A 72,089-nucleotide genomic window follows, 5' to 3' on the forward strand; every position below is an offset into this window, starting at 1 on the left:
TGAGACAAGTGATAAGAAGAACTGCAGAGGGGAAAGAACAGATGGACTCTGCAGGCCTGGGAACATGAAGTCGACTGTGAGAACAAAACATCTCTACGCAGTCAGTGCCATGATGCCGTTGTGTCAATAAAACATCTATAAACACTGTAAATGTCAATAAATACCTACTCACTGTGCCCTATGTTGGCACAGTTACACGCCATTAAACTGACATGTTTGGTGTTTCTTTCTGCGATTCTTTTCAACCTCAGTAGCAGACACAAAGATAGTTACTTTTAAATGTATACTTTGTGCATGCTTTAATCATTATTTTTCTGGTAACAGGGTATCAAATGACAGTATGACAATGTGAGAGGGGTCATTTGAATCAATGAACTTACAGAGAATGGTAACCTAAGTCTCCCCTCGGCTTTGCAGAGCTTTCATAGTGGGTTTCAGCACAATGTTTATCTGTCCGGCCCGCAACTTTTCTGATTTGATTCATACTCACCGCTCTCATAGCCCTGTTTCTGGCCACAGCCTCAACACATTCTCATTCCGACCTCGTCATATATTGACATGCTTGGTCATGGACTTACCACGTCCACGTAGGATGTGCAAGGTACCTTGGGTGCATTGGTTGTTCATGTTCTGGGACACCGTGTCAAGTTGTCGTCTTTCAAGATACACTTCTGCTTTGTTGTCCGTACAACAATGCAAATTTATGTTTGTTTTTCCTTCAACAACAAAGACGCGGTTGGGTTTAGGAAAAAAGAGCAAGGTTTGGCTTCAGAATCGTACAGGACACAAATTCCGATCTCTCGGGTGAAAGTCAGTGGTTGTTGGATCCATCCACCACCCCTCCTGCATGCAACACTACGACTTTTACCACCTTAACTTTCGTCCTCGTCCTGCTGCGTTTCCCCCTGATGCCAACAGGGGCCATTTAACTATAATGGCAAACAACTGCGTATCATGCAGACGTTAAAGAACGCCGTTTTTTTGTTGGTTTGTGACGCCGCAAGTCACTGCTCAAGGATTTTGACGACTTCCGAGTGAGACTGGGCTCGCAGCCTGCAAAACACTACCTGAATCCAAACTACAGACAGACACAGTTAGCGACTAGCTAATGATGAGCTAAAAGAGAGTCAATATTGGACTTCATTCATCAGGTGAAACTTAAAACAACTCTAACTGTATGCAGTGGGTGATTTGAGAGGGAATGAGCGGGATGCCGTCCCCCGTGTTGGTAAAATAACCTACAGTATGCTTCCCCTTTTTTAACCAGCCATCCCTCCGCATCCCCCCCGAGGTCACTAAAAGGTGCACCGTGGTCCGGGTCTGGACCCAGATGTGGCCCTATAACCAATATATTATTGAAAATTATTACATTTTGATGCATTTGGATTTTAAAAGGTAGGCTAGGTTCACTGGTGATTCTAACTTAGCCATAGGTGTGAATGTGAGTGTGAATGGTTGTCTCTATGTGTCCGTCCTGTGATAGTCTGGCAATCTGTCAAGAGTGTACCCTGCCTCTCACCCAATATCAGCTGGGATAGACTCCAGCCCCTCCACGACCCCTAACAGGCTAAGCGGTTACAGAAAATGAATGGAATGAATAAATCAATTTGTATTGTAACTGTTGCAGCATCTCCAGCCCTTATGGCATTGGTTTAGTGGCCTTGGAAACTCACAGATCAATTGCATACTTTGCAAACCTTCTCACTTGATGCTTCTCAGCCAGCCAGTTCTCACGCACTGTCTGTAAAACTATGTAAAGTAATGCATCGAAATTCATTTATAAACTATGTAATCATGAACCAGTAATTTGTGTGATTACCCACATATTTGGGAAGGATGAGATCACATAACTAATGGGAGTAAAGAGGGAAGACGTGAGGAGGCAGGTTGGGATGGTGAATGTGTCACAAAATGCGGGAAAATGGTGTGAATTCTGAGTCGTTATAAGGTACGTCATCACCATGTTTCTTTTCCAAGACCTAACCAAAGTAACTTTACTTGCCTAAGCCTAACCTAGATGACTTACTCAGTTCGTAAGTAACATCATTTGTGGGGCGCTAATTCATAAGACACCATATGAACCATTGTATGAGGATACGTTGACTCTATATTTGTATGGGTCTGATGTTATGGTGGGTGGGGGGTTGGGGTCATCCCCCCTGTTAAAAATTAACAAGTCACCTACTGCATGAATGATAATGTTAACTATCAGCTTAAAAGGTAATGATACATCTATGTTGGTTCACTTTTAAAGTTTCAAACAACACCCTTTTCTTATGTTTCAACTGACTGATCCTCTGTGGAAATCTGGCAGTGTTTATTTATACTATGGGAAAATGAGGCATCATGAGCTGATGAGGCTCTCCTCACATAAAGGATCCCTGAGAGAGTAACTGACCCACGCTCACCCAAATTGACACCGTGTCCTCATTCACACCACTAGTTTGAGCAAAACAAGTGCTGATTACTGTAGAAGCAATACTACAGCTCCAGTGCAATACTACACAAAAAAACAAACAAACAAAAAAAAAAACGAAGAGCACTGTTTATGATGGCATCCTAAATTTAAAAGGCAGTTTCATACAAAATAATACTGTAAGTCAAACAATAAAAAGTCTGTAATCCAAGGCATATTTCATTTCAAGTTTCGATGCGTATGACAGGTCACTCAGATATCTGTTGACATTAGCAGTCACAGTGTAGACTGAAACAATCATCTAGCTGAATGCCTTGCAGCATCATGCCCACTCCAACACAGTGTTTTAAATCATCCGCTTGACTGACAGCTCTTTTGCAGGCGTTCAAACATTTTTCTCTGCACTTAGTATTCTGCACTGATGGCCCCTGAGGTCATAGTGAAAACACAATATCTGAGCTGGCACTTTTCCACACCTAGAAATACTGTTAATGGAAAAGAAATGTCCTCTGCAGTTCAGTCCAGGGGGTGACGGCATCCTTGGCACACTTATTGATGTGATTTGTTATCTCATTTTCTCAAATGTCACATGTGCACATCATCACAGTGCAGATGTTAAAGAGGTTGGAGAACTAAAGCTTAAATGAAACTATGGACTATGTGGATTCTACAGTAAAGCTGAATAGAAGTCAAATGATCTCTGGTTTTCACTATATCTACTGAGTCTGTAAAATTGCGTCCTTTTGAAAAAACATAGTTTAGAATTTAAAAAATCTTGCCCTGTTTTGACAGTGACTTCCTCTAAGGGTCCAGTACTGTTTAACCTCATCAGCCTACTCCCACTCTCCGATGTCTCTGTCAAAACACCCAGTTCTGCCGCTTAGTTGGAACCCAACATATTTTGACTTGTTCTCTTTTTACTAAAGCTGAGCCAAGGACCCTGCATTAGCAGACATTTGATATTTTTTGAGATCATTCAGTTCCCTGCAGCACATCCCTGTTTTTTTTTTCCTGCCTGGTCTCACTGCCAGGGTGTCACAATCAACGTTTGGGCAGTATCTGGGACACTACTTAGTGTCCCACAATGGGCTTTCAGCCAACTCCAATGTAAACCCATCCGCATCATTACTCAACGTGCAGAGCAACTGATAGTTTTAAGAGCATGAAAGTCCACTCATGGTGGGTGGTAGAGTTGGTGGATGGTTCCAGTAAACACTGAACTTTGATCCAGGAGACCGATGCTCAAGACTAACAAACAACATGCATAGCAACGTTTGCATCATGCAGAGTGGTTTTTACTAATAGCCATCCTCTCAACCTATCACAACAAAGTAATTTTGTTGCCTAAACCTAAACCTTGTACATGGGGCACCTGCTCTACCACTAAGCTACCGACGCCCCAATAGAGACAATTTCTAACACAAGTACACAAATCGGCTTCACTATAACTCGCAGCATTCACAGACAAACACTTGCCTTTTAATAGACACATTTCCCTGACAAATACAACATGCTAATGTTATTAGCACAAGCCTTAGACATTTTACATTGTATAAATTAGGCTAGCGGCTCGTGGACTTTTCCATATGAAGCCAGGGACAAAAGCAACATTTAACAAAGGTAATGTTACAAAATTTGTCTCCATTACAACTCACTGACAAAACACTGTCTTATACTAAACACGTTTTCATAACAAATATAAAATGCTAACATTATTAGCACAAATTTATGGAATTTTACATTGTATAAATTAGCCTAGGGAATGCAATGCAAGACCTAACACACTGTAAAAATAAAAACGGACACAATTAAACAATGTACAAAAAACTAAGAAACAAGACAAGAAATAACAACTATCCTGAAACAAAAAATAGGAGAACACTACATCTACCAGCGAGGGTGAAGAACTGAAACTCCCTAATGTGTGTGGCCTGATCTGGATCCAGTGTTTGGTTTGTCCATTGCAGGCCACTTTAGAAACAACATGCCCGACTCTGTCGAAGAGAACCTGCTCCATATGTAGATATAAACAGCTGCCTCTTAGATGCCTCTAAATATGTAGATATAAACAGCCTCTAAATATGGAGATATAAACAGCTGCCTCTTAGATGCCTCTAAATCCCTTACACTGGATCATTACAACAATGAGAGTTATGCTTATTATCCATGTTTTTCAGTGTTTACTTATACAAATTATAAAGGGGTTGCATTAGTGTAGTATTTCTCTGAGACCAGGTTGTACCAAGGTATGAAAAATGTGACAATATCATTCAGTGCATGTACAGTTTTTCTATCAATGATTTTTTTTTCAGAAATCTAAAATGAGCAAGGTTTGCTTTATTTATAAAGTTAGATAGTTTTTGAAAGTTTTGTCATTTGTTTCTTGAAGGTTAGACTGGTATCATAAATCACACCTGAGTATTTAACCAGCTGAACACCCTGTACCCTCTGTGGTTTTAGAAAAATTTCAAGAGGAGGGGAACTGCTTCCTCTAAAAAAAAAATTAAAAAAAAAAGAGTGATGCATGTATACAGATGATCATGTTGTCTACATACATTTGAATACCAAATTCTGGACAAATGGAAGGTAGATCATTATTATAAATACTGAATAAGAGAGGGCCTAAAACTGAATCTTGGGGTACACTGGTATAACATTTTTGTTGTTGTAGTTTTTTTGTATGAGTGTGTTTTTGTCTGTGTTTCCTGATTGGGAGTAGTTTTCTCAGTTGATTTTTTTTCTATTAGAAGCTGATTTAAAAAAAACAGGTTTTGGGGGCCTTTAAGGACAGTATTTAAATCTTCCAAGTCAGTGAACCTTTGGGATTCATTCATAAAATATGGCTACTTCAGTGTAAAATTAATGTTTGATAAAATTAATGTGCTTTTCCACAGTGTGGCCTTGTGTGCCCTTCTGATGGTTTACTTAAGAAAAAGACACCATGGGAAAAAAGCAGCAGAAAAGACTGTCTTACTGACATCCAAGACTTGCTAATCTCCATTTAATCTGTTTTCCAAGAGGCAACTTACTTGTCTCTGCTGAGAAGAAGGTCAAGAGGCAAAAAAAAGCAGTCAGGGCACATCTGCATAATTCTGCATATTTCTGTCCCACCTCAATATATCTCTCTGTGTATGGTCCACCTTCTCTTGCCTCTTCGTGTCTCTTTTATCGTTCTGTTTTATTTTAACCCTCTATCCCTTCCTCTTCCCTCCCTTCCTTATTTAACTTTATGCCTCAGCATCTCTTTGTTCCTCAATCAAAAGTGTCTCTCATCTGTTTTATCTCCCAGTCTTGGAGAATGAATATGTCTGAATTAAGTCCCCGATTAGCCTTCCTGTTGACGATCTTTAAAATTAGAGCAGCACTGAGGAGGTTGGCATATTGCGGTTGAATGGGTGTTTGCTTCTGCTGCTTTTGCCCTGCAAATATTTCAGACAGGATATCAAGTAATGCCATCACAGACCACATATGATAAACACCCACGGCAAACCTCACTCTTAAATGATCCATGTCCTGTCTTTATCTTGATAGCTTAGAGAGCTGCTGGTAGGTTTTTTGCCTCAGCTGAAATGTTAATTTTCAAGTTACAGGAAGTTGAAATAGGGCAGGAAGGCCGCTACAGAGGATGTGGTCATGTACTGACATGTGCAAGACGGTGACAGAGCAGCACTGTGGCTGGATGGGTTGCAAATGATTTAAAAAAAAAAAAAGCATCCACAGTTAAGCTCATATATTTTACTCTCCATGACACTTGTGGAGGACAATGTTTGTGCTCTGAATTCATATGTGATTTATTGATTTTATCAAAGCAAGTGTGTGAAAATGGAGACGTTATATTGGATTTTGTTTCTGTTTGTCCACCATTCCTCACACACTGCAGCCCATCAAATATTCACCCAGAGAAGTGGACACATCTGTTCGATCATGGATATGAGTCAGTCAACAGTAGGACCTACGTCAGAGTCAGGGTTCAGGGGGAGGACATGTACTGCAACACTACATAAATAGATGTCAGTGTTTGAAAAGTCAAAGCCAACCTAAACATGACCTCTGCATATGGTTGCAGCTACAGAGGTTAGGTGAGAGGTGACCTGCGTTAACAGCTTTTAATAATGGCTTAGGTGGGATGCTGGTGAAGTTTAACCCTAGAACAATCAAACAGAAATTCAAAAAAAGCAAAACCACGTCTGAGCCAAGATGTCGTTTGAGTTCCCCTGAATTACAGTAATCAGTCTGAAGCTGTGACCCAGTTGTTAAAGGCTGTGGCCGTGCCATGGAGACCGAGCATGAGGAGCTGAGCCTGGAGAGGAGGGAGACAGAGGAGCAGAGCTCAATTCTTACTGAGACATTATGGGGTCAGACTGAAGAATCCTAATATTAAATCGACTGTCAATTCCCTCAAGATGACCACAGCTGGTTTGCATCCCCCTAGGAGGCAACTAGATTTAAATGTGGAGGGAGATATTTGGTTGGGCCCACAAATTAGATTTAAACGCATAAAATGAGTCATGAGGCTGCACAGGGTGCTCTGTCTTCTTGTCATCTTGTTTTTTCTCTCCTCTTTTCTCCTGCTCCCATTTAGTAACTTGAATAAAGTCTCTTGTCTCACTGTGTCTCTTAATTGCAACAAAAGTCACAATAAAATGCAGTTTGCTGATGTTATACAGCTGAGGTAGAGCCGGACATGCACGAAAACCAATCATGACACTTTTGTAGACTTTAAGAAACAGTCAGACATTTTGGAAAACTTGCTCACTGATGCTGTGCTCACACTAAAGGTGACACAGCAACAGGCTACAATTAATTTTCAATGGAAGCCAGGGACATGAAGCTAAAAACTGATACCTGACACTTGTTGCTACGGACGGGCAAAAGTTGAACTGGCCTTAACTTTTTTCAGCACTCCAAAGGCACTGTGAAGTGTCAACCAATCACATGTTTATGTTTTTAGCTGTGGTGCTGTGTTGTTTAGCCTAGTTAGCTGACGCTATGCTAGCTTTCTGTGCATTGGGTTGCACATGGGGATGCAATGGGATGGCGAGATGTAATGTTAAAATGGGGCTCAGACATTGATCATGAGCATAGATATTTTTATGTCCAATTAAAAAGTAGCAGGCACACACAAGCCTGTGACAATGTAATGAAGGTTACAATACTGTAACCATAGTTCTATAAGCAAATGCAGAGGCTGTGTGAGATAGAACTACGTTAACGAGCACTTGAGCAACACTTAGACAGCTACTTAGCGATAATGTAGCTCGTTACGCTGTTGTATTGTTGCTTGTAGTGTGAACAGAGCATAAGTCCATATTTATCATGTGCTCTTTGTCTCGCTGCTTTTGACACATGCAAAGAAACAAAGAAAATTGGACCTGCTCCAAAAAATTTTGAGGTCGTTTTTACTTTTATATGTGCCACAACTTCGGACAAAAAATACAGACTTGTAATTCAAAGGCTGTAAGATGAGAAGAATGACATCAGTCTCATGTTTATACCACAAATATTTGGTTGAAACTTGATATGGAGCATCAGCCAGTTAGCAGCTTAGCATGAAGACTAGAAACAGCAGAAACAGCTTACCTTGCCTACTAGTGCTCCTTAACCTCACTAATTAACACATTATGGGTTGTTTGTAGCATTTGTGTTGCTCTGCAATCACGTTAATTCAATTGAAGGTATGTCTTTTAGAGTTGGTCAGCCTTAAACATGTTTAGTGAGGTCAGCGAGTTTCTGAAGACATATTCAAGTGTTTTGCTGCCATGGAAGGAGAAAAAACAAGTTGATCATATCTGAATCAAATCATCTTGTAAGCTATCTGAAAAATGCTAACACCCAGATTAAGTTCTCCCCACCACTTTCAAGAGCCAAACTGATGGTGAGACAGTCAGGCTAGCTAACTTGTATTGTTTTCGGTCTTCACGCTAAGCTACGCTAACTTGAAGACTTTCATACAGTGGTATCAATGATTTGATCTAACTCTCAACAAGTAAGTGAATGAGCATGTTTTCCTAAATGTTACCGCTTTAAAATAAAAACATACACCAGATATAATAATGCACTCCAGTGAAACATCTCCATGGCTGTCCTGGCTTCTTCATAGTGATTGTACCTACGCTGCCCCGGTGAAGATGTGTAAATTTCAGCAGAATCGCAGCTAGGAGACTTCATTAATTAAATATCTAGTGAGAGAAAGTGCAACCTCTAGGCTACGTCTTCATTTTCGCCCCAGTGCTTTTCCTATACTGTCAGCACTCCTGGGGAAAGACTCCAGATTCTGCATGTCGCAGCACAATGTTTGATTGTGGATTAGGTGAGTGTGTGTGTGTGTGTGTTTGCGTGTGTCAGAGTCTGTCATCCGGGGTCAATGACCGGGAACGTTACTGGGTTAGGCTGTTCATATTTTTCTTGCACCAAGGGGATAGTTTTGATTTTGATTTATGAGTCTGCTTAAATACAGTGAATACAAAGACTCCTCGTCTACTCTGGAAGATATGTACGTTATCTGTTTGTCTTCTCACTCACTTAATGGGTAAATGCCTGTAATTTGGCAAATGTGATGTTCTCACAATACCAAATACTGACATGGTCTGCATGTTCCACAAAATATCACCCCTACTTTAGATTGGTTATCTTAAATACTGATTGACCAGCCTAAAAGTAGCCCACTAGGGTCACCAATATGACTAGCCTCTATAATTTCTACCATCTATTTGTCCTACCAACCAATTCTTTGTTGTCAATAAACGGAAAGATGAGAGTCAGGGTCTTCAAACACAGAACAGTGCCTGTTATTTGTGTTGAGATAACCTTCGGACATTTTCCAGGGTCTCTGACCAAGTCACCCTGAGATATATCATGTTACTTACACATCCCAGTCAGTCCCAACCTTATCTAACCTAGTCACTTCTATGTGGTCCCAAACCTCAAGTTGCCTTGTTGACCATTTTCTTACTTATCTTCTGTCAATGAGGCAAAATGTCTCCATGCTCCTCATGTGGTGTAATCAGAGTATCCATAAGCTGCAACAATAAAATATGACCCAAAAAAACGCCATTTACACCGTGTTTTTAGCCTAAATGTCAATTGTAGCCTCAGACCGGAGCCGCATACAGTACATGTTCGCGAGCGCACACGTGAAGCGAGTTCAAAAGCAACAGCTCAACACAAGATCAACGAGATCTCTGGACACCTGCACAACTGTGTTTATATGCTACCTGGAAGCAACTCACACAAGAGAGAGAGATCGGCTGGATTTTCAGTGAGCAACACGTGCCTTTGTCGAATTTAAAATAACATTTTAGGTCTTTCATCTGACAAAAAACAGTTGTAGCTTCTTTCAGTGGTGCAAATATTTAAAAAGATGGTTTGAGCATGTGCTTTTCCTGGATGCGTCAACCGAGAGAAGCGTGAACGAACGGTAAATTTCCACAGACTACCACCACATGTGCAGTCACTTCAGGTGTGTACTTGCAAACATGCACGCAGCTCCAGTCTGAAAGGCTACAGTTGACATTTAGGCTAAAAACATGGTGTAAATGGCTTACGGACACTTGGATTACATCATACAAGCACTATGGAGACATACTGCGGTTTTTTGTGTTCTTTTTTGAACTTTTTAAAACTGGTCACCATTCATTTCAATTGTACTGGATTTGGCTGAAACGTTGTTTTCCATAGAAACTCTGGGAGTGTTTTGTGAACTGGAGATCTTCTCCCATCCTCACATGAGTGCAGGGGGAGTAGATATTAAGTGAACTGTCATTTGTTGGGTGAACTATCACTTTAACTCTTGTGACCTTTAAGGAAACATGGACGGTGTTTTGGTATGAACACTTCCTTTAACTATTTCTCAGACTTTATTTTGCAGATAATGGCAAAAAATTACTTTAGACATTTCTAATCCATTATACATTAGATCAGTAGCATGTGATATTGAACTGCGATCAGTATGGGTGACACATTTTATTTTACGATACAAAAAAATGCTTGAGATAAATATAACCTTGCATTTTCGCTGACACGTACAGCATGATACAGAACATGCGATCTACATTTGTAAATCTACAAGTCTAGTGTTTACTGATTCAGTAGATAGATGACTACATAGACAGAAAGTATTTACATAAAAAGAAGTGGCTTTAATCAAAATATGATCATTTTAATGTGTTTGTAATGTGCTCCTGGTTATTTTCAAGATTTTCTCAAATACAATTTGGGGTCTTTGATTGATTTCCAAAAAAATACAACCATAAGTCAGTTTCAAACTGAAAATATGAGATGATTTCACCAAACGATTCAAACAGGTTGTGCTCCTCTTGGCGGCTCAGTCATTTATCTCTTGCCTTGGCTAAAATGTAATCATGTCAAGGCCAATATGACAATTGCTAAGAAAGAAAATCCAGCTCCACCTACAGCTCGGGCTAACTGCCTCTAAAAATATTTGACTGTCATACAAGAATAACAGAAATTATCATTAAATATATTGTTATTTTAAGGACCGTTGGAAAAAAAAAAACATCTTCTAGGACTCTAGTACTTTGATGCAAGTTTTGCTTGAAGGGCATTAAATCAACATTACGTAAATAACATTCCTAGGAATTAAGTGTACAGATGTCTTATTAAAGTGAATTATCAGACTGTTTTAATAGACCTCCACAGAGCTTCTACAATTGCACAGTGAGAGATTATCTTCCCGTAGTGCTGCAACAACTAAGATGGTTATCACACACAAATGGGAAGTGTCTCATGAGCAGTATCTGGAAATGCATACTGGGTAAATTAACATAATACAACTTCCCCCCACCCGGTTCAGTGATGCACCAGCTGTAAGCTGTTCTGCTCTGGCATTCAACGTGTCTCTGAGGTGATAGCGAGATCCTTCCAACCACTCATTTGTCTTTATTCTCTGCCTGGCATCTCCCATTTTACCATTTGTTTTTCATTTTCCATTGGCTAATCCGCAGGAATGGCATGGCACTGGAAATTGGAACAAACACACAGTGATCTACTGTCTTGTCACTTTCCGTTTGGGGTTGTTTTCTCTCGCTCGCACACACCGCTGGTTCCCAACTGCCATCCATTTATGTTCAGCGGGCTGCAGCACTTTGTTATGCTGCCACTGATTTAAATGAGTGTCCAAAACAACATGTTCCTCAAAAACAGATAGCACAGCTACAGCTTTCCATGAAATCTATCAGTGTTACATAAGTAGTGGTGGCACTAAAGTGTGTTTGTGAGTGATTAAGATGTCAATTAAATATTCCATGGATCTCTGAATGTGCAATAACAAACATGGTTTCAACCTGTGGCCATTTGTTGAGCCTCAGCATGAGAAGCTTACAGTGCAGTAATTAAAAGCAGGGGCGTTGCACTAAATTCTGGGCCCTGTGCATAAGCTGCCTTATGTAAAGTCTGAGGACTTTGAAAATTGCAACACAAGTCTAACATATTATTATTTTAATTTAAAGCTCATTTTAATTCATTAACCAAAACTGCATTTTATCATTTACGCAATATAGCTAAGGTAGGACCTCTACTGAGCCAGCAAGATGCTGAGAAGCTTGTTCATGCTAGTCTTGACTATTGTAACGCTGAGTCCGATCTCACTCCGAAGTCGTCGAAATCCGCCACTTGGGCAGTGACTTGCTGCTTTAGAAACCAATGAAAAAGGCGTCTTTTAACGTCGGCATGACACGGGGCCGGTTGCCGTTATAGTTTAACAGCGCCCGGCGGCATCAGGGGGAAAGATGGCAGGAGATGAAGGGAAGTTAAGGTGATTAAAGTCCGACCGGGGCAGGTGGGAGGGATGGTGGATGGGTCCAACAAACACCGACTGTCACCCAAGAGAGTGGTGTTTGCGTCCCGTAAGATTCTAAAGCCAAACCCTGTTCTTTTTTCCTTAACCTAACCAAGTGCTTTTGTTGCCGAAACCTAACCACAGGTGTTTGTTGCCTAAAACAAACCGTGTGTTTGTTGTTGAATGAAAAAAAAAAAAGTCAATTTGCAGTGTTGTACTGATGTTGTGCTTTTATTTTGAAAGAGACTGTATGTAAACTTTAAATTTCCTGTGAAAACGTAAGTGTATTTTGAAAGAAGACAATGCATGTAACAGGCAGACCTCGACATGGCGTCTTGGCGTCAACAACCAACACACCCAGGGTACCTTGCACGCCATATGTGCACGTGGAAAGTCCATGAGCAAACATCAATATGTGACAAGGGCGGAGTGAGAATGTGTTGTGACACTGTATACACTGGCCTACCTAAAACTGCCACTGCAAAATTACAGACAATTAAGAACACTGCTGTCGGAGTTTTAATAAAAACTAAAACGAGAGACCATATACGTAACCTACACTGGCTCCCAATATCTCTTAGAACTGATTTTAAAATCCTTCTATTGGTTATTCAGGCTCTTAATGGCCTCGCCCCTCCTGTACCACAGACTCCCTATCACCTTATGTCCCCCCAGGAACCCTGAGATCCTCCACAGCTGCTCATTTAACTGTTCTTAATGTCAGTACAAAAACTTAAGGGAATGCTTCTTTTAGCTCCTACGCCACAAAAATATGGAACACTGTGCCTTTAAATATTAGACTTGCTGGCACAGTGGACAGTTTTAAACAATGACTCAAAACATATCTTTTTTTTTTTTTTTAAAGATATTTTTTGGGGCATTTTTTTTGCCTTTGATGGACAGGACAGCTAAGTGTGAAGGGGGGAGAGAGAGGGGGGATGACATGCAGCAATATAGCCTAAAACTAGCAACTATCTGTTTTAATATGTATTATTTTATAACTTGATTGTTTAACTCATTGATTAATTAATTAATTTATTCTTCTCATTTCTCCTTATATATCATATTCTATTTTATTTTGCAATTAATACAAATAACTGAGCCAACAACTGTGCACATAAACTGTCTCTGGTTATTAGGGGAGTCACTAATAATTTGCCAAACCACATTTAAACAATAAAAATCTGTGATATGTGCATAAATCTGCACAGTTTGAAATCTCACCACATTTCAGTCCTCTTCTCTCAACATATTGTAGCTTACAGTTACTGTGTGACACCTTTATTATGGTTATATGAGGTTTGTTTGGAATATCATACTTATGAACATTATTTTCTCCATGTTCAGGTATTTATTATTCCCAAGGTGTAAGACTTTCTGCATAACAGAAACCCACTAAACAAGATGTTACTGGAGTCATGTTTGCAGAAACAAAAAGGAGCTTTACAATTAGTGCTGGCAAAAGCATGTAGGCCTATAAGCAAAATGATTTAAAGTCTAGAAAACTTTAGAAAAAACCCTGATATTAAGTATGCTTAGAAAAAGACGATCACTTTTGCACTGATTGAAAAAAAGGAAATCTCAATTCAAACAGAATGCAGCAACACATTTAAAAACAAAACAAGGTAAGCTGATGTATATCTTTTCAATGTAATCTTGTTTCAATGGGCCAAAAATCAAAATGGTATTTTCGCCTGCTGTTCAAACGTCTTGTCCTTACACCGCTGGAAAGGAGACTCCATTGTAGATGATAATCTCTATTTGCCCTATATCCTCCAACACATCTGATTTACAATTAAAATGTTCCCTCTCTCTAGTTCCTTCCTCCAGTCTTTACTGAATGAACCATTTTTTATCTGTTTGAATTTCACAGATAGTATTTGGAGGGAAGAGGAAAATGTCAGAGATGAGGTTATCGCGTTACATAAAATGATAGAGGCTTGAATCAAAGTGAATATCTGCAGGCGCACTGTGCATCTCAATCAGCATGTCCTAAGAACACTGGCCTACTTTCCCCCTTTCCTTCGATTTACAGTTACAAAACTGAGACACTGAAGTCAACCTGGAGTTGTTGCACAACAGAAACCTGCTGAACAGGTTCCATCACTTTACATGGTCCCCACCACAGAAGCCCCTCATCTCATAGCAGGTTATTGAGCCGTACTGAATCCAGATTTCACTCTTTATTAATTTGTGTTCTCTGTGTGTGACTGCAGTGTCACAGTATGGACATATATTGCAAAATGTATTCACAAGGAATTCACTCAGATGTGATAATGATCATGAGCAGAGCACCATAATGACAAGTTACTCTGTCTGTCTCTGTCAGACAAAGAAAGAGGGATGTGGGAGCCCTGACACAGATACAGAGATAGTCTTCTTGAGACATCCTTGCACTGGGTGAACTGGTAGTAATTTAAGGGGGAGGCTGATAACGGCAGAGATGTTCACGCCTCAGAGTACCTGCTCACTCTGAGGGAGGCTGGACATGATGGGGGGGCGTTTCCAGCCTTAGCGGCGCGTCGCTCACAGACATTTCTTGCGCTCCCAGCTGTTGGGTTGAAGCACCGGTCGAGCGCGGTCCTGCACATGCTCGAGTATTGAACCAGTTGGCGCTGGGTGCATGAAAGGAATCTCCTCGTTAATTAAATAAGTGCCTACGGAAATGGAAACATGAAGTCGGGCTCTGAACGAGCTGGGAGGACAGAAACGCTGCGTAAGTGAGACAGCACGCCTCCAACGACGAGGGACTGGTGCGCTTTGGCACCAAACTTCACTGGCGAGCTGAGCATCGATTGGGGACAAAGGATCGGCACACTGTGAGGCTGAGCGCGCTTCTATTGACTTTTTACTATAATGTAAATGTATATTAATTGACTTGAGATCCAGAATAAGGTGCGGCAAGCGCTCGTGTTGTGCTCAGTTTGCTCCCCCCAACCGTGCCAATGTTGGAATGGCTTGTGGCTCTGTGCATTGTGATCCTGGTGGTCTTAATCTGGCCGGGCTCCAAATATTTTGGCACCGAGAGCCAGTGGGATGCTTTACTTCAGGGACTGGGGATTTCACACCCGGCAACGACGGATAAAACCGGGAGGTGCGCCTCAGAGCGAGAGGGGAGCGATGGTGCCCAGACGGCCTGTGCGGGTGGCAGGACCGATGGCAAAGCACGCACCGTGGCACTAATCTGCAAACCGTCCGCGCTGGCCAACTATCTCCTGAAACACTGCAGGACTTTCAGTAATTACTCCCCGTGTGTCGGGTGGACGTGGCGGGCCAGCGCGTTGCTCCAGAGCGTGTACGAGGCGTGCTGGCCGTACGACAGCCCGGTGCAGTTTGTGCGGGACAACCTGCAGCTCAGTGATGATGGGCTGGTGGCCTTGGACTGGGCAGTGCCATCCTACCAGAAGCGACGGCGGACCTCGAGTCACTCCACCAGTCCTGTTCTGCTCATCATCCCAAACTCTTTTGGGAAGATCACCAGGAATGTGTTAAAGGTGCGTTTTTGGCTTTTCTCACAGACTTTACACTATAAAATGATCCTATAATAGAGAGGAGAAAACTTAAATAACTACAGATAAATCACATTTTTTGGAGAAACTGAACACACAAAAGATCAAGATGATGTTCATAATACAAAGTTATGTAAAATCATATTGTTGAAATAAACTTCAAATATTCCACAAAGCTGATAACCAGTTAATGGCTGGAAACAGCAGTTTCCAAAGTGTCTGCAGACACTAACACCCTCTGAATACTGTTTCTGAATCACCACATATCTACAGAAACCCATTTGTATCCATTTCATTGACAAAAGTCAGAATGTACACATCAGCGTCTAATGCATCTTAAAGGAAAACTTCACCCACAAAATGATCATTAGTAAATCAATTAGTGTGCCATGTTATATTCTCAACTCATATATCAAAACAACTCACATGGACCAAAGTGCTGTACAAGAGGAATAAAATGCTAAAAACACACACACAAGAGGCAATATAACAGTCAGGTACACAGCTCACACATTTAGAGACACAACACACACAGGCACACATGAGGGGAACTCAAACGCTAATGCATTAATACATTACATTAAATTTGTGAAGTTGTTTTTCTCTCAGGTCTCCACAGAAAATGGTGGACATATTGATTTACAGATTGACTGGAGACCACATTTAACAACAGCCAAACTACATCACAACATCCATTTACAAACTCACACACAACTCGTGCAGAATAATCCAAGTCTAATTTATCCAGTCGTATGCTCAGTACTTCCCAAACACACACCTTACGATTTAAAACTGAAGTGAAACTATGATCTCTTCAAAGCCAGACTCCAATATTAAAGTTTTTTTTTTTTTTTCAGGAATGTGTTTGGGAAGTACTGAGCATACGACTGGATAAATTAGACTTGGATTACACTGCACAAGTTGTGTGTGTGTGTGTGTGAGAGTGTGTTGTTGTTAAATGTGGTCCCCAATCAAACTTTATATGTTTGCCGTTTTCCATGGAGACATGCAAGAAACACAAAGTTTCTTCATGAATTCAAGGGAACACAGCATGACTAACTGCCTTACAAATGGTCATTTTGTGGGTGAAGTGCTCCTTTAAATAGTGTCGTGAACAAAGTAGCCACTCTTTGTCTCTATTATGTTTTACAGCATGAGTCAACATGAGGAGAACAGATGCATGAGAGTGCATTGTGTCCTATCATTCAGGGTATATATATATATATGTATATAACAGTAGCATTTCTACATTTAAAAGAAGCAGAAGTGAGCTTGTCCATAGCTAAATGAGAGCAAATAATTTTTCAAATTCAGATGGTGGAATGTAGAAAATTATAAGACATATACAGAAACTAGTTTTTCAGCAAGTCAAAAGAGAAGTCAGACATTGAGTCATTTTAACAAAGATGTGGGAAGATGTCAGTGCAAATCAACAATGGCCATTTTGGCACAGGGATCCACTTGAGCTTAAGCCATGGCAAGCTCGGTTGGAAGAAAAGAGCGGAGGGGTAAAAAGAGCAGATGCAGAGGCAGCACCAGTCTTTCAACTGCTCTTTCAATACACTGACTGAGGTAATTGAGTGAGGGATTACAAAGCATCGCTTGACTTGAGGGGCCTGGGGAAGTGCAGCGCTGCTCCACATGACTGCCTGTTGGCTCTCGCACCACTCCGGGCACCTGGCATGGTGCTAGCTCATTTCATTTCATACTGTTAGCTCTGTGTGCAAATCCGTCACAGGCTTCCTGTCAGCTCCGTGTCACATATAACAACTCTGCAAGAACTCAACACTCGAACAAAACCAAATGTGTTGGACGTTATTCTGAATAACTTCTTCTGTTGAACTAAAAAACAACAAAGGATAGAGGATGTCAAAGGATGAGAGGAAGTGAAAACTAATGACAGAGGAACAGAAATAGAAGGAGATGGTGTAAAACAATATAAAAATGTGGTGACTTAAAGCTTTACTGTGAGAAAAGCACTTTGATGCAGAGATGAAAAGTAAGTGTCACACTCAGATCTGTGCCTCATCCTTTTTTTGGGCCATCATCAGAGTAGAGAGTATTTGTGATGCTGTCAGCCAGTTACGCTTGGGAGGGCTGGAAGCTGAGGCACCACCAGGGATATACACCAATTATGATTGTTCCTGTCACTGGTGTGCATAACCTAGTGTGTGTGTGTGTGTGTGTGTGTGTGTGTGTGTGAGCGGGAGAGAGACAGACAGAAAGATAAAAAGAGCTCATGTTTGTCGGCGCACACACACACACACACACACACACACACACACACACACACACGGGTCTATATATTTGACACAGAGAAGAAACAGTGAAGGAAAGTGTGTGGTGTGTGTGTGTGGGCTTGTGGTCCCTGTGCCCTTCTCTTTTACACGGCACATTTCAGGAACTCATGAATTTATGAATGAGCCATCTCCTCCTGAATCATTCATATTTTTACTCAGTTTTTCTTATGCTCCTTTGTTTCATGTGGTCTGGCATGAGTCATATCCATTAAAATAATGGCACAGGTAAGCTCTGATACAGTAGCTAGTAATGGTCGTTACAGTCTTTGCAATGGTTTCATATTTGGGTCAGAGTTTGAAATGTGCTCATCCAAAAAAGAAATACTTACATTCATTACAGTGGCTCATTAGTTAAATCACTGTGCACTGAATTACATCACTAACGGTATCATTGAACACATTTAGCAAACACACATCTCCATTGATCTCTGTTTTGTTCTCCCTGGTGCTTATTCACCAAGTAACTGAGCCAAAGATGACATTACATATATCATGTTGTGGTGTCGTCCCTCTATTCATTTTACAGAAACGAGATTTCAGATAATAAGTCCACAGAGGCAGGAAAACGTGAGCATGTACATGTAAATTAGACAAAACATAGGTGTATTAAATACGCATAAAGTAAAGGGGGCGGGGGCTAAAAACAAAAATAAAATGAATGTCTAGATACAAGAGTTCCTTAACCCCGTTTGTTCCCTTATCCATCACCCTTGTCTCACTCATTAACTAGTACTCAGGGAGAATGGGTAACAACTCAGGAACTCCAATTTGTTCAAGGTGTGATATGAAAGGTTGCCAGATTTTTTTATTTATTTTATTTTACCTTTATTTTACCAGGTTAGGTCAATGATCTCACTTTCAAGGGAGACCTGGCCAAAACAGCAGCCGCATAACAAGTTACAGACAAGACACAAGACAACAAATACAGTAAAAGTAGTATGAATCCAGTACCAGTGATAACATTAAAATACCTACAGACAATGACAAGAACTATAACAAGAACTGTGATATATTGTGGGAGTCTGCCCTTTAAGATGTATCTTATCCTTTCCAAGTGTAGTATGCAGGTTAGGTCACGTGAAAATTAATTTATCTGGTACATTTTCAGGGTACAGTATAATTTGGAATAAAAGAATATTGATGCCAGTCAATAGGATTACTTCACCCACAAAATGACCGTATGTAAATCAGTTAGCAGTGGTCAAGAAAGTTTACAACTCTTACTTGAGTCAAAGTAGATACTGAAGTTAAATATTTCTGCAGTATAAATGTAAACTGTTCAGTTAAATTTTTACTTGAGTTATTATTCACAAACATTCGGAGAATACTCTCAGAGAGCTCCTAACTCAGGCCAAAAACTTTTAGTAAGGAGTCCTAGCTTAGGAGTGATTTAGGAAAGTTCTCAGAGCAACTCATCACTGCTGCACTGTTCTATTTTTCCAGTTTTCCAAATATCTTAGTGTTGTGATCATTTTATTTCTGGCGTTATAGCGTTATTGCTTTGGTTGAGAAATGTGTTCATACCTCTAATGACATTGATCACAAATATTATCCCTGCACAATCTGATCTGTAGCTTTTCATTTACTCACTGTCATCCCGTGTTTGGAGAAAATCTTAAGCCTCTTAAAAGTCCTCCTGCCTACTCCTCACAGTTTCTCACCTTAGGAGCTCTTTTCAGGGCGAAGATGCTCTGTGAATAACTGTTACCTTTACAAGCACCTAGTCTTAACTTTAAAGCGACACTTACCTTTCTGGAAATTTTACACTTATCTTTGTTTAGGTTAAAATGCTATTAATAAGCTGATGGCACACTGAACTGTAAGTGAATTCCACCAGAAACAAAATCTCATAATTACACCATTTTTATATGGTTCTAAGAAAACTCTGAGCAATCATTGCATTCGGACCGATTGATTGGTCGGACGTCCTGTCTGTCTTCCCACATGGAGACCTGACAAACCGCTCGCGTAACATAACGTTAGCCTACTGTTGCGTAGCCTCTGAGACATTAACGTTATCTTCCTTGTGCGTTTCCACTTTCTAGTAACGTTAACCCTACTATCTAACGTTAGCACTGTAACCTTATTCTAAAACTCATCAGTCATCACTGACTCCGGTTGAGTTTTAAAACTCTGGGGATGCGTTTGACTGTCTTAGTTGTAACGTTGCACTTGCCCTCCTCTTCCGTGAATTAACGTTACCTTGCCAATGCCTACGTCTATCATAGACGTAATGGAGGAGGGGGGAGTAGGCCTTTGGAGGGAGGTGGAGTTGCAGGAGGAGGGGGATGGGACTTTGGAGGGAGGCGGGAGTTGTGGATGTTCAAATTTTTTCTAAGTGCTGTGTGAAATACAAGGTAAGAGTAGCTTTAAGGGGAAATTCTAAGAAAATGTCACAATTCTAAGAATTTTCCTTTTGTCACTAGGAGGCTTTGTGAATACAGCGCGTAAGGAGAGCTTGTCGAACATCTCCAAAGCCTATTGAAACACGACCGAATCGACAAATGCACAGCTGTTTTCATTTGTTTTTTGATTTAACACCCAGCAGCAAGCCCTTTAACTCGACTGACAGGCAAGATTGACAGACTGACAGTACATTACAGACTGGTGTTTTTTTCTGTGACAAACACAAAGTATGGCCTATTGCATTACAGAAAAGAAAAGAAAATTCCTCCACTTACTTTCATAGAACTGCAGAGGAGTCAATAGTACAATATTTGTCTTACAAATAAAGAGTAAAAGTCACAAGTTTTCCAAAAAACTTATGCCCAAATAAGTGCAGATACTCAAAAAAAAATACACAAGTAGGCCTACAATACTGAAATAAACATACTCTATTACAGTCCATCCGTGTCATTTAGTCAGACCATGTTAAATTTATGAAGAAAGCTGTTTTTCTCACATGCCTGTGCGGAAAATGGCAAACATATGAAATAACTGATTGACAGGGGACCACGTTCAACAACAACAAAACTATCTGAAAACATACATTTACAAATTCTTTCACAACTCATGCCATGCAATCCAAGTCCAATTCCTCCAGTGGTGTGCTCACTGCTACCCAAACACATGCATTGTCATTAAAAAAGTATTGGAATAAAGGTCACATTTCCCTTAATAACAAAGTATTCCTTGAAACTATCACTGCATTCATCTTAACTCTCGAGTCCAGGCAAGTTTACACAGACAACAAAGCCCCCCCATCGTGAAATAATTAAATCGTCTGATCTCAACCATCAACAAACTCAGTTTTAACCCATATTTATCCTAAACTTCACAAAGAGGTCACGCAAAGAGGTCGGTTTAATATACCGAAGGTGTGTAAAGACGTGGGAATGAGCCCCATATGCAGCGGCCTGTTTGACTGTTAGGAGCAGTGTGTTGAAAAGCTATAAATGTTCCCAGAGGCAGACGTCCAGCTGTTACAGCCGCCCTGCTTCGTATGATTTAAACACGTCACACTTTCCTGACAGGGCAGATAAATTCGTGAGCAGTTGTACCATAATTCTGTGACCTAGTTAAACGTTATATTCAGTATGCTTTGGGCAAGTTTCATTCCTTATAGATACTGTGTGAGGCATTATGTAATCCGGTCATTATGTGTAATTTACCGTTCAACACTTCAATAATTGTTTTTCAGAGCATTCGTTTTCACTTTCTGACGGCCGCAGGGAGAGCAGCTTTAGGATTTTCCAGATTCCTTGCGGGATGGGATAATAGCTTATAGCTTTGCACTCATGCAGTGAAAGTTGGAAAGTTTTACCATTAACAGTCACGATTAGATCAGTGAGCGAGGTAATAGTAGCAGTAATACTTAATGAGTCCTGGTGCTGTAAATTTCTTAATCACAGAAATATTACCAGCAGTACAAAGCACAAGGTCTAATACAAATATAGGACATAGACTTACCAACTCAGGCTGCAACTCATGGTTATTTTCATTGTCAGTTATTTTCTTGATTGATCAATCAGTTGTTTGGTCTATAAACTGTCGTCTTCAAATGTCTGTCCACAACACAAATATATTCAGTTTAGTGTCATGACACAGTAAAGAAACCAGAAAAAAATCACATTTAACAAGCTGGAATCTGAGAATTTTGACTTTCCAATTTTCAAAATTAGTGGGCAATTAATTTAATAGTGGACAAATAATCAATTATTTGGTGAATCCTTCCCACATTAATACCAAAATATAGCTGCTAAGTTTGCTGTTGATCAAAAACTTGCAATGATGTCAACTCTTTACAGGGAATTTTCCAGTTTGGTGTCGACACACTGGGCCAGTGACTTTCTGTATATACTGGGTGAAGAGCACAGGTTTTGTATCCCATAATTGTCCTGCTGCACCATTCAAAAAGTGTAGGGAGTGTGTGTAGTCGACACACAGTGATACAGAGGAAATTTCCCTCCAGACGTTCAGCAATATGCAAATATGTCCCCACACTTTTTCCAATATCAGTGCCTTGCCCTACCTGGGGTATTCAACCCATGCATCAGTATTTGGCAGCACTTCCGTCTGTGACTCATGGGAGACGCTGGTTTTGCCTTTGCTTTAATGGCAAGGTATCAATTTTTTTTTTTTACCTGCCAGCAAAGTAGCAGGTGCAAGATAATAATAATAATGAATTGCTGCTGTGTGATGTCTTAGTGTTGTAGTTGTATTGTTGTTGCTGTTGGTGCTGTTGCGATGACTTGATGTTGTGTTGTCTTGCTGTTGTTATTGCTGAAGCCTTTGTGTTATGAATATGTTCTATTTTGTAATTGTGTTTTTTATATAATAGTGTCTTCAGCAGAGAAATTATTCAATGCTTCCTGCCCAGGGACTAAGCTAAGTAGCTGTACACTGTCCCTGTTAAATAATATAAACTAAAAAAAAATAAATTAAATTCAATCAAATTTATCAATCTCTTAAAGGTCATATGTATAGCTGTTTCATCAGAACAAATATTTTTTCAAAAATAATACATCCACAAAATGTCTAGAAAGGTGTAGAATTAAAGTCTATATTTTCCTGAAAAAAAAAATTACAGTAGAGAAATAATTGTTTTAGAAATGTTTATGGGCCCAAAATATGTCAATATTTTGATTTGGTTACATGGCAACCTGTAGAATTGAAGAGTGGCACGAGAGCGGGCGAGTGTGAGTGCGACACCTACTGGCCGGGAAGTATGAATCCTATATCTAGCCCCTTTAAAGAACTGATAAAAAACACTTTGATGTATAAAAATTGAGGAAATAAAAGACAGTTAAGTGAACTTGAAGCTCAAGTAAAATCAGGAAATGCACTCAGATAAAAGTGTGTTTTAAGAAGAGACTTAAAAGAGATCACTGACTCGGCCGACCTGATTTCCTCGGACAAATTGTTCCAGAGCCTCGGGGCCCCGACAGCCAATGCTCTGTCCCCTTTAGTTTTCAAAGATGGATTGGATTGTTTGGATTATAGGAGAGTAAGTGAAGGTATATAAACATTTTGAGTATTGCTCAAATTTATTTTTGTATTTCTATTCATCTAATTTACGTAAATACACTATATGCTTAATGTATTTGTGGATACCTTCAAGTACAGATGTAAATATGGCATGTATTGTCAATACTGTATTTCTCAGTTGTGGTGTTTCCTCCATGATGAAAACAAAAAGAAAAAAAACAATAAAAATTTGGTCACAAAAAATATATATATATTTTTTTATTTTCTCTCTTTTAGGCTTTTACCACCGTCTCTCCTGTAGTTACAGGTTGTGAGAGGGGCTGGGTGGGGCTATTAATGTTCTTAATGCCCTGTAACTACTGCAATTCTCAATAAAAATTATATATAATTAAAAATAATGTAACAATTAGACCAACAAAGCCTCCATGACAAAGCCTCCATAATTATGGAGGCTTTTGGAACAGCAGCGGCCGTCAGCTGAAAAAAGGTCGAGACTTCAGTTTTTGATATTTTCGCTGTGGCGTGTATCCTCAATTATTAATAACTACTCTGCCCTTTGAATGTACACCTGTAATGTTTATCACTTGGAAACTGAGCCAGAGGAATAAACTATCGTTCAACTGCAAAAAATATATAAAAGACTTTAAGACTTTAAAACACTCTATATTTAGGATGTCAGGATTATTTTGTTTTTAATTTAACACCCGTCTCCAGCAGTGTGGCTATGATGTATGAAAGATTTTTTTTTAATCCCTGCTGTTTGTCTGCTGTGATGCAAGAGATCAAAACACAAACAGACTCTGCTTTGTCCTCTTACGGCTCATACAATTAGTTGGTCTGAAAAACTGCCAACCAATTAACTATAAAGATAGTTTTCATTGTATAACAAGTACAGTAACATTTTGGATTTTTATCATTAGTTTGAACCATCACTAACTTTCCTGTACAGTTTATTTGCAGAGCAGTAAAATTATTAGAGATCTATATGAAGCTGGGTGAGCCTATAATGTAGCATACAGCAGTATAATGTTGCCAGATGCATTTAAACATCAAATTATCCCACAAAATTCTCTCTTATTTCTTAAAAGGTGGTTTCACTACTGCACATATCCAACTCACACGAGTAAATCCATTCCCTGGACATGTATCACAGGCCTGTTGAAGAGTATTTAGGGAAACTATTGACCTGGATAGAGGGCAGAGCGTTGTAGCGAGATGCTTTGTTGCCTCTAAAAGGCTTCTAATCGAATAACATCCTTAATTTAACTTGATTTGTGGCAACATGTCGCAATGGAGCTGCTGAGGTTTGTTAGAGGTGGTCTCACAGAGGTAAATCCCCCGATTCAATATGTTTTGAAGGGAATGTTGTTGAAACACTGCTTTCAAATGATATTATAACCCATTAAATGGATGTTATCAGTTGTTATTACAACCATTATAATGCTTCAGATGGGGCAGACTGCAGCTACCAGTGGGCCAGAAGGTGCATATCCAACATTGTGAAATGGCTGGTTTTAGTTGTTCAGTTGCGTCAGGGTATAGGTGCCAAAACTACTCGGTTTGGTTTATACTCGTCCGTGTGTACAGACTGGCTGCAGCGTGTTTGTTTATAGCATCCTCGTTGGCTCTGTTAATCCATGGTTTCTGGTTGTGGAATGATTTAACAGTAGATTTGGGTGCAGTTGCTTCTGTTGTTCCACCAGTTAAATCCACCACAGACTCAATGAATTCATTGATGTCACTGACATCCTGGAACATGCTCTATCCTCTGCACTGGCTTCATCTCATCACGTCACAGGGGGATGCATATGTATGTTTACATATCTCAACCCCAACAAGACAGCCGCATGGTCGCTCCTCCCGTATGGCAGTGCTGCTCTGCAACCACCCCTGAATGGCGTATGGCAGTGATCCAGGGTTTTTATTCTCCTTGTGGCACAGGGCGAGCAGGAACAGGACAGCACCTCACATTAATATTGTCACACCAGTCCTTACTTATCATTAAACACACACCTCCTCCCTTTCTCTTGCCAGAGTCTTCTGCTCTGTCAGAACAATAGAAAGAGTCACCTTGCTGAATGACGCTGTCTGTCCATGCCTATGTCTTAGCTGTCAAGCGAGTTCTCAACTGACATCTGCTAAGTGGTTACCACTAGCCACTCAGGTAATCTTTCCCGTTGTTTTCCTGAGGCCATCTGCTAATGCTACTTAGTTAGTTGCCAAATGTAGTAATAAGAGATACATTAACAAGTTAGCCAGCAATTATTTCCCTAATACAACACAGGTGTTAGGCAGGTGCAGCATCAAAAATGTATTTTTAATGCATCAGAAATGGTCTCATGTGTTTCCTTGGCTTGAAACAAATTGTGCAATTAACTACTAAACTCAGAACTAATTTGATTTATCATGAGGGATCCAGCTAAAAATAGGTTATGGGTGAGAGCACTTTGAAAGTCCAAAATGGCTGCCACAGAGACGGGAAAAAAATGGAAAAGTGGAAACATTGGTTTTGGGGATTTGTCACACTCTAAACTTTCAAAATACGTATAGTTTCTAAACTCCCAAACTCCCTACGCAGACTTTGTTTATACTTCCCGGCTTCCTCCTTTCCCCTGTCTTTCATAATTACTGAAGTCAATCAAGGTCATTGCTTTGCAATAAACACAAATGATACATAGAATATTGTTAGGTTAGCGTTGGGCCGTACTACTTCAAATCATGCTCCTGATGACAGCTCATAAGAGCCATTCAATGGGCTGATAACATCCAAAGTATGAGGCTCTCTTGTGTTTATGTTTTTGATGTTGCAAATTGTTTTAGGACAGCAGGCAAGGAGAATAAATGCTGCCTCTTGTGTGTGTGTACAAGAGGGACCGTTTGTATGAGAGTTGGCATGCTGTCCAGAGTCTGGACTCCCCGCTGAAGGAATTTGTCACTGAGCTGACAGTTTATCATCTCTGGCAGAAAACTGCTGGAGCTGCTGCTGTTTTTTTACTGTTCCTGCGATGACGCTGATATCTCTAAATTCACACTGTCAAGATAACATTTTAGGAAAGCAGTGCCAGAGACTTAATGTTCCCAAATATGATTTAGATGTAAAGGTCAAGCTTGTAGCTACTAATTAAAGCTCAGAAACAGTAAGGAAGCATTCAGCATGTGTTCCCTCTAAGCTGGTGAATTTATCGGATTCATAATATATCGTTCCTTCGTCATGACTCACTGCCTCGCCTGCAGAAAGTAGGTTTTTAGGTTTTGGTGACAAATGATATAAGAGATACAGACTTTGCAATATCTTTGCATTTTGTGAATTATTCCCTTAATTTTATTTGCCGTCCTCGAGGTGTGTGGTTCCTAACACCAAGCAGTTGTTACTCATCACTCATTGTGCCTGTTATAGTGGGTGATTCACACAGTGCATCACCACAGTGTCGCTGTGTTAATACCTGAGCAGGCAAGCGTGAGCAGGACGAAATCATTTCACACTCAGTTCACCTAATTTAATCTCAGCAACATTCATCTCTCAGCCCCGGCCCCTCGTATGCAGTTTAAATTGTGAAATATCTAATCATGTCTCTCAGTATCTTTGGGAATTAAACTGAACTCAAGTGATTCATAACCATTTGAAATGGCTCCTCTCCTCCTCTCATAATACAGAATATTATTTATAGAATGAGTTAGGTAAGTCGCTAATAAATGAGTGAATGAATGATGTTCCAGTGTATTAGTTCTGCTCAGAGCTTTACTGACACTGCCGGGCACTGTATCTGGCTGAGGAGACCCTCTTTTCATATAGACATCCAGAAAGTGGCAAAAATCCTACCGCAGTCTTTCTCAGCTGGTAAATATTTAATGCAGTGATTCTGCAGCTCTCCCTGCACTCCCATTGGGATTACTGCAAATATAAGCAGACTGTAGCTCATTTCAAATCTGACAGTTTATTTGCACAGGCTACCAACATTGTTTCTGACTCCAGGCTTCTGTATGACAAACAGAAAACTGAACTCTACTCCTCCTATGTTGAGGGGAAGAGGGAAGGCAGTGTTTCCAGACATGATATTGGATTGAATAATTTATTCTAAAGGTAATATTCAGAGCTTTGACTGGAACAATCTCTCAGTTTCAGGCCTTCTCTGCAGGAGGAGCTTTTCAGTGTAATTCATATATTTAATTGTCATTTCTCCTCTGCTCTGAATCAAGACTTTCCAGTCTTTCAAGATTTATATTTCTCACTTTATGGAGTTAAAAGCTCAGGTTTAGACTTACTTAAATCTAATTTTACTTTTTAAGAATTTCTGTTTTTCTGCTCAACTTTTTAGACATAACATAATTATGTCATATGAGAATCTGTGCTATTATGTTACCCACACTAACCACCATATCATGAATGATTTTAGGCTTTAGCAAATGAAGAGATGTTGACAATAAGCTAATCTGTCTACAAGACATCATATATTTATTCTGCTTTCCTACCCTAACACCTTTACAGGCTTATAATGTTTTCTACTAAACAACAGTTTACTGTAAACATGCAGAGGAACAAACAACAGAACCATTAGATTTAGAGGGCCGATTCTTGAGAGCCTTACAAGCTAAAGAAAATTCTGCTAAACACTTGTAACTGAGCCTTGCTTTGAAGATGAAAAGACTGTTGGGTGAGCAGAATTTACAGATTTGAAACATACATATTTAGTGATTGTAATTTTTAATTCTCATCAGTTTTACAGTATGCTTCATGGAGCAATGCACTAAAATCTGCTGTTTTATGCACTGTAGTTTGTAAACTTTGAGGACTTATCAGTCTCATGTATTTCCCACATCTGTTAAAGGTGTGATTGATATCATTAGCCACTAGATGTCGCACTCCCCCTCCCCCCTTCTATTGCATTTACGTCACCGGTACATCAGCCTCGGCCTCCGCTAGGAGACTGCTGCTGCAGGAGTGTGAGCTCCACGCCAGGGACAGTCTCCACCCGCACACACAATGACAGAAGTAATTGTTAGCATAACGTGGCTAAGGTTACCTAACAGTTATTAGCGGGTTTAAACTGTTGAGTCAAACCTTTTTCTATATAAAAGTCACATAAAAATGTTTAATAAAATCAATAAAACTGCAAAAAAATATTAAGTGTTGCTAAGTTTGCAATACTGATTAAAAGATTACACATTTGAATTTCTGTTAAACATGACAAGGACGTTACTTCTCATTAACTTGTATAGCATCTTCTTACATTCACTCACTAAGGCCAGATGTCTCATACTGTCACATTTGTTTCAAAAACAACATAATTATGATATCTCACTTGAGAAGAAACAATGAGTCGTGATAATTCTCTCCACACTGCAGCTGACTGAAAGGGAAGACTACCTGCCAGAGTCATGAGATCACAGGTTTCCACAGTCGAGCCTGTCCTCATGTGCCAAGTTTGCTCGGAGCCCAGTTCACAGGGAGCTGCATATTGTCTGAGCTTAGCATCTGTGTGCTGCATGGACATCATTGCGGATAATAAAATTATGCATGATGTTGGCCTCTACACTGTCTGACAACTGCCTCAGTGTTGACAAGCTGATATTAACAATCACCAGGGGAAGGCTTCTTTGTTTTGCTACTGATGTTTGTTTATTTGGACTGCTTTGTGAAGGAAATATCTTGGGATGCATAGCTCTTGTTTGCTGACAGTTCAAACCTGTATTACTAAGAAGCCTGCTACTGTCTATCTGTCTCACAAGAGGTGGCTCCTCGACTGTTTCAAAACATAAATTGTTAACTTGTAAGTGAAAACAGCATACGGTTTAATGGTATGACTTTAACTATGTTCCTTTTCAGTGGAGTGATGACAGCTAAACCTATCCTGTAGTGTACAGAATACAGTGGTTGATCCACACAGTAAAAGGGGGCAACATTTAATCCTGTAGTGTTACTGTGTTCTCACTTCCTCCAGCAACAGTTTATTTCTTTTTCCATACAATAAAAAGTAGCACCATGCCATTTTCACGTGTTACAGCTGCAAAGACATTTAGTGGAACAAAACGGAAACTGATTTATAAAAGGAGGCATTGTTTCAATCTGTGGCATTAAGGCTCATTTTACTCCCTTTAGGTACGAAAATAGATCGTTCATTTCAAATGCCTCAACCATCACTGCCCACATACTTCCATGCGTTTCTTTATGTTGGCAGAGATACATCCACTAGATGGCACTAGAGGGCAGAGTGAAAAGTTTCTGACAACAACAAACAAGGCGACGGTGGAGGAGGTTGTAATATTGTACCTTTTAATGGAGGCAGAGGTGTTGACAGTGGTCTGTGAGGCCATTAAATATACACTGTGATATTCATGGACAGGATCTCTAGGCGCAGGCGGGGGGAGGAAGTGGTCTGGTTTGGGAACCTCAGAATTATGTCTCTGCTTTTTGCAGATGATGTAGTTCTGTTGGCTTCATCACACCATGACCTTCAGCATGCACTGGGGTGGTTTGCAGCCAAGTGCTAAGCAGTCGGGTTGAGAGTCAGCACCTTCATATCAGAGGTTATGGTTCTCGGATTGCCCCCTCCAGGTTGGCAGTGAGTTACTGCCTCAAACGAGGGAGTTCAAGTATCTCAGAGTCTTGTTAACGAGTGAGGGTAGTATGGTGCGTCAAATGGATCAGCAGTTTGGTGCAACTTCTGAGGTGGTGCAGGCGCTGTGCCAGATGTTCGTGGTGAAGAGGGAGCTGAGCCGGAAGGCGAAACTTTCGATTTACTATTCCATCTACGTCCCAACCCTCACCTATGGTCATGAGCTCTGGGTAGTGACCAAAAGAATGAGATGTGGATACAAGTAGCCGAAATGAGTTTCCTCAGAAAGGTGGCTGGGCTCTGCCTTAGAGATAGGGTGAGGAGCTCGGACATCCAGAGGGAGCTTGGAGTAGAGCCGCTGCTTCTTCACATCAAAAGGGGTCAGTTGAGGTTGTTCGGGTGTCTGATCAGGATCCTCCTGGGCGCCTCCTGTTAGAGGTGTTCCAGGTTTGTCCCACTTGTAGGTGGCCCCAGGGTAGACCCAGAACACACTGGAGGGATTGCATATCTAATCTGGCCTGGGAACACCTTGGGGTCCACCCGGGAGGAGCTGAAAAGCATTACTGTGGAGAGGGACATGTGGGGTGCTTTGCTTGGGGACCCGGTGCTGGATAAGCAGATTAAGATGGATGGATGGATGGATGGATGGATATGTCCTATAGGCATGCCTTGCTTGTCTGTATTGGAAGCTTGCAGGAAACATGCACACATAAAAATGAAATGAAAGCAGAGCACAGACAGACAGAAGGCTACGTCTGTGCTCTGCAGACAAATCTAACACAAATGAGTCCTTGAATTAAATCGACCATGTGGCCTATTCAAAAGGAGAAAAAATAGGATTTCTTTATGTAGGCATGCTGTATGTAAAGTACATCATATATCAACCATTTCATGTCCTTGCTCTCTAATGTTACATAAATGGATGAATTCCTTTACCATTTTATCTTACGAGTGAAGGTTCTGTATTTCACTTAAAGGTGACAAGAAACTAAATACAAAACTCCCCAGCAAACCTTCCGTAATGCTCACAATCTCTAACACCCACATATTTTGAAAGACACATGGCTAGCATTTCATTTATTTTCTCCTCCCCCCATCTCTACAGTTATGTGAAACGGCACTGTCCCATGGCTACCTTCCGGCAGTTTTCAACCGCCGCAGCCACAACGGCACCCCGCTCACCACCCTCAAGCTGCAGCAGTTCGGTGACCCTGCGGACCTGCGCGAGGCTGTGCGCTACATCCGCCATCGACAGCCTGCAGGAAGACTGTATGCAGTGAGCGAGAGCACCGGGTCGGGCCTTCTCCTCTCTTACCTGGGGGAGTGTGGATCATCCAGCTATGTGACGGCAGCCGTCTGCCTGTCGCCCGTGTTCCGCTGTCAGAGCTGGTTTGAGAACGGGCTGTACTGGCCCCTGCAGTGGGCGCTGGTACTCTACCAGAAGATATGTCTCAGCAGGTATGGAAACGTGCTGGCATAGGTTTGGTAGAGAGGGATGGGTGGGCAAAATGGCGATGATGCCTGAGAACAAAATATCAAGAAAGACTCAAATAAACACAACTCTCTAGGCTTTCAAATGAAGACTCTTCATTAAAAACTTCATTTCAAACAAAAACCAAAAAAGGCTGACATGTTGTAAATAAGTCAAGTTCTGCCAGAGAACAGATCAAGGCAAAAGCAAATATGGGTACGCCTGAGAAGTCAGCAACATTCCCTCCTTACACAAGGAAAATATGTGCATGCACACCTACAGCAAGTAGGGTAGGTCAAAGTTGAACCAGAAATATGTTTAGCTAACTTGATGGTTTGTGAAGTTGATCTTTTTCTTTTCAGTGACGTTGCTGCATTCCCAGGTGTCAGCAGTTAACTTGAGCACTTACCAATAAGAACAATGGCCAGAACTATGAAAATAACATTGCATGAAGCTAGAATTTTCCTTAAATGGCGACTGGTAATATTTGATGAGGCTATATTTTGAAAGGTCTACAGCAAATTTCTGGGTGAAGATCTGCAATATCCTTTTGCAGCATGGAGCAATTGTGAACATAATGAGTTTTGGTATACAGAGCAAGATCAGCAGCTCCTTCTTCCAGTTTACAGCAGGGAATAATTCACACAGCATCAAGAAATTAAAGGGAAAAAAGACACAGCTTCATAAGGTTGCCGCATGAAGTACACTGCATTAAAATCTCAGACAGAATACACTCAGACAAGGAAGAAATATGAATTTTCAGCCAGCCAACAGGGAGATACAAAGGGATTGCAATGAAAACAGATGCAAGTACTCAGTAACCGTTTACTGGAAAGGCACGGACAATTAAGGAGACAATGAAGTTACTGTAGCAACAGATGGCCTGCTCAGTGTCAAGTCATTGATTCTGAGAGACATCGTGACCCAGGTAAGGTTTCTCAAATCAATGCCACTAAGGGAATATGAGACCCATGCTCTCCAAAATTGATTTACTGGTTTTCTCTTGTCTGTTTATTTGTGTTCGTTTTGTGTGTGTGTGTGTGTGTGTGTGTGTGTGTGTGTGTGTGTGTAGGTACAAGACGGTGCTGGGTGAGACCATACAGACAGACACCCTGTTTTCTAGCTGTTCCTTGCGGGGCCTGGAAGAGGCGTTGTTTTGTCAGACTGGACATGTGGGCTCCACACCAGCAGCACCAGCAGGGACCAGCATTAGCTGCAATACTTCAGGCACCTGGGATGCTTACTGGGAACGCAACGAACCCTTGAGAGATGTGGATGAAGTTGCTATTCCTGTCTTGAGCGTGTGTGCTCAGGATGACCCAGTCCGTGGTGACGCCCAATCCACGGTGCCCTTGGAACTCTTTGAGACAAACCCACATTTTTTCCTCCTCCTAACTGAACGTGGAAGTCACTGTGGTTTCTCCACCCAGTTCGAGGGCAGCGCCGGTGGTGCAGTTGGTGCAGTCGGTTCTGCAGCTGCACCAAACAGTGGGATGGAGAGCCGTCGGACCAACTGGAGCCACAGAGCTCTGCTGGAATTCTTCAGGGCGACCACAGACTTCTTCGCTGCAGAGGAGAGGGCAAAGCAGCTCGCTGCAAGGAGGAGGGGGCTGGGGGGAGGCGCGGGAGGGAGGGTTTTCCGCCACCGCAGTGTCAGTACATGTAAACGAGTGCCAGCGTGTTCCCATAATATCCACGCCATTTATAACTGGCAGAGGTCCTATACACGATGAGGAAGCTTAATGGAAGTTAATGGACTACACGGATGCTTTCTGATATTGTTTAGATTTGGGAAGCCGTTCTCCGTCTGTGCCACACTCAGTTTGGAAATGTTAAGATATCCACAACTAGCAGAGTGCAAGGACTGAGCTCATGGAGTACGCTTAAGTGTATGTTGTTCTCACATTCTTAACGTGAGCCAGAAAACACTCGGACAGAAAAGGGATCACGACAGGCCAAAAGCTTGCATGCAGTTGTTCTGCTTAACTGCTGATCAGTTGACACTAAACAAGGCGGGTGGCTTTTTTATTTTTCTACAGACTGATGCAAATCTCTTCACTGCCAGCTGTTAAAACTAAAAGATTCTATCACACATACATTCGTTGATCCATCAATCCATCTGCCTCACGTTACACAGTTTACACAAGATATTTGTAATGTGGACACTTATTGTACTGACTTACTGTTCTCCTATTATCACTGAAAGGATATTTATTGGGGAGCAAAAATCTTGACAGTCTTGTGCATAAAGTAGAAAGGGGAAAAAAATCCTGCGATAATCTGAAATTACTCTGAACTACATGTCAAATGAGTTTAATGAACTCATCCAGGGTTACTGTACACATTAAAGAGAGTTTACTGTGTATATCACTTTCGTCTTCTGTATTGGGAAGTGTTCTGTGATGGAATTTTTGTGTAATTGAGGAAAATCTGTGTCATGATATTTTAACGAGCTGGGTGACTGGAAGCACTTTGTGAGTTTTCCTATCTCGTCATTTAAACGCTGCGCTCCAAGGTTTCCCCTGGCCGCTCAGGATATGAAAGTGGTAAAGCTGTGAGGGTGGCTGGTTTCGCACCAAGGTGGAGCGTTCAAGACTTAGCAGCGTAATGTTGGGTGAATTTTTTCTCAGGTCCCTTGAAATTGTGTCATTTGGATTTATTCTTGTACAATAAAGCTAGTGTTGGTAACTTATATGAAAGTGACTGTATTGTATTTGCTGAAACTGTCACTATATTCCAAAAAAAACCAAATACACGAGACAGTCTGTGAAAAAAATCCTCCTCCTCCCTCTGCCTCTATTTGTAAAAATCTACCCCGGCACATCAAAAACAACCAATCAGAGCTTGGGAGTTTCTAAAGCCCTGTTTCTACCAAGCAGTACGGTACGGTACAGTTAAGTTCGGTATGCTTTTTTTCCGTTTCCAATGTGAAAAACTCTGGATGGTACCAATTGAACCTTTTCCGTTCTTTTTCCGTCCCCCCTCTGTTGGGGTACCTAGCACACAGATCTAAAAGGTGGAGCTGTGAACACTGCAGCCCATTCATTGGTCAATAGCAGATGGTCACTCTGGCAAGTCTTACATATTAGTAAACTATAGTAAAGGATGTTTTGCTGGCTCTTTAAAAACAACTCAATTCACCAGCAACATTTAAGGTAGAACATTTACCTGTAATATTATTCAATGCACGAGTCGACGACGTGAATTTCAATACGACAACTTTGACCATTACTTTAGTTTTTATTGTCTCTCTTGGATGACACAGACTTTTAGTAATGAGTGGCTCTTCAAATTTTAAATATATATATATTAATTTGACCAGATTCTGTGGACTGCATATATTCTAGTCCTCACTTGAAGGAAAAAAAAGCATCATTAAGTGTCGTTCCTGTGAGCTCAGGCCAGCTGCACTTGCTTTAAAAGGACTAGGTGCACAAACCCGCTATTTCTAAATATTCCATGGAGAGAGACTCTCACTCAAGTCTGTCGTATTTTGTTCTGAAAATGTCGGTGTGCTACCTCGTTGTGTGGACAATAAACAAGGAGCAGATGCAGCAGTGAGTACTGGATGGAGCAGTGAGTGACAACAACCCCGCCCACATTTAAAAGTACTGTTTGTGGTGGAAACGCTAAATGGACCTAGGGTCTTGGTGCCATGTTTGAAGGGTTACTTTTGGTTCCAATGGTACCATACCGAAAGTGTCTGGTGGAAACGGGGCTCAAAGCTCAAACATGTCAATCACTGCTCAAGAACTGTGGTCACTTTCAAACTATGCAGCGCTGATCAAATATGAATCAAGATTCTGTTGTTTCTGATGCTTTCAGAAACAAATTTTACTGTACAATTTAGCTATAAAACTAGAAAGCTTGTGACCCGGCTGCCAAGTTGGATACAGTCAACAGAAGTACCGAACACCACCCACTGGTCGGACCAACTTTCATATTTGAGATTCCCCAGCTCTGGTTGTTGTTTTCGTTTACCTTTCATGAGGGTGCTAGAAGCACGACAAGGCAATAGAGTAAACAGAGGAGTATGATTTCATTTAATGCTGAGTGAATATAGTGACAGGTTACTTTTTGTTATGGAAAATAAAGTTACCAACTACAGCTTTTAAATAATAAATTATATTCATTAAAATGATATACAGTAAAAACTAAACTTCAAGGGGCAGCTCAACAGTTTGATAAGCAGGAAAAAGTCGAGGTTGAAGGTAGTAGAAAGCATCAGACACAAAACTACAGAGCAGCACTGTTGATTTGATTTGATTTTTGCTCTCTGTTTTAAAAACATGTGATATGCCAATTAAATTTGTTGTTTTATGTGATGGAATCTGAAAACTATAATAAAATGAACCAAGATGACACAGTTGGGATATATACGCTTCCTATCAGCAGTGTGTCCTAAAATATAGCATTTATCTTTCCACTAAAGGGGAGTAAACTCCTCATTAACCAGCATGCTGCATCATAAATCTTGTTCTCAGTTGAGTCATTATTTTTGCTTTTAATCATCTTCATCTTTAAAGCACCTCACAGTAAAGTTGGGACCTGCAATCATGTCAAACCCCTGCTGAGTAAATGTTCACAGACACTCCCTTTTATAGCACTGTGTGTGTGTGTGTGTGTGTGTGTGTGTGTGTCTGTGTGTGTCTGTGTGTGTCTGTGTGTCTGTGTGACATTCACCGCGGTGTTTGTTCGCCCACTGAGCCTTATCCACTCAGACAGCTGGAACACAGCAGTGTACACACAGACACACACGAAATGTGTGCCGGCGGCAGACACATTGTCAACACGCATCCTTGCCATCTCACACACACACACGCACACACACAAACAGAGAGACATGCAGAAATACCCACACACATGCACACAAACACAGAGACATGTATACGAGCTGTCACATACATGCAGCATATTCTTATACAGGCTCATTATCTACAGCAAGATTCACAGTCTCATGCAAAACAAAAACTGCCTGTGACACACACGCACACACACACAGTGACTGTTCCATGTAAATGACACCATCATTAATACAGACAGTGCTGCTGTAAAACTAACCTGAAGTGAAAACAGAATCTGGCTCATTATTAACTCAACTGAGACACTAAATATTAAAAATATGATTTTCCAAAAGTTCTATTATTTCTTATTAGCTATTTAGACTTTGTTGGAAATATAAAATATGTCCTGGGACCTTTAAAGCCATGATAACGACACTATTTGTAACTGTTAACCATCAAGCATAGGCTGTAAAAAAAAAAAAAAAAAAAAAAAACGTAGCTACTGTGATGTCATCCACTGGTTTGTGGACTCCCATTTTAAAGCCTCCAGTCCATTATTTTGACTGGTGCTTTCTTGGTGTTTTGGAGCCAGAAGTGACCATATTTGGTAAGAGGTTGGCGCTTGGCACCGTGTAGGAGTGAGGGGTGGATCTGACTGAGAAGCTGACCACATTACTGGCCAACAGCCTGTCACTCACAGCGGCCCCAGCCTCAATTATGTGTAACTTTAAGTTTTGATATCATGTAACAAGGTAAGGTAGGAGGCCCCAGGGCAGACCCAGAACACGCTGGAGGGATTACATATCCCGTCTGGCCTGGGAACACCTCTGGGTCACTCAGGAGGAGCTGGAAATCGTTGCTGGGGAGAGGGACGTCTGGGGTGCTTTGCTTGGCCACCCAAGACTTGGCCCTGCCTAAGTGGATGAAAATGGATGGATGGAGGTGAGTTTTTTAAAATTCATCCCCCGTACAGTTGTCATGAAGGAGGAAACGGACCTTTCGCTAAGCCACGCCACTTTGTGATGGTCAAACAAGCTGTCAGAGTAAGCACAGAGCTCACACTGTAACTAACTGCACTCCCTAAAGAAATAATATGTTTTTGGAAAAATGAAACAGTGATTGCAGAGAGAAGCAGACAGAGGGGTCTACAGTCTGTGTTTGAAGGATATATCCAGGATGTCAAACTGACTCAGCAGCAACAACAGGTTAAAAAGACAAAGATAGTTAGAAGCTAAAGCCGAACTATAGGCTACAGATCACAGTGTAAAAGTGAACCACCACATCACTGCTGATCGCCACACAAGACAATGAATATAAAGGGAAACTTTGCTGATATTGAACCAGCTGTGTGGCATCACAGTGTGTGTGTCACATCACAGCACCCGGACCTCCATCGCCAGATGGGCAGGGATCTCCGAGGGAAGTCAAACAACGTTCATCTGTGCACACTGCGATGACACACAGCTGGTTGAATATCAGCAAAGTTTCCCTGCTTCCCTTCACTGGTTCCTGTACAGCAGGGTCGCTCTTTGTTTCACTGTTATAATCATTAAAAAGCAAAAGCAGCATGTGTATACATTCAGTAGGCTATATCTTCAGTAGCTAGCTAGCTAACCCTGCACTTTTCAGGGATTGATTTTGGTTTTGGAACAGGGAAGAAACGTATATCTTTTTCCAACCTCTCCAGGTAACGAGTATCATTAATACACGACGTGCCCCAGGCACAACATTTAGCTCCAAATCCACAAAACCAGCCTGACAATGAAGGAAATCTGAAACGATTGTACTAGAGTCAATGGAGCACAGCTGTGTTGTTGTCAGACCCTGGTCTGAGCCGGCCCGATGCTATGCTATGATTGGCCAGTCTGCATCTGGGGGTGGGACATAGCAAAGGGTCAAGTAGCTAAGGAGACCAAACTGTTTTTTGTACCAGGCCTTAAACATGTTTTTTTTTTTTTGCTGTAATGCTATCTTAACATGGGGGTCTATGGGGATTGAATGGCTTCTGAAACCAGCCTCAAATGTACAATCAAAGAACTGCAGTTTTTGGCACATCTGTGTTGGCTTCATTTTCAGCCCCAGAAGTTGACATTACCATCAAGGCACCATCCCTATTGCAGCTGGTGAGGAAAGAGCAGTTATGTCTCATTATCTTTCCTGTCCAGATTTTTAATCTTGGGGTGAAAATGACATCTCTTTGGTTTTAAATGACTCATTTTAATTATCAGATTTTCTCTCTCCCTCTCTCAAACACAAAGGAAAAGTATACGCAGGGGCCTTTTATTTGATGTAAATGGTTTTAGAGATTGACCTGGATAATGGAGCAGAAACAAGACTATAAGACTGACTGTACCCAAAAAGGGGTTAAAATGTTGCACATGTATGTGTCACTGTTGCCAAATGAACTGTTTGCAGACTACAAGCATGTCCCAGAGCCATGGATGTGTTAAATAGCAAAACATGTACAAAGAGTTGAATCAATGTCTGTCTTTGATTATGTAAGTGATCCTGCACAATTTACTGTTTTATAACAGCAATGTTTTAGTGTGCTTTGTAAAGCATTTCATAAGCAAATATTACTGTCTGATAGGCTCACGTACTGTATACTGCTGAAGAAAAGCCTGTGCTTATTTTGCATTGCCAATAGATCTTATCACTGCTGTTACAATTTGTGTGTTTTCCATTAATTAACAACATAAAATTATGCATTTTGTATATTAATAGCTTCATGATTTGGTCATTGATGCACATTATTTCCATATTATTTTGTAATTACCAGAACAAACAGTAATCTTCTACCTATGAGAAAGGCAAGTCTGTGGTTCTTTATTACTGGAGATAAATCTTGCCAGCACGTGCAAAGGAGCACACACCTGACAGCAGGGCTGCCATGCGAAAAGAAAAGGCTTTATATAACCTGTCCTGTTGTGCTACTGTTGACATTAAACCTCATAATTTATGACCAAAAAGCAGACACTGTTTCCTTCGCAATAAACGCTGGCTTTCATTGGCCTCTAGCAAATTAAGCCATTAAGATTGAATTGCCCTTTCCCACTTTGCTTATTCAATTCAGACCCAATAGTCTGCCTCAGTGATCAGAGACTGATTTAATTAAAATGACTGATATTTAATTAAGAAAGAGCTTGACATTCCCATCACTTTGATTACACTAAATCATAGGGTCCCTAAATTGAGGCTCAGGCTCTGTTAGGCGTTTGTTGAAGTGGGACAACAAGACGGAAATATATTTGTATTATTTCATAAAATATACAGTGGTTACTGCTTTATTTCTGCTTTAAAGGGTTAGTTCTGATTCACTAAAGTCAACCAATAACACAACTAACTGATCGAGGCAGCAGTAGACCAGTAGCTACTGTGTTCAGCAAGGTTAAATTACTGTTTTTGTCAATGGAGTCTGGCTTTGAAGGGAGCATAGGTAAGGTTCACCTTTAGTTTGGTTTTAAATAAGCCCTGTTTCCACTAAGCAGTACGGTACAGCTCACTTCGGTGCGCTTTTTTCTGTTTCCACTGTGAGAAGTTGTGGATGGTACCAATGGAACTGTTCCGTACCGTCCCCATTTTTGGTCCCCCCTCTGTTGGGGCACCTAGCACACAGATCTGGTACTAAAAGGTGGAGCTGTGAACACTGCAGTCTGTTGATTGGTCAATAGAGGACGGTCACTCTGCTCAGGGATGAGTTGTGGCTGGTTTTGAAGCTCATGTAACCACTGTTCATACCGTGGAGAGTTTTACATACATTAGTAAACTGTAACTGTAAAATGAAAGGATGTTTTGCTGCCCATTGCAGCAGCTGGAGTGGAGCAAAAAAAAAAAAAAAAAGTTCAATTCACCGGGCTGACCACCGGCGACTTTTAAGGTGGAACGTTTACTTGTAATGTTACTCAATGCATGAGTTGACTACGTGAATCAATCAAAACACCTTAAATTTCACTGACAACTTTGACCATACACGTTTAGTAATGAGTGGCTCTTCAAACGTTTAAAAATCAATTTCGACCAGATTATGTTCGCGGCATATATCCAAATCTTCACTCAGAGAAAGTGTTGCAACACTAAACCCCTGAGCTTGTCTTAGAAGGACTAAATGCACAAAGCAGCTATTTTTAAATATCCCATGGAGAGAGACTCTCACTGCAGCCTGTTCTATTTTGTTTTGAAAATGCTGGCGCGCAGCCTCGTTCTGTGGACGATAAACAAGGTGCAGACTGATAAAGGAGAAAATACAGTGAGTGCTGGGCAGAGCAGTGACAACAATCCTGCCCACATTAAAGAGTACTGTTTGCAGTGGAAATGCTAGGGTCTAGGTACCATGTCTGAAGGGTTACTTTTGATTCCAAAGGTACCATACCAAAAGTGTTTGGTGGAAATGGAGCTTAAAGGGATAGTGCACTCAAAAATGAAAATTCAGCCATTATCTACTCACCCGTATGCCGACGGAGGCCCTGGTGACGTTTTAGAGCCCTCACATCCCTTGCGGAGATTGGCGGGGGGAGCGGCTAGCACACCTAATGGCTGACGGCGCCCCAAACTAACGTCCAAGCACACAAAATTGAAACCACAAAATATCTCCAACATGCCCATCCATAGTGATCCAAGTGTCCTGAAGCCCCAACATAAAAAGTTGTTTGGAATAACGTCATTTGAACTCTGTTTTTAGCCTCACTGTAGCCTGTAGCTCTGACTGCTTCTCTGTGCTCCGTGCTCACGTGTGCACGCTCAGGTTGATCAGTGATGCATGGTCTCTGAAGAGCAACACTCTCGTCAGTACTGATGTCCAGATTCTCAAGTGCAGGCATTGCCAATTCCCAGTCTGAGCAGCAACGATTTTCCTCATGCTTAGTGCAAATTATCTTTTAGCTACTGTGGTTACTGTTGCCTGTGTGTTGCATGTGTCACGTGATGTAAACATGGGTAAGCAAAGCTCATGCTTTCGCTGGTCTGCAGCGAAGCAGTCAGAGCTACAGGCTACAGTGAGGCTAAAAACAGAGTTCATATGACGTTTTTCAAAACAACTTTTTATGTCGGGGCTTCAGGACACTTGGATCACTACAGGTGAGCAGTATGGAGATACTCTGTGGATTCAATTTTGTGTTCCTGGATGTTAGTCTGGGGCGCCGTCTGCCATTAGGTGTGCTAGCCGCTGCCCCCGCCGATCTCCGCGAGGATTGTGAGGACTCTAAAACTTCACCTGAGCCTCCATCGGCATATGGGTGAGTAGATAATGGCTGAATTTTCATTTTTGGGTGCACTATCCCTTTAAGTACGGTTTTCGCAGAAATGCATTTGTTTAGGAAGTACTGAGCACACTGGATAAATGAGACTTGGATGAACTTGCCTAAGTTACGTGAGAGTTTGTAAATGGTTGGTTTGATATAGTTCCGTTATTGTTAAAAACGGACCCCTGTGACTTTAATTTGTCAAGAATTTTCTCTGTTTTTGGATTATTCGTTCACTGGAGGCAATCGAGAAAAGCAAACTTTTCCGAAAGAGTTCAGTGTAACATGGGGTTAGTAACTGATAAACAAATGGTCATTGGGGGGGTGAGGTATTCCTTCAAGGGGGTTATGTGTGGTTTTTAGTAGGGTGCAGTAATGTCACAGAGTCTATTTTTGCAGAACAGACCAGTGGATCAGTGTCTCCACTGAATGTTTTTACAAAGTCTATGATTAAAAATAACAAACTGAACCACTCTTCCCAAAATCAACATGAAATCAGTTTAGGGTCAAGAAGGTACAGCAAAACAATTAATCATGAGGACGTTCGCTGTGCATACAAATATTTTCAGCATTCTTTTCTTTCCTCCACTACTAAATATGATCTAATAGCTTGTGTGGTCAAAGCTTTTTCCTGTCAGTTACAGAGAAAATAGCAGGAATGCCTGAGATGTTGTACAGTCACTTTAGAGACATTTTAGCTAAAAGCATGACGTTATCAGAGTCTCTTCAGAGCCAAGACAACTAAATATGATCAGAGAGAAAGCTGGGCGAACAGCAGGCCAACCAAAATACAAAACAGATGTTAAGGTTTGGGTCACTGACACTCTAATTGTACTTGGTTTGGATGGAGAACAGCAAGTGAGGAATAAGAGGTTTTTGGCGTTTCTTTGTTGGCGCTCTCCGTGTCCAGAAAGATTTATACTGTACACAGGCTATGATTACAGTAGAAGATTTCTTGTCTCCCTGGTGTTTACATATGTGTACATCTTCAAAAAACACCAGGATAGTTTTTGGACAGTCAAGGCAGAGAGATAAACACAAGTCCTTCCTGTTTTTTTTGTCTCTGAAGCTTTTACTGTATTTTTTATGGGTGTTATATGACTCTCAGTTTTCTGTTTATTGTATCTCGGGATCTGAAGTTGGTGTGCCAAGAAGCAATAAAGAAATTTGATCTACTACTGTATGGCCGTTATGCCTGCTGATAATTCTGTCAGATGTTGCTCTTGGATTTAGAGCTCAGCACAAAAACTTCACAATGACCCTTGACATTCAGGATGGGTTGACATCAGCTTACACATGAGAAAACCGGAATAAGTGGACCACAAATAGTGCTGCGTTTTACTTTTAAACCCTCAACACCTTGCACGATTCAGGGGATATTTACTCTTTTACTACATACCAGAAACAAGTCGTTCGCATTATCAATCTTTCATGAAATGTGAGGTTGTAAAATATTTACAATACACCTGCTGTATTTCTGATGCAGTATTAACCACAACACAGTTCAGTGGGGTTATCGAGTGAGCGTGTTCCATCATGTTTCATTGAGTTAGGTTGCAAAGCCGGAGACTGCTGACCCAGGCCTGAAATTGTCCTTCACTTATATAAGAGAAAAATCAGCTTTACTACCCTTTATTGTAGGAGTAAAAGTGCATGTAATATCCATTTAATGTAAGATTCATATATGACATTTCCTCCTGTCTGGATTCATATTTGAGTTTTGGTCAGGCATTAATTTTAGATATCTTTAGGACCTATTATTTATTTCATATTTTCCTTTTTTCCTGTTAAAGCATTTTTAAAGTGTAGCTATGGGTGCAGGTTTCATTTCAGTATTGGTAGATACACATATGAAACAGCGTGTTCGGAGGTCCTCCGCCAGAAGATTTTAAGCATCAATTACTGAATTTCCCTCAAACAGGTGAATTTTTATGCATCGATGTGCACCTTTTCTGTATTACTTGGGGGCAAATGCACATGTTCTAAATACTGAGGGGGACATGTCCCCTGCGTCCCACCAAAAATCTACACCTGTGCAGCTATGAAAAACTCCACAGCCAATGTAAATGAAGATATACCACAGAAAAATACTCTGATCAGGGGCACCATCTTGTGGATGTTGTGGGGAAAGGATAGATCTCTCTTGCAGCAGTTTCAAGTACTGTTGAATTCTCAATTACACTGTAATCCTTATTTAAAATAGTTGCCTAGATACTGATCAGTGTCTATGTATTTGTCTGAATTTGGCATTAATTCAAATATATAATTTTAGTTATTTTATTTGAGGGTAAAGTGTATTACAAAAAGTATAAGATTGTGGCGTGGTAGGTCCAACAGAAACTAATACATTTATTGGGATTACAGTAACATTCTAATTTAAAAATGGCATTCATAATTATTTTATTAAGACATTCGTATGACAGCAAATGTTAATTAAAAGAGTTAAAGGTCCAGCATGTAGGATTTAGGTGGATTTCTTGGTATCTAACAGTAAGGACTGCAACAAGCTGAAACTTCCTCTGGTTAGAATTCCTTCAGTGTTCACTGAATAAAGCAGTTTCACAAAAAAAAAAAAAAAAAAAAAAAAAATAGTGTTTCTACTGTGCTAAATGTCTGACCCAGATATTTAGGAGAACTTTACCGGGAGCCGAATTATCCGCAGAGGTCTCTTCCTCACCAAGACAAATGAACCTGGTGATTTAAACTGGTAAAAACACTGAATAGAGCAGTTTCACTTTTAGTTTTTCCAAGGCCTTCATTACGGAGGTGCTGCCATCTATGCAAGAAAGCCAATGACCGTATCTAAGTCAGTGTTTGGTTTGTCCATTCTGGGCTACTGTAGAAACATGGTAGCGCAGTTTCTCCGTAGACAAGAATTGCTTCCAGTTTAGATATAAACGGCTCATTCTAAGGTAACGAAAGCATGAGGATTCTTCTTTTCAGGTGATTCAATACTGAAGAAAACATTTTTTATTATGTTCCATTTCTGCCAATATATCCCCCTAAATCCTTCACGCTGGACCTTTAACTCAAGAAAAAGTCTGAGTCAGAAAATACATTTTGCTCTTTCTCTTTATCCCAAAAGAATGTTATCACCTTCAGCGCTTTACTGGCTCGAAGACTGATCCTGACAATGTGGATGTTCCCTGTACCTCTGTCTCGCACTCACTGCATTCAGGACGTGCTATAATTTGAGTTGGAGAAAATAAGACTGTCTCTCAAAGGATGGGCCGATGCATTTGTCAAGATCTGGCCTCCTTTTCTCACGCATATCAAGAATGATATGTTTTCATATCTTATTGTTCTGGGTCTAGCAGGGCTGGTATCCACTTCTATATAAATTTACATGTCTTTGCTCCTACACTATAAAAGGTGATTGTATTTGTATTATTTAATCCCTAAAACCTGATTAAAAAAGATTTTTAAAAAATAGAGAAATTATATTTTGCTTCCAAATTTATAAAGTGGCTTTGGGAACATAAGATAAAGCACACTAAGGGAAGCAAACACAGTCTGTTATAGATGAGAGGACATGAAATCACTGCAGCGTTCTGATCACATCATTATTCAGTGCAGCTTTACATCCGTAACCCTTTAAACACTGTCTGCTTCCCTGTGACCTGGTTTCACAACCATGCCTTTATCAAGATCACTCGACCTACTTGCCCATCCAAATTATCCAACCATGTCATCTGACGTCGCCATGGAGACCTCCTCCTGTGCTGCCGCGGCGACCAGCAGATGGCGGTATCAACACGGCTTTTCCTGTCTGAAATGTTCCTCGCTGTGACTTCTCCAGGGGTTGACTCTGCTCTGACAGACACAATGACGCAGCTATCTCTGCTTTTGGCTTGGAAACTGTCTGTATATTTAGCACCTTGTTTAAAATTAGAGCTCAGCACATGGGGAATAAATTAAGCTGGCAGTTTAAATAGATATCTGCCGAGTCACACAAATTGGACTGAGCACACATATGTCCATAAATACTGTGCAGATGTAATGTAATAAACTTTCCTGGGGAGCGGAAAATGAAATCAGTTGACCAAGTTTTGAATTTTTTGCACATTCAATAATAATCCTCTTTTGTTCTTTTCAGGAAATGACAGATCATCTTCCAGAGAAATTGTGAAATGTGATACAAAGGTTACTTTATGTCACATGACTCCACAGTGAGGAGATGTGAACGAACTGAGTGTTCATGGCGTACTGATTAGTTGTCACTACTTGCACTGAGACAAGCCGTATAATTAAATTGATTGTAGACAGATATACTTTACATGCCCGCTGCTGATACATGACTCCACTGTTATTCTCTTCACTGCACAGAGGGAAACAGAGCGAACTTGCCACAGCAGGAAACAATACAGAAAGCAGAGAGGACAGTAGCACCTGTGTTGTAATGTGCACGAGAATGCAAAGAGAAAAACAAGCTCATGAACTCCGAAGCTTTGAAATCACTTCCAGTAACACACCAAGGTCTTCCTCATTCCTATTTATTTTTCTATTTTGGTAGATCTTTTGTTTTTTGTTCCTTGTTGTTTTGTAACTCTTCTTTTTTTCATTTGCAGAACTGGCATGCTGCTGAATAAATACCAAAATATAAGCCATCATTGTCTCTGCATACTTGGATGGTAGTCGAACATGTGTTCACCATGTGTTAGCATTGGTTTAACATCAGGTCACGTGAACGGTGTACCTTGGTGCTCATTGGCATGTTAGAGCACCATGTGGTCGGAGTCTGAGCCTCTGTGTGGGTGCTCACCTTGGATTGCGGCCCGTCTGATAGTGGCATTATACGCTGCTTAATGTTTATTTAATGTTGCAACTTATTAGCAATGAAATCCAATTATATAACCCCAAAATAGAATCTTGTGTTAAACAGTGTTCGTGCAGTGAACGAATACAGTGGTAAATGTCTACAATGATAAAACTATGACCCTGTGAACTCATTTTGCGTCTGCTTTTGGTCCATAAATCAATTGTTAACTGATGGCCTGTTTGCTGACAATGAGTGACATGTGGCATGTCCGAGCATGTCGGACTGACATTCTGCAGTGTCTGAATATGCAAAACTGAGTGTGGGTCAAGAGGAACCTAAAAAACTCCATAAAACAAAAACAAAAGTCATGCTTTTGCAGGAAGGAATAAAATCTAATAAACAGAAACGTAATACAAGAATCAGTTTTTTAACCCTGTAACAGCATCTCAACAAGTACTGTTACTCAGAAACTGTGAGAAGTGTACCACATTTGCACCGTTAGACAGTGATACATACATGTGCTGTAGTTGTGCATTCAAAAATGTCCTTCTCTTCTATGTGCACCAGGCTTCAACACCGGGCAGGTTGCTAAGCTTTCAGCTTTAGTAGATTTAGTAGATTAAATGTTAGTGTAAATCTGAGCTGATCAACTGGTTAATTCCAAGGTCATCAGAAAGTATGAGGAAACATGCTCTCCGCCAGTGTTGCGATATCACAAAGCAAATGTCCCAGGTCTTTTGGTAACTGAATAACTCTAAACTGGATACAATTATTGTGCTGTTTCATACTGAAAATGTGATACCATCTGCATTCTTGTTGCTGTTTTCTCTTGACTTGTGGTACAGTGTGTCAGTGCACTGGACTGAAAAGCTCATGTTTCTAAATTTGAGGCCTAAAGGGAGATAAGAGAAAGGAGTGTTACCACAGTGTGTACCGCTCATTGGAGAGCAAAGTCAACAATTTCCAAACTCTTGAACCTGCATAGCATATTTGTATTTTGTGATGTTTGAGGACTCTACCGGTCATGTGACTCAGTGGGTGTTGTGCCCAAAGTGGAGCTGACAAGTTAAGGTATAGCTAATGATTATGATATATATGTTTCTAATCACTTGTGAAGCAAACAAGGTGTTTAAAGTGCAAACTGCATAAAAGCTCAAATACTTCCTGATACCAATGACCATAAACATGCAGCAGTAACCTCTGCTCTAAATGTAGTCACATGAAAACCAACCCTGAACCAGAAATCACTATCTATATCAGGGAAAACTCAGGGGCTTTGGTGTGGAATCTCACAGTGTAATTATGCAAATACTGAGTTTCAAGAGGTTTTCCCCTCAGCTACAACACAAGTATTTCAACAATGCCAAACATTTATTTAAGCACCTGCAAAAGCCAAAAAAGGAACCAACATGCTGAAAACTGTTTTCAGAAGGCCAGACTCCCGCTCCAGAAATTACACCACAAGTGACGTACAAGTATCTTGGACTCAGGCTGCAAGTATTTGTGGCTAGCCTGCAGCAAATTCCTTAATTGTCACGTTACATGGGTTATACAGGGTGTGGCCATCCTCTGCTGGCGAGGAGCTGTTTAGCTTAGCTTATCCACCAGCTAATGTGTGCTAGTTTCATTCTTGTTGCGCATGAGAAGGACAAGAGAAGGGACAATAGAGACACATGAGGGAAATAAGGGTGAGAAAGGGGAGGGGTGGCGGGTGGACAAAGGCAGTCATGTTGCTCGTCAGCGTGCACTGCTGTTTGAGTGTGTGCATTTCAGCCTGCACATGTTGCATGTGTATGCATGTCCTTTTCTCTGTACGATGAGGCTGCTGGTAGGTAACCACCTCTCCTTCAGGCTAAATTGGAGTCAGCTAACACTGGAAGAGCTAATGCAACATGACAGTTAGCCTGGTCTGCCCAACTGTCTCTGCACAGAGTCCAAACAGCCCTGGCAACTAAAACCAAAGCATCTCTCAGGACGAGGGCACAGGACAAGAGTCACCTGCAAGCGAGGTCAACCCTAATTTATTTTAACCCAGTTTAAACAATTCTGGGAAATAAAACAAAGTGGCTCTTGTGACATGTTCGCTCTCTGAAATATCTGTAGTATGCAGTCACTTATATTGTGGCGAGCTCTTCTTGCTATTTTTCTAAAGGAACTAAACTGAGGTTAACTAAGCAAAACTAAGACCACTGTACTTGTGACCCACCTGCAGATCAGCCCCCCTCCAGTTACTCGTTATAAATGCAAAACTACTCAGTAATGGGATGAGACTGGGACTGCGTGGAGATCGAGATACATAGCTGCAAAAAGCAAAAAAGAAACCAAGCAGCAGCTGCAGTTGGACCAGAGTTTAAAAGGGCTCTGATTTTCTCTCATTTGTATTCTCACACTCATTCTCTCTGCCTGTAATGCAATCTTGTTTTTGCTCTTTCTCTGTCTCTTTCTCTCTCCTTGTGCAACCCATGGAGTCTTGTGCAAGGCAGCGTGCTGTATGACAGAGCCGCAGTAGATGAGGGCCAGAGAGCAGCAGGTGGGCTACTGGAGCACAGCAGGGCTCATCTTTCCCCTCATCTTCAGCACACCAGTCCTGTGCAGCACGACCCTACAGTATCTTAATCTCCGGAGGGCTCCGTCTTTCTCCGTCTCTCTTTTTAATTTTTCTGTTTCCCTCATTTTGTGTCTCCGAGATGCAGACAGACAGAAAAACACACGTCTGACAGTGCAGCAGTGAGGGCAGGGCCTTTGTCCCGAGCAGCCAGTTTGTTCTTGTTCTGCTGTGTTTTACAGTACAGGCTTACATAAGCAAACAGCCCATGAGCAGCTGCTTTCAAAATGGACTCCAGGATGCGTTCTCTTCCACATGCAAGCACATACATACATGATGGCACGCAGATATCGCATCTGTCTCAAGATGCTCATACACCGCACACACAACAACTTATGTTTCTTCTTTGGATATTTTTGCAGTCTAATGCTGTCATATCAGCGTGTGCAATAGCAAGGCGTCACCGGAGGATGTTTCCTTGCCCTTGGTGCCTGTCTGGGCTAGACGGCTCTGACGAGGGCCCCAGATGGGGACTGAGGGGGGGAGGTGGGGAGGACAGACAGAGATGGGGAGTGAGGGAGAAAGGGAGAGGGGAATGTAAGAGAAGACGAGGGAATTAAAAGTGTAAAGAGTATGGAGGAAAGGCAAAGAGAAAAAAAAAATGGAGGAACGAGGAAAAAGCAGTAGAGACGCACAAGCATAAAGACACCGTAAGAAGATGGATGGGAGGAAAGTAAAAATAAGGGTAGACACAGAGACAGACAAGAGAGATGGGCCGTGTGTGTGTGTATGTGTGTGTGTGTGTGTGTATTGGCAGCATTTGTGTGTGCATGCACGTGCAGAGCAAGCTTCCCTGGAAAAATACCAGCCTTCTTCTTTCTCTCTTCCTTCACTGATCTGTGTATCTCATCACAGTTCATTTGGATGTTCGGCTGCACACCCCACCCACCAGCAGCACCACCCACTCTGGTGCTTCTCCTCTGCCCCGGGTCTTTCATTCCTCTCATTCTTCTTCTCCCTCCAGGTCCCCACTTTTCTTTCACACTGCAGCCATTAGAGTGAAATAAGAAAGTAGCGCGGCCTCAAGATGTCACTGTGCTTGATTTGCATTCATTGGCTTTAACTGGGAGCTATTAGTGTATTTGAGAATTAAACAGGCTGTACCTGAGACTTTAAAGAAAGTTCGAATTGGGAACTTTTGAGAGCAGAAACACTGACACAAGAATGCTTGAGCTATATAGACAAGACAAAACTTTGGTCTATAGAAGGCTTGGAAATAAAAACAACAACCCAGGCTTCAGACGGTAGAAAATATCCATACAACCTTTTCAAACTTTACATTCAACCTTAACATGGATGGTAAAATGATCTGATTGACAACCAAAAACCAAACCAAAACTCTTTTCTGTTTACCAAAAGAAAAACAAGCCATAGTGGAATATTTGGGTTCGTAGAAAACATGAATAAAGGAGATGGTTCTGTAGTCTGATTGGTACCTGTTGTACAAGCTAGTGAATAACTGGCTATTTATAGAAGCAAGGAAGTGAGCTTCTGATGAGTCACTGCTACTTCCTAAAGAACTAACTGCAGGCTCAGTGCAATTCACAGTCTAATTACCCACATACAGTACCTGGGCAGACAACTGAGACACAAAAGAAATACATAATTTATCAAGGACAGAATCAAAGTCACCGTACGTCTTCGTATGTCAAGTTATGTAGAAAACTCAAGTAAAATTTTCCATCAGGATGAAACTTTTCTCTGGATGTCAGTTTTTGAGCCACAATGAAGGCCAAAATGTCGCCTCCAACAGACGGTAAGTGTTGCTGTTTTTAAATGATCCAATTTCAGGAAAACTTGCAGCCCCTACATGCCAGTTAATGACGATGAAAAATAGACAATAAAACAGGTTTTTCAACCATTATGAATCACTGCAACCACGAGATTCACAAATATGCACACATGAGGCTGACTGGTCCAGTAGTTAGTTAGTTCAAGATTGCCTACAAATAGACAGATACAGACAGAGGCTCATGCCTGTGCTAATTTTGTTGATGTAAGCATATGGCTATTTCCTGGAGGTAGTATATACCAGAGGAGACCCGGTATCTAACTCGCAAAAATATTAGTACAAAACAAATGGCCCATTGCTAAGTCCCATCCTAGGACACAGACTGGCCGAGCATAACATAGCATCGGGCCGGCTCAGACCAGGGTCCAACAACAACACAGCTGTGCTCCGTTTGAGGTGTCCTTCATTTTCAGGCTGGTTTTGTGGATTTGGAGCTAAATGTTGTGCCTGGGGCACGTCGTGTATTAATGATACTCGTTACCTGGAGAGGTTGGAAAAAGATATACGTTTCTTCTCTGTTCCAAAACCAAAATCAAACCCTGAAAAGTGTAGGGTTAGCTAGCTAGCTACTGAAGATATAGCCTACTGAATGTATACACATGCTGCTTTTGCTTTTTAAATGATTATATCAGTGAAACAAAGACCGACCCTGCTGTACAGGAACCAGTGAAGGGAAGCAGGGAGACTTTGCTGATATTCAACCAGCTGTGTCTCATCGCAGTGTGCGCAGATGAACGTTGTTTGACTTCCCCCGGAGATCCCTGCCTGTCTGGCAGTGGAGGTCCAGGTGTTGGCAGCAGCACGGGGATGAAGCCAAACACTGTTCATCTGCACACACTGTGATGCCACACAGCTGGTTCAATATCAGCAAAGTTTCCCTTTATATTCATTGTCTTCTGTGGCGATCAGCAGTGATGTGGTGGTTCACTTTTACACTGTGATCTGTAGCCTGTAGTTCGGCTTTAGCTTCTAACTATCTTTGTCTTTTTAACCTGTTGTTGCTGCTGAGTCAGTTTGACATCCTGGATATATCCTTCAAACACAGACTGTAGACCCCTCTGTCTGCTTCTCTCTGCAATCACTGTTTCATTTTTCCAAAAATATGAATATTTCTTCAGGGAGTGCAGTTACTTACAGTGTGGGCTCCATTTTTATGCTAACAACTTGTCGGACCATCACAAAGTGGCGGGGCTTAGCGAAAGGTCAATCGTTCGTTCATTTCCGGACAGCAGTGATCATGATAAGGCAGTGAAGAGCCTTGACTGGCTGGTTTGGTTGCCCTCTCTGCTCAGATTGATCAAAGTTGCAGGAAAGATATAACTTCAGCAGAGCCCACTTGTCAATCAGCTGCTGAGGGTAAACTGATCAGTCAGAAAAATTCACGAGATTCAGAGGCACTTGTGTGGAGGAAGTTTTAGTGAAACAAACACTTAAATAGGACACCTGTGGCGACTTAATCAGCTTACTGTAATGCGAAGTCAGACAGGTTAATGTGGCAGGAAACCAGGATGGGGTTCACCTCGCTCAAGCTCAGTCTCATACTGTAATACTGTCTGATTGCTCGCTGGAAGAACATCACAGAACTTTGCAGAGACAATGCAGCTTGCAACGTGCCGCATCTATTGTTTGTCTGTGTCGTCCCCTTTCTCTCCTGAAGGCACAACAAGGTTATGTTGTGTATGGAAACACCAGTTAGTTACCCAAGCACCAACACCTTCTACAAAACCTCAGAAAACTGGAAAAACAACAGTCACAGAAACAACACATTCATTGATACATTACTATCATTATTGTTGAGGAAGTAACTCCAAAAGTGTAATGAATTACTCACTGAAAAATATTACATTACTGCATCAATTACTGTTAAAAAAAAAGGTATTTAGCTACATTACTGTTTATTTATTGTGATTACTCAGTGCAGCTCTGTCAAAGGTGCCTTTAAACAACTCAAACAAAAACTTTTCACACCCACACCTTTTAAATTTCAGCATTTAACACCTGTAGAAATACAAAGCAAGACACTGTGGTTTAACAAACAGCCAGTCTATGGTTAGGGGGTATTTGTTGACCATAAACAGCTAATATTAACTTAAACCCAGCGATGGTGGCACCCCAAAGAAGTCCTGTCCTCAACTAATAAGACACAACATGTAAGTAAGACATCAGGAGGCACATTGCTCATGCTTTGGCATAAGATGTCTCTGCAATCATGTTATATCATTTATTACAAACAGCCAAGTCCAAAACTACTACTGACTAGTGACTACTACAATATCCTCCAATTGGTGAAAACAACACTGAAGACTGGACCAAAATGGCTGCCACTATTGCTAGCTTTTACATCTAGCTTAATAAAACTGACTCAATCAATTTAGTTATTTAACAGGACTTTTACAGAGTTTGTACCTGCTCAACTTGTTAACAAACTGCTCCAGATGAATAACACAAAATTATTCCCAAGTCGGAAGAGCAGAAACTTTGTCATCCTTATTTAGGAGAACAATATAGACTCCTCACGTCGTACTCCTGCAACAAGCTAACACATCTGGCAGCAGTCTCTCCTCTGAACACACAGAGGACAAATCAGACATGGATATATAAAGAGAACTGGATACAACAATGAAGGTGGGCCCTTTTTCATTTCTTTGAAAGTTGCTCAGAGGTGCAAGAAGCCTAAAAATTTTGTTTTTCACAGTATGAAATTACCCATATCTTCTACACTGTGGGGCCATGAGAGCCCACTAGATGGTGGCTGAGCAACTAACTATCAAGGGCTGGGTGGCTAACTTCCAGTATAGCCCACTGCTAAAGGGGGATTTATACTTGTGTGGTAGACTGTACGCCATAGAATACCCATGTTGCCAACAAAGTTGTGAGTATTAATTGTGCAGTGGTGTGTCTGTGTCACTCTGCAGTTACACCTGTAGTGTAACTGCAGAGTGACTAAGTGCTGTAAAGTATAGTTGATTCCAAACACACCCAAAACACATTAAACATGGCTTAATAGAGACAATTTCAAACACAAGTACACAAATCAGCTTTACTATAACTCGCAGCATTCACAGACAAAGCACTTGTCTTTTGCTGGACACATTTTCCCCACAAATATAACATGCTAACGTTATTAGCACAAGCCCATGGCATTTTACGTCGTATAAATTAGCCTAGCGGCTAACAGACTTTAATATGAAGCCAGGAACAACAGCAACACTTAACAAAGGTAACGTTATAAAATTCGGCTCCATTACAACTCACAAGGTTCACAGACAAAACAACCGTCTTATACTAAACACGTTTTCCAATCAAATGTAACATGCTAACATTATTAGCACAAACTTGTGGCATTTTACATTGTATAAATTAGCCTATCAATGAGTGGAGATTTCCTCTGCTCATAAGCCCAAGTGTCATAAGCCAGGATAAAGGAAGGATAAATTACACGCAAGACTTAAGATGCTATTTTTGTGGAGGCTTTACTGTCTTCACAATTTATTGTATCTGTGAAATTAATGTTAATAAAAGCTTTGTTTCCACTGAGGGAAATGGTTTCAGCTTACAAAAATAGACAGGAGGTCTGCGTAGCCGGGACATGTAGTTACATTTCTGGGGAGGTGCACGTCAGGCTACGGCATAGGTTACGGTCTCCTTCACAACTCAAGTCTATGGGAGGAAGTCTTTTTGGGCCCCATGGCCTCACATGATGGACTGATAGAAGTTGTAATTCCACATTTGGCCACTATGTAAACTGGCTTCAAAGCTCAGTGCTGTTTCCTGGGGTTTGACATCAATCTCCCATCAAACTCCCGATAAAACAGCAAACAAATCAACGCTAAAATTACCGGAGCATTACTGGAATTACTAACCGTAATGCCAATTTTCAAATTGTAATCTCTACTATACAGTAGACTACTTGTTATTTAAAAAAGCAATCACTGGAACACATCGCAAATTAGTGTGTTGCTGCCCGACATTATTGGTTAGCAGTTAGAGGAGAAAACACAAAAAAATATTCAGCCAAAGCATTAGGCCTTCACACTGTATCTGTTTGGAATACCATATAAGTCAAGCATTTTCCATGACCACCCCTGTTATGTCATTTGTCCGAGTAAAAGCTACTGCTCAGCCACCAGCTATTCCCTGTGTGTGTCATTCGCTCTGTCTGGGTGCATGTCTGGGCACGTTGCAGAAAGGGCTGACCCACCCAAGTCTGGATCTGACTGCCTACATGACTGCTTTCCTGACGGGTGTGAAGGGGTAGAGAGGGGCTTGGGCTAATGGAGGGACATGGTGGGAAGAGGAGACGGAGGGAGGGAGGGAGGAAGGGGAGGGGAGGGGAGGCGGGGGATCTCGGGAGGAAGGGAAAATGTGGGTCAACACAGTCAAAGCCCTGTCACATGTTCCAGTCAGCTGGAATCTGGCCTCCAGTCCAAACCAGAATGTTATGTAAGAGGTTATTGATCCGTGAGAGTGCATGTCGGAAAACAGAGTGCCAGTTGGGGCTGAGGCATCTTGCTGGTGTGTCTGCCGCAATACTGTCACATGGTGTCACAGCATGGAAAGCAGACATGTCAGAGTATTGCTGGAGGTGCTTACCGACTGGCACACACTGATCCAATGAGGATGAGATTTTGAGGTGAAATTAAACAAAAGATTTGGAAGATATTAATATTTAACCTGCTGGTGTGAAAAAGCAAGCCCTGGCACTTTGATACTGAGAAAAAGAAAGTGCCTGAGAGTGGCCTGTCAGCTCTAATAGCTACCACTTGTCACTAACACGTCTTCTCTCAAAGTCTCTCTATCACAGTGATGTCATCACTTTCACCGGCCACAGTTCTGCCAGCCTGTCTCCATCTATTAGCTTCAACAGCCACATCGTTTTTGTTTTTTTTTCTCTTGCTATGGAGGTGCATTTCAGTTACTATCATCATTAGTCTTTCCAGGCATCAGACAAATAAGGGTGTTTGGAAAGAATGGATCAGACTGTCTGAGGATAATGTGTTCCTTTTCCACCAGCAAGGCTAATCATATCAGTAAGTAGGCCTTGGCCGTGCATGTGGCAACCAAGATAAACCTTATGGAAATGCTGTTCTCCTGGAATTCAGGCATGAGTGCACATTGCCGTGGCCTTCTCGTCCTCACATGCAAAGGGATCATAGTTCCCTGTCTGTTAAAGTGGGTAATGAGTAGAAGAATGATATAACAGACCATAGTAACCCTTTAAACCTAAAAACTGTGCTACACCAGCAGTTCAGAGGTTAATGTCTGCCGTGACTATGCACAAAAATACCTTCTCTGAGGTTACTGTTACATGAATGAGTGTGGTTGACATCACAGTCACAACAAGCTTATGAAACAGCTGGATGCTGATCACATGAATCAGTGAGGAAACACCCTTTTCTGGCTCAAGCTGTGAAGAAAGTATTTCTTAAAGGGTTCAGGGTTCAAGTGAGAACATTTCCTGGAACAAACAAACTCAGCGACGTGGAGAGGTGACAGAGACCAAGGGCAGCGGTTACAGTTCACTGACTGCAGGAGAGTACAACGAGCACAGAAAGGAGAGCACGAGGAGGACAGCCCTTTGGACCAATGTGTAATCCACTGGGAAAAGAATTATTCTTTTATCTGCAACTGCAACTGTTTGTGAACTTGCACAGCTGGCAATTGTGAACAGAGTGTACTGAGCAATTGTAAAGTATGTTTCACAAAGTAACACATTTTAACCTGCCCTGGTTGAGTATCACGTGGATTTCAGCATTTGAACTGTTAGCATGAATAACAGAATTAACATTCCAAAAAGGCCAGTGGGTCTGTAACACTGGAAAATGTGATATCATTTTGTTTTGTATCCTTTATCACGATAGCAGGATTGTGTCATGGCAGCCGTCTGGTTGACAAAAACTCAAAGAATGCAGTTTGCTAAAAGTGTCTCATTGGTTACAGCAGTTTCTGCAGATGCAGCAGATGCTTTTAAATGTCAGGTGACCCTTACCTCTCAAGTTTTAAAGCAACAGTTTGACATACTAAATAATGATAATAAATATGCCTATGAGCCCTGTTTAAACATGCTATAGCACATGGTCTGAAGCAGTGACTCCCAACTGGTCCAGCCACAGGGTCCAGATTTTGCCTTGGTGATTTGTTCAAGGTCCAGACAGTTCAATGTGTTTGGCGTCATACTTGCATTTGGCCATGTCATTGAGCTACTTTGCTGTCTTGGTCATGTTGTTGTCCGTTAGTCACTCACTCTACAGTAGAGAACAGCACTTCAAAGTAAAAGCTCTGTGCCGGAAATTCATTGTAGATTCATTGTTCTTTTCTTACTTTTTTTCTACAAACTTGACACCTTCGCGAGTCACTTGCGGTCCATTCGGAATGGACTCAGAACCCACTTTTGGACCAGGACCCATCAGTTGGGAACCACTGATCTAAAGTCCATGGCACAAATGCATTAAGGGCGTGTCCAACTCTATTTAGCAAGTTAAACAGCACATAATCTGGGCACAAAGTAAAGTGCAAGGTGCAAAGGGATGTATTTAGTTACTTTATTAATCATAGGTATGCTCAGGGCATATCATGAATTCAACCAATTTGAGTGTCAACTCCCATTCCTTTTAAAAGTGAGGTGCATCTGGCATACTATTTACATTGCACATTCTATCAAATTGGAGAAGCAGGCAGGTTTCTGCTCAGAGTGATGCAGTAAGAGCAGTAATGTCACTGCAGCAGGTATCGTGGGACGTTTAAGCAGCAAGACTAAAAACTGTAGTTACAAACTTGACAGAGGAAACAGAGCTATACTTTAGCTTCTGAAATAATCACTGAAGTTACACTTCTCCTTCTGTGTAAATTGGCACAGTGTGTCTCTTAATGGGGAGTCGGACAGCAGCTCTGCTCTGCTCTCTGCTACGTTCACATTTCAGAGAATGTAATTAATATTTTGCTCATTATTGATGTATTATTTCACAAACCCACAACCCATCTGTGTATCTGTGTGTGTGTGCAACAAACGGGGTGTACATGTGTTGTGAAGCTGCCTATGTAGACACATCCAAATATCTGAATAATGTTCCATTTAAATAGCAGGAAAATACTGCACCATTCTGACTTTAGACCAGGTTTTTATTGGTCAATGGCGCAATCGCTTTTTGCTGCCTCAAAATAGCAAAACGCCAACAATGTGCCTGAAAACACCTCATTTTGAGTACTACACACCCATCAGCGCACAGGTGGATATGTATATTTGCTACTTACACAATGTCAGCGCTGGTTGCATCAGTCTGAAACTAGCAATAACAGTTGCACTGCACAGGTTGACTTATCTTAGCCTTAGCTTTAGCCTGGTTCTTTGCAAAGACTGATTCCAGTCTTTAAGCTCAGCGAAGCTAACTGTCTCTTGGCTCCAGCTTCATATGGAACAGACAGATCGATACATCAATAAATAGACTGATATTTTTATCTAACCCTCAGCAAGAGGACGATTAGATTTATTTCCCAAAATGTCTTTTTAATGACATAAAGTTGTGAACTATGCCTTTAAGAGGTCCCTTCTACTCTTGCAGTGGTAGCTGGGATGCTGGAGATGGCTGCAGTTGCTGAATTACTGCTAGCCACAGTATATATAGCCCCCTGTCTTGTCACAGAGGCGTGCTGTGCTATGCTGACTGTTGCAGGCCTGACCAGAACAATACTCAGGAGTATACTTCTCCTGTGGCCTAATGGAAGTTTCCACTCTGCTCACACACCCGACTTCCTCACAATACTGCTCAGTGTTACAGTATAGAGAGGAAGAGGGAACGATGCCTGACCAGATCATAATGTGGGTCATTCAAACTATAACAGAGCTGAAAGGGCCAACTCATTATCAATGGCAAATCTCTGAGCGATGACTCGGCCAGTCATACTGGAGGACACAGATTATGGGAAGGGCAGGATGGAATAGATCCTTATTGTGAGAGATGAAAAACATCTTTAGAGTGATATCCTCCAGAGAGGAACTTAAAATACAAACCAGGTCAAAACTAAATTAACAAACTTCATGACACAGAGTCCATTCATAGTAATCATTCAACTGAAGACTGAGCCCTTGAGCTGAAGCCTCCCTACATGCATACGCTATTGTGAGTAAATTAGGTTTCAGACACATATGAATCACCTTTAGTTTTGCACAATTTCTGATTACTGACTGCAGTGTCACACAATGGCAACTTATAGTACATCTGACAAAGGTGATTCATTGCATTGCATTGCATCAAGCAACCCTCAGTGGGTTGCTTGATCGAGAGTGCCTGTTGATGACAGACCTAAAATACCCAGTCACCCCAGGTAACATAAATGACAATGGGCCTCAAACAGCAATATCCTCTTGAATTTCTCTTATATTTTCACCTAAGTTTGGTTAAGACAAAAAATAAGGGAAGTCAACTCCAGGTGTGCCAAATACTCCTAACCATCCAAATCTGCTCTTACCCAGGTGTGCTGAATGACGAATCACACTTGATCATCAATTGGAGGCGCGTGGCTGATTGTTAGCATAGGTAACAGCCTCCTAAACACTATATGAGAGCAGGTACTGTGCTGTGCTAATGCTCTGGCACATACCAAAAAACTGAAGAAATGCCACCAAAAAAAGGCTGTAAGAAGAAGAGGGATTTCTGCAGCATTTTTTACGTTCCTAAAATTTAAAACTTACGTTTCCTTGCATTTGACAAAGAATTTATGGACTGTAAAGACGAGATGATTTTCTCTTATTTTGGTAAGAGTGCTCTCGACCACACGTATAAATTTAATCTTATCTAAGAAAAGAGCAAAAATAACAAAACACTGGTCAAGCCTGGAAATCAATGGGTACTAACAAAAAAGAAAAAATCGAGAATACTAAGAAAAGCAAGAGGATTGTTTGTATATCACTTCCTGCAGGCCCATTAAGTCCCAGTGCGCCATTCGGTGTATTACAATCCTTTCTGTTATGAAAGGAAATGGCGTCAGGTAAACATACGCATAGGTGGAAAATAGGTAACGATTTAGGCCTTGGATTGGGTTTCTTTTCCTTAAGATGAACTGAGTTTTGGTTGTACATTGATGGTTGTCGCACAGTGACCTCTGACTGGAAGTGCAGTTTGGTGTTGCTCGGAGGACTGCCCAGTGTTCTAATGGCTCATTATTCCAAAACACCAATGGTCTGAAAAATTTCCCAGTGGACCAAAAGCTCATTTGTCCAATAGCCCGTTATCTCAAAAACAAACAGCCATTGCCTCAAAGCCTGTTGCTCTGAAAATACACACTCTCCAAAACTACGCCAAAGGCGCGACCTGCCCTACACTGCCTCTGACTGGCTAGTACTCATTGCCTTCATTGGTTGGGTTGGTTAGGTTTATGCATGAGGTGTCAGATTGGTTGGGTTAGAGTAAGAACATAAGAGTAAGCCAATCAAAGGCAGAGAAGGACGGGTCATGCCTTCACCATCATACATAAAAAATATCAAAGCAGGGCCTAACTATTAACAGGTCTTGAATCTTTTTAACTACAGGAAGAGTATGTATTTTCAGAGGAATGGGCCTTAGGAGCAATGGCCAATTGGTTTTGGGATAACAGGCTGTCGGACAAATGGTCTTTTGGTCCAAGGGGACATTTACTAGACTATTTGGGTTTCAGAATAATGGGCCGTTGGTTCAATGACACAGCACCATTGCTGGTTTGTAGAGGTATGCATCAGTTATGAAGCCATTAATAGATGACATTTTGTTTTGAAATAATCTTAAAATATTAGCTTAAGGACAAACCTGTATGATACCAAAACTACTTATCACTCAGCTGCTATGCTCAATAGTAACTGAGTTGAGAAATTATTTAAATATACTATGACCTCTTAGTCAACAGACTCAACCAAACTTATACCATTCCTATAATTCATACCTGCACTCAACATGCAAACTGTCAGGCTGACACAACTTCAAGGGGTCACCAGTGTCCCTAAGTGCCCACATATAATCCTTTGGCCAAATCAGATGGGACACTTATTTAAGCATTACAGTTTAATGCCCTGAGATGCTACCCAAGGCTGTACTGGATCATTCTACAACAAACATACAACTGTATATTCCACTGACCAACACCTAGTAAGACAGCGTCCCTTGAGTGAAAAGAGATGGGTGTATCTCTCTAATGGACTCTGAACTGCATTAACCAACAACTCTGCAGAACAACCTGGGCCACATACCTTCGTGATCTGCACAAGAAGGAGGGAGTGAACGCTTGGCCTGATTTTTAAAATTGCATTTTTCAGCTTCCTTGGGAGGGCTGCAAGCCGGCATGCTGGCCCTTTAAATCGCTGCAAAGTGTCATCTCACACGCACCCAACTTTGCTGAGTCATTGGGTTCAGACTGCTTTTGTAACCTCCACCCAGCAGGGCTTCTCATTGGCTTTGGTCTCCACACAGCACTCCACGTGGTTGGCTGCCAGCACTACTAATCAGTTTCTTTTCGCCAGAGGCATTTCTTAAAGTGACAGAGGTGCTCCCCTTACTCCCCTGTGACTGATGTCTAACTGACACTCTGAGAGGACCAGACCCAAGAAGCCCAAAGGAGTTTAATTGTGGGGATTTTGGAGAGAGAAAAGCTGTGTGGAAGACAAGTGTAAAGAGAGAAACAGGATGGGTGGTGGAGTGGTGGTGCAGATGGACACTCGAGCTGGTTAAATCAGAGACTGAGGAAGAGTCAGCTTTCTGGAGTACAGACAGTGACAGAAGAATAGGTGTATGTGAGACCTCTGATATCGAACAGGCTGTGAAGGAGGTTACTGGATGTCAGCAATTCAAAGCTGTTTTACTAGGTCAGTATATGAACCTGAAGAAGGAAAATAACACCCTGTTCAAAGGTGTATCTGACAGTCCAACTATGTGAACAATAATACAAAGGAGAGTCTTGAAACTTTAATGCTAAGAGCTAAAAGGTGCAGTTACCACATCACCATGACTTGTCAATCTAAAATTCTCATTAACCTTATCAGAATATTACATCTCATTGTCAGTACATTAAGTAGCTGTGAAAAGACATATGCATGTGGTGCACAATCATTTATAGATGCAGATTTTTAGCCACACTAGCAGTGTGACTTAAACGATGTTAATGTCAGCCTGTCAGATGCTCTGTTGACTGTGGTCCTAACAACAACCAGATCAATTCCCATGATATTTGGCAATCCCTTGACTTTTTGTGTGTCATCATCTGGTCAAAATTACAATCTATCCAATACTAATGACATCCCATCAGCCTTAGCTGTGCTCAACTGTTTGTCCTAATTAACAAATGTCAGCATGCTAAATGATTAGCTTACCTCCAATGTCGAATATGTTAAACAATATACCTACAAACATCAGCGTGTTAGCATTGTCATTGTGTGCATGTTAGCATGCTGGTGTTAGCATTCAGCTAAAAGCACTGCGGTGACTGAGTACAGCCTCACAGTGTTGTTAGCGTGGCTGGCTCTCAGTCTTGTTTCAATCATGGATGTATAAAGAGAACTGGAAACAGGGTTGGAGGCAAGCCCTCATTTCTTCCTATGAAAGTTGCAAAGTTATGCATGAAGCCAAAAAAGCTCTATTTGCACGCTACAAAATGACTTAAATCTTGTATATTGTGAGGCCAATTGAGCAAGGGCATTAGAGGCTTACAGCAGCCTAGCAGCTAACTTTCACCAGCCGCACTGATAATATCTGCTTTAGCACTCCGCTGACTTGACTGTGGGTGAAAATGATTAATCGTACAGCTTCTCTAGACTTTCAAAATGTTTTATCGGACTGAATGGATCAAATCCCAGTAGTGAAACGAGTCACTTCTCAGATGTTTTTTTTCACAATGTAAGTCTATGGGGAAAAATCTTTTTGGGCCCCATGGCATCATGAGACGGACCTGACAATCAGTTATTACAGACACCGCTATCAGCTAACAGTAATCCCGAAGCCCCAGCCAGGAGTTTCTCGGGGGCGTTCTGAGTACCTACTCCGAGGCAGGGACTTGTTTAGCCCCTGTAAAAGTTCCGGAACTCTGTCCTTTGGGGGTGGTTCATGCGGTGGAGACACACACCAACGGCCCCGGCCCCGTAAAATTACCCCGAAGTTCCTGCGGTGGCAACGGGCCTTATGTTGTAATTCCGCATTTGGCCACTATGTAAAATTGGCTTTGGAGCCCAGTGCTGTTCCTGAGGGCTTGGTTTCAATTCACAGATGTACTGACTTTTACCACTCACGGGGTAAAATTGATTATTAAATGCTAATACGTTCAATAATCAAATAAATTAAAAATCAACGAAATAGAAATGAATATTACCATGTTATAGCTACCTGCTGCGTCTCACGTTACTACACTCAGAAAAAAAGTGATGCTACCTCAGTAAAACCTCTAAAAACCTCTTTATGATTGAGCTGCACTTTTATGGTCCATAATACTTTGATCCTGAATGGCCAGGATGGTTTTGGTAATATCCTCTGCAGTCTGTCAGTGTTGAACCCTCTGACTCATGGCTTCAGGCTCTCAATTTCATCTGCGAGAGTCAGTCTCGCTCACTCGAAGCAGAAAGTCCCCCACCTGTTGTCGTGTGTGACCGTGCAATGTGTTCTCTCTGTTCGGCTTTGGAGAGCCATTACCTGGCTTGAATAGTTTCCAGATTGCTCCTTGCCTGGCAGAGGTGCCGATTGCTTCTTGGAATCTATTTAAGAGAGGGATTTATGTACTGAGTGAGCAGGATCGCAGTTGAAGGTGGGGGAGAAACTAAGGGACAGAAAAGAGGAGCATGTATCAAAGTGAGACACATGAATGGAAAATGTGTAGCTCTAACTAGCAGGCCGTACTGCTGCACTTAAATCACAGTTTTGTTTCTGAGTCTGTGCTGTGTGGTTACGAGAGACACAGGAAGTGGCAGCATTATGTTTCCACTGATACACTTAAACACGTCACACCGGAGGCAAAGTGTAAAGGCTCGCTTACTCTGTGATGCGTGATGCGTCTTTTCTAAGGAAGAATGCAGCTCTCTTCATTGTTGCTAATACACAGTAATTCACTCAGGCTTTCTAGAGAACAGTAGAAGTATGCCACCTCGACCACAAGAAATAACCATTCTTTTTACCCTGCATGCATCAGAAGATCTAAAGAAGTTGACTGTCCTCTAATTCACCTATAGTGTTGATTATTTTCACTAATGCACACAGTCTTATTATTTTCATGCACTCTGCACTCTGTTGTAATGATGATGATACAAACAAGTTGAAGAATGTTTTAGGGCCAGCAATGCTCCTTGTAATTACCATTCCCTAAGTATTGTAAATTTTGTATTGTAAGTCAGATGTTGGGCAATTCTGCTTGGGTGATCTGAGCTGGAGGGGGAAGTTGAGACAAAACTTGTTTGCATAGACAAAATTCATCATGTGAGAAGTCCTTTAGCACTCTGAGTACTTGAAGTGCTAAGTTTGCATTTGAAGGCACAGACAAACCAAACCACAACAAAGATTTGTACTGAACACATCGCAATGGCCAACTAGCATGTACGTTCTGCGCCTGCGTGAAAGGAGATAAATCTCCATACCAGCAGCAGTACGGTTGAGCGTATTCGTTATTTAAAAAGGGAAACTGGAAGACCGACAGGACGGATTTGACTGAAAGATAGCTAACAACAACACAAACAATTACAAACCATTTCTGCTAAAGAGCTCAATGGCTAAAAAAAAATTATCTTACCTAATATAACAAACTTTTTATGGGCCTCACGCCCTCTTGACTGTAGCTATTTGGTTGCTTACGTCACTTCAATTTATCCTCTCTTCCATTGAGCTGAACTGCAAATAAGAGTGATTTCATTCAGTGATGGGCTCCACTGTCACCAGCGCCGATTGACTATGGCAAACAATGGCCAACAAGTGCCAACAGTGCAGGATACACCACAAAAACTAGGGTGACAAACCTCAGCGAGGCCCGACACTGACCATCAGGCGACCATCAGCTTGGCGTGTCAAGGCCCTAAGAATAAAAAACCTTCTGTGTCTAAACAATAATCCAAATATTAATGCATACAGGTATGGCAGCCCTTGTTATATGATTGTTAGTATTCAATTTTTTGTCTGAGAACCTACCTTTAAACCAAAACCCATCACAGTTCAGTCAGAACTAACTGTTGACCTAATTTGAAGTCACATTTATCAAGAGCAGCCCCTACATGTGTTGCAGATGTGATGCAGTTCAATGGCTGCTGATTCAGGTTACTAAACAAAGAAAACTAGTCTTCAAGCTTTGACTCATGTTGCAGCTGTATCAGTAAAAAGTACATTTTGTGCACTGTCCTTCTGATTCCTTACTTAAATTCTCTCGCAGGCACCACCCTTAAAGACGAGAACAATAAAACTTCTCATCTAATGACAATAAAGTTTTAGATATTAAAAGGGACTTAAGTATTTTTATGGTCAATTGCCATCGAGCTAAAAAATTCCAATGTGCGTCCAAAACACCAACATTCAGAGGATTTAGGAGGCAATTTCATCAAAATGTTGTCTCCTGTGAAGGAACCAAACCACCTTTAAATAGGCTGTAATGCAATCCAATGCAATACAGGAATGCAAGCTTAGGTCTCAAATATTACCATAGAGTCAAGACAAATTCTCTGTGCCTTAGTGTCAGAAAAAGAAAAAGTATGTTTCACAAATGTACTACAGAGCTTTGGTGTTGAATTACATTATACAGGTTTCAGTTTTGCTGGTCAATGAGTTTAAATAAACCTTTCTGTTTGTCGCTTGACATAGAGGATAAATAAGTTAAGTAAAATTAAAAGCAAGTTAAATATGAGCACTCCATGCAAACCATTTTCTTTGACCTAACACTGACTGAGAGCATCACGAAAATTTCATGTAACTGCATGTCAGTATAATGCTTGTGTTCCATTTGTGATGTCACACCTTAAAATCCGAGCATTCAGAGTCATTACTGGATGGATTCGACTTATCCGGTCTCAATGACTGCTCAAATTACTCCTCATCTGAGGCCACAGAGACATTTTGTGGCTGGTTGTGTTCTCAGTGTTTGCAGGAAATACTGTATGGTCTTATTATTTCCAGTGGTGCACAACGACCTGTATTAGATGGAGATAAAATCATTGCCGTCATCACTGAGGTTTAAAGATGTCTCCTCTCCATCCTTTAACCTGGGTGTATTTTAGCAGCCTTCACAGAAGTTGTTCTCTGCACTGTGCAGCTAAATAAAAATAAGTTTACAATTATGAAAGAGTTCAATCATAATCTTGGTTTGAGCAGAGAGCATGAACATTGCTTAGCTCAGTGCACCAGGTTTAATACTTATACTGAGGAATTTAATCTTTATATTAACATTTCTACTTCTACTACTTGCCAAACAAAAGGTTTCATTATTATAAATACTGCAAATGTCATTATTGTGTGGAGATAAGCTATTTCACAAATGTTTAGGCTACATTAAAGGACATAAGAAAAGCACCAATGAGTGAAGATGTTGACTAAATACCCCAAAATCAAACTATTTCTTCATTTTCAAGTGATGACAGACAAAGAAAAAAACACATTCTCCTCTCTAAAGATCACTCAGCCCTGGCAGACTTGTATAAACACCTGTGATGTGGCTAGTATTTAAACATGAGGGTCACCCATAGCAAACCAAACTAGCTTGCAGTTCCCTTGATGTGTGTTTACTTAAGACTCCTGGAACAGTTTTATTAGTTCTGCAGCAAAGACGTGTGTGTGAGAATGCATCATCCCTGAGATATGAACTGAATGGTGCACCCTGCCCTGATGGGTTTAAGTCAACAGACAAAAAGAAAAGGGGGGGGTGGAAAAACAGTCGCAGCCACCTCACAGTGTGGTTAGAGCCATGCGAGAACGCTGAGAGGAGGAAGGATTGGTTTCTTGAACGATGTGTGCCTGTGGCGCATTCCTGCCCAGCTTTGTGAATGCATCAACATAAATTGAGGCGAGGAATAAAAGCTGTGTCACTGTGCTGAGGCGGCATTGTGTTACTGCCTGTTTAAAATATGTTACAACAAAAGGGTTGACAGGTTGTTGCCTTTGATCTGCGTAACTTCTCTGCTCTGAGCCTCAGCCAAAAGATTGGCTGATACGGTGTCGTATAAGCTGCATTGTTTTGATCCTCCGCTGACGTGAACACACACGTTTACAGTGGATATGGATATGTGCATGGTCATGCAGATAAAAATGCATGCAATGTGTGTGTTTATACTGCGTTTGCACAGGTAAGAAGACCTATCTAATGATCTTCTCAAAATCTGTGCTAATATGTGACAAAATGCGTGTGCCACATGCACACACATATCCACTACATTAAAAAATCATGAGAAAATTCACTCAAGATTTGGTTCTTCTCATGCATGCAATGCAGTGGCTTGAGAAGACTTCAGGTATCTTCAATTATGCAGCACCGGGCACTGCTTGTCAGTATCAAAGACTCTATATTCTCTGCTCTTCATGTCTTCGTGTCACATTCAGTCCCCAAACTCTGCTGCTGCTCTATCTGAACAGTCACATGGCTATTCTCATCATGTAAATTACATCATGAGCGTTTTCATTTCACCTTGATGCTTCAACAGAGAGTTTACTTCCACAGCTGGCACACAAATTTTTCACTTTTTCCTCCAGTTCGAAGGGAAAATACAGCACGCGCCATTCTCTTTTCCAAATGTGGAACTGTAGTGACTTCAACAAGCAAGCCTCCAATTGAGGTTTCCATCCATGAGAAGTGCAATCACTTATTTGGTAGTAGAACCCCATTCTTACTCCACTCCAAGCCACAGGAATTCTGTGTTTGCTTAAAAAAAGATGCAAAACCCGCTAAAAAACAGTTTAAAATGCTATGGAGTTTTGGTTCAGTGCTGCACATTTTGGGCTCCACACTGAGACTTCTCAGGAGACCACGGATGGGGAATGTAGTATATAATGAAGAAGAGGTGGGCGGAGGGGCATCTGTCATGCGTTTGACACAACTTCCACCCCTGCTGTGTCTCTCTGATGTAGGCCATCATTAAAGATCAAAAAAGCCTCCTGCACCTGAGCTTTAAATTGAATATATTTTGGGGGAAAAGCACCATCTCAGTGCCTCGTTTACTCGGGAGGTTGGAGACATTGTATCAGCACCGCAATAACTGTCGAGGGTAAAGGCTAATAAGTCCAACTGGTAGTTGTGGTGCCTTGGGAGAATGAATAAAAGTAGCACACTGTATAATAACACCTTAAATCTAATGCCATTTTTTCATCCACAATGGTAAACGTTTGCATTTGCTTCCAGTTGCAGTAAGCACTATAACTGCAAAGTGATTTTGTAATGTGCCCCCGAAATCTATTGAACTTAAAGTAATAATATAATAGTCTATTTATGGAGGGCTTTTCAAGCAGGAAGTGCTTAATAGAGTGATTAAAAAAAAAAGACAACGACTGGACATAAGCAGCATCACAACAGCTGAATAAGCTAGATATTGGGTTTTAAGATGAGGCTTAACAGCTGAGACAGTGTTGGTCCAGCCACGGGGTCCAGATTTCTCCTCCGTCATTAGTTCAAGGTCCACACAGTTTAATATATTCAGCGTCATACTTGCGTTTGGCCATGTCATCGAGCTGGTTTACTGTCTCCGTCAAGTCCATTAGTCCATTAGTCATTCACTCTCCAGCAGGAAATGGCACTTAAAAATAATAACTATGCACCAGAAATCACTGTACTACAAAATGAAGTGTGCTTTTTACAAACTTGACATGTTCACGAGTCACTCAGTCATTCAGAATGGACCCGCGACCCCCTCTGGACCATGACCCACTGGTTGGGAACCATAGTGTTAGCCAACCTCATGCTAAAAGGGAGGGCTTGGGTCTCGCTTGATCGCTTTGATCAACAGTAATGAAAGGCGGCTAATTTTAGCCAACATTTGCCAGTGCATTGCAGTGACTGGCCGTCACAAAGTATCGTTTGTCTCCATCCAAGCAGCACTGGAACATTGTTGAAAATGTAGTCAGCACAAGTTAAAGAGAGACACGGAGTAAGTAAAAGATATAAAGACCACTGTCACATTTTCACTGAGCTCCATACTGCTTTCCACCGTTTACTAACCAGTTTTTCAATGTGTTTGTGACATCAAACGTGACTCATGAGAAAAACAAAACAAAAAAACAGGACAGGCTTAAGGGCTGCACACATGCCTTGTTATATGCGCCATTAAATTCATTGTTTTCAATGTAGACGTGCAGCAGGCGAGCTCAAATGCCAGAGCGATGCAAGAGCGGCGCAGACACGTTCCTGAGCATGTTAAGGTTAAAACATTTATCTGTTTAATTACAGATCATGAACAGCCTGAGTTCAGTCTACTGCTCGCTGTCATTACATTTTTTGAAACACTTCCACTCTTTTGCAGTAACGCTAACGTGGAAGCTATTGCAGAAGCAGGTTAAGTTATCTGCGCCTAACAAACCATTTATATAGCTAAAGTTCTGGCCATACCTTAGCTGTAGAGTTCCACCAAAAATGTTTTAAAATATAAGTCTGATACAGATTATTTTGTAGTGAAGCTGCTGGTTAACAATATTTTGCACAATGTTCAATATCTTTAAATATGACCACAGTAAGTATTTGTTGTTTTTTTCAGAGAACTGTATTCTGGTCAGGGTGGAAAAGCCTCCAAAGCAACATTTTACCTAAAGTAGGATGCTCATTTAGGTTGCTCCTGAAAGCTGCACCTCTTTGCCTTCACCATCCATCCATTTTCATCCACTTATCCCAGGCCAGGTTGTGGGGGCAGACGTCCCTCTCCTCAGCTACGCTTTTCAGCTCCTTGAGGGACCCTAAGGTGTTCCCAGGCCAGATGAGATATGTAGTCCCTCCAGTGTGCTCTGAGTCTGCCCCAGGGCCTCCTACCAGTGGGACATGCCCGAAACACCTCTTACGGGAGGCGCCCAGGAGGATCCTGATCAGATGCCCTAACCATCTCAACTGACCCCTTTCGACACGTAGCAGCAGCGGCTCTACTCCGAGCTCCCTCCGGATGTCCATGCTCCTTACCCTATCTCTAAGGCTGAGCCAAGACACCCCACGGAGGAAATTCATTTTGGCTGCTTGTATCCGCGATCTCATTCTTTCGGTCATTACCCAGAGCTCATGACCACAGGTGAGAGTTGGGACGTAGATGGATCAGTAAATCAAAACTTTGCCTTCCTGCTCAGCTCCTTCTTCGCTACGATGGACCGGCGAAGCCGCACCAAACTGCTGATCCATCTCACGCTCGTGAACAAGACCTGAGATACTTGAACTCCCTCGCTTGAGCACTAGTCTTTAAAACTGCTTTAAAAATTGTGTGTGTAAAGTCATCTAGTGGGCCGGATTGGACCCTTTGGTGGGCCAGGTCTGGCCCTCGGACCAGATGTTTGACACCCCTGCTCTAAAGAAAGATTGTGATTTTGGGCTACAGTATATAAATTAAGTTGACTTTACTAGAATAGAAGAGACAATATTTGACATTGACATTTGGTGTGACACAGGAGATTAAAATAAGAGGAATAACCAGGTGACCTTGTGAAGTGTTGACAGGTGACCTCATCACATTAATACAGTGAAGACGTTTTGTTGCTTAAACTATTTAATATCAGTTCCAATATATTGAGTTTCATCTGTAGCCTGCTGGTGTAGAAAAGTTCCCAACAATTCACACATAATACTTCCCAACACCTAATAGGTCAGAGGATAAAACGCCTCCATGGGCGGATGTAATCCCATTGGTCAGTATTTCTAGCGCCCGCCTTATTTCTCACAGACAGTCGTGCTGTCATTGGCTGACACACCTGATCGTCATCGTGCGTATACAGTGGGCGTCAGCAGTGCTTTTTCCGGTTCGCGTCTGATTGGCCGGTTGTGGCTGTTGACGTCACGGCCCTGCCAGCTGATCGGAGTGAGAAGCCGGTTTGAAGAGAGGAGTTGGACCGGAGAGAGAGACCGGGGAGGGAGCCCCGACGAGCAGCGAGCTGCACGGGGTGGGACCGGCCAACCGGATACTCACACTGGACCGTTTTTACATTTCTGCTTTTTTTTTTTTTTTTCTAGTGTTTTAAACGTTAACACCGGACTGCACGAGACACACAGAGCGACAGTGTGGTCAGGGTGAACTTGCGCTGCTTCGCGTCTCGTCGAAACCTCTGGAACTGTCAGAAAAAAAAAATTGATTGAGAGTTAAGGTGTGGCTGAAGGTTTTTCTGTGACGCTCCTGCACTGAAAAATATCACAAAAGCCGACTCGAGAGTGTCCGAGCCAGGGCTGAGACTCATATCTACCAACCGCTCCACAGATCTTGTTCAGTCATTTTCATCTAGGAAGATATTACATAACAAATGTATTGCCATCTTGATGTGCGCACCTTTTGGCTCAAGTCCCATCGCGGTAGCCTAGATTAATTGGACTGTTACGCAGTTGAGAAGTAAGTCGAGTTTTTTTCTTTTTACAGCTCGTTTTGGTTTCATAAGTGTGGGAAATGTAACGGACGTGGCAACTTTACAGTAGCCTGCCCTGCTGAATGCCACAGGCAAACTGGGCGTGGGGGGAAACAGTCCGAACAGAGCCCTAATAATCCTCAAATCTCATCCAGGCACGGCACAAATTGCGCATATTTGACATAGCACAGCCGCACTGACGAGCGCCTCGGTTGGAGCCGGTGGATTTACCTGAAGCAAAGTAAGTGCGACTGTCAAATACGTTTTGCAAACTTTTTAGCGGAGGTGACATTTAAAGGCCACAGGAGAGGGCGTGCTACGGCGGTATCTCCAAGGCGCTTTAACGTGTTTTATTATCATTTTATTAACATGTAGAGTCAGTCTGAGCAGGAGGAAGGGAGTGATTTGGCACAGGGGGTGCAGATCGCTCGGCTGAGGCCTGTATAAAATCTTTATTTCTTCCATTTGTGCATGATACAGCGCGATGGTGTGACTGTAAAAGGGATGGGGCGGGTGTGTCTTTACCGAAGCAAACGTTTGGGCGTTAATGTAAATCCAGCAGGGGAAGGAGTTGGGTCTATATTACTGTAAGTCTGCTCGACTTGTCAAAGAATACCGAGAAGTCATTCCTCACTCTCGCGGATGCGTTTGCGCCACAATAACTCAGTCATAATTGAGTGCACGGGCACACTGACCCTGTATATTCTCATTAAGATAAGCTTTAAGTCGAGAGGAGCGCAGATAGAGTGAATTCCTCAAGGCCCCACCCTTTGTAGCGCAACATGGATGTGGAGAGTTGCCCCCACCTTCTCCTCCTCCTCCTCCTCCTCCTCCTCTCTGTCTCTCCCTCCGCGTCATTCATTTCCCCTTTCAAGCTTGTCTTATGCTGTTTTTCCCCCCTCACTGTCTCCAGGTGCCTTCAGTAGATCTGCTTGTCTTTTAACCAACTTTAGATC

The 72,089-nt window shown here is 41.5% G+C and overlaps 1 protein-coding gene across 1 annotated transcript; it reads left to right on the forward strand.

Annotated features, from left to right (window-relative positions):
* The first annotated feature begins 14,766 nt into the window (after positions 1-14,766).
* Positions 14,767-36,033, forward strand: abhd15a (abhydrolase domain containing 15a). The gene is made up of 3 exons (XM_049576319.1): positions 14,767-15,706; positions 31,108-31,460; positions 32,546-36,033. Exons 1-3 carry the CDS (start codon positions 15,158-15,160, stop codon positions 33,204-33,206), a joined length of 1,563 nt encoding a protein of 520 aa, XP_049432276.1. The 5' UTR covers positions 14,767-15,157; the 3' UTR covers positions 33,207-36,033.
* The last annotated feature ends 36,056 nt before the right edge of the window (positions 36,034-72,089 follow it).

This window comes from Epinephelus fuscoguttatus, linkage group LG5, assembly GCF_011397635.1.
Source record: "Epinephelus fuscoguttatus linkage group LG5, E.fuscoguttatus.final_Chr_v1".
NCBI lineage: Eukaryota > Metazoa > Chordata > Actinopteri > Perciformes > Serranidae > Epinephelus > Epinephelus fuscoguttatus.

Excerpts from the sequence above, each read along its gene's own strand:
- abhd15a (XM_049576319.1), top strand. The coding sequence starts at position 15,158 with ATGTTGGAATGGCTTGTGGCTCTGTGCATTGTGATCCTGGTGGTCTTA. Across the intron at positions 15,707-31,107 it reads TCACCAGGAATGTGTTAAAG|TTATGTGAAACGGCACTGTC; the intron begins GTGCGTTTTTGG and ends CCATCTCTACAG. Across the intron at positions 31,461-32,545 it reads CAGAAGATATGTCTCAGCAG|GTACAAGACGGTGCTGGGTG; the intron begins GTATGGAAACGT and ends GTGTGTGTGTAG.